General features: G+C 41.7%; 2 protein-coding genes across 7 annotated transcripts; both read left to right on the top strand.

Moving 5' to 3' along the window:
- Positions 1–14,934: 14,934 nt before the first annotated feature.
- On the top strand, positions 14,935–21,632 carry Phf24 (PHD finger protein 24). 4 transcript variants are annotated; one of them, XM_071600451.1, is made up of 8 exons: positions 14,935–14,982; positions 15,094–15,312; positions 15,888–16,073; positions 19,507–19,585; positions 20,100–20,305; positions 20,653–20,813; positions 21,109–21,204; positions 21,536–21,632. In XM_071600451.1, exons 1-8 carry the CDS (start codon positions 14,935–14,937, stop codon positions 21,630–21,632), a joined length of 1,092 nt encoding a protein of 363 aa, XP_071456552.1. The 4 variants fall into 4 exon arrangements, with proteins under 4 accessions (XP_071456552.1, XP_027786617.1, XP_027786616.1 ...); XM_027930816.1 differs by having other exon boundaries at positions 14,935–15,312; positions 21,106–21,204; XM_027930815.2 differs by having other exon boundaries at positions 14,935–15,312.
- Positions 21,633–33,353: 11,721 nt separating this feature from the next.
- On the top strand, positions 33,354–42,044 carry Dnajb5 (DnaJ heat shock protein family (Hsp40) member B5). Of its 3 annotated transcripts, XM_027931105.3 has the most exons (5): positions 33,354–33,481; positions 33,999–34,263; positions 36,794–37,038; positions 39,862–40,463; positions 40,647–42,044. In XM_027931105.3, exons 3-5 carry the CDS (start codon positions 36,828–36,830, stop codon positions 40,878–40,880), a joined length of 1,047 nt encoding a protein of 348 aa, XP_027786906.1. In that variant the 5' UTR covers positions 33,354–33,481; positions 33,999–34,263; positions 36,794–36,827; the 3' UTR covers positions 40,881–42,044. The 3 variants fall into 3 exon arrangements, with proteins under 3 accessions (XP_027786906.1, XP_027786904.1, XP_027786907.1); XM_027931103.3 differs by lacking the exon at positions 33,999–34,263; XM_027931106.2 differs by lacking the exons at positions 33,354–33,481; positions 33,999–34,263 and adding an exon at positions 34,275–34,464.
- Positions 42,045–71,918: the final 29,874 nt, after the last annotated feature.

Genomic DNA, 71,918 nt, shown 5'->3' on the forward strand with positions numbered 1-71,918 from the left:
TCCCTCAAAGAGATGATGTGAAAATCAGTGACAATATATTTAAGTGTTTAAAATAATACCTGGCACTTTGTGTTTTAAAGTAATAGCATAGCAATTTTAACAGTGTTATACTTACCTTAAACCCCTATTGATAAATCCCACATTCCAGACAAAATTAGCTTCTCTATGTATTTTCCACAGTACCTGGAACAAGGTGGGGAAAAATACTAGATGTTCAACAAATAATATAAATTTACATTTGAGCTATATAAATTGAATGCACAAGAAAATGAAGGCATGTCAAAAATGTAGATGCAATTAATTTAAATAAAAGTGTTCTGGGCATATGTGCATATCTTCAGTTATTTCCTTATAATTAATTGCTAGATGTTTTATGACTTGATCTTTCTGAAGGCCTTTTCAAAGCATAGGATTTGTTGTAATGCACACTATACTCCTCAGAACTGTTGGCCTCCTGACAAGCTGGCTGTTTGGTTAGTCTGAGTGATAAGGATGCTGCAGCAAAAAGTGGGTTACGTGACAGCACAGCTTTGCTGCTGAAGCTGGAAGACAATAATCTCAGCAAATAGAGCACAGGCTGGCTGGGCCAGCAAGGACTTTGTGAAGGCTCATTTAGACACTCGCAGGCCAATGGGTACCACGAAGTAAGTGCCCTAATGTCAGGGTTGTGATCCTAGAGAACCTGGGTGAGTGGCTTGTTGGTACAGCGAAATGATTCATTCTCCCCACCCCAGGCACGTGTTGGTGGCAACATCCACTCAGACCCCTTGGTGCGAGCTGGAGTGGTGAGCGGTCGCAGCCCCCCGCATTGCCCCTCCCAAGCCGCCTCCTGCGGGTTGGCGCTGACCTTGCGGCGGCGGGCGGCGGGCGGCGGGGCTGGCGCAGTCCGGGTGCCGCAGCGCCGGCCGCTCGAGGGGGCGCCGGCTGGCACCTGGGCCGACAGCTCTTCAGAGCCGCAGTCGCACTCCACCGCCGCCACCGCGTGGGATGAGCCGCGAGGCCGCGCTCAGGCGCAGGAGGGCGGGGCGGGGCGCGCGCCCACCGGCCGGCGAGGGCCTTGCACGGGCGCACGCGCCGCAGCCGCGCGGGGCCGGTGGGTGTGCTCAGGGCGCGCGCGTCGCCGCCTCAGCTTGCCGCGCCGCCCGCGCCGCCCGCTCCCGGCGCTTGGCCCAGCACTTCAGCGCCCGAACGGCCGTGGGCAGCCCGGGACCAGCGGTGTAGAGTCCGCCAGCCCCGGACCCGAGTACCGCACCCGGACGGTCCCGGTAAGCGGGGGCGGGGGTGGCGGGGGCCGGGCCGTCACTCGAAGGGGCGGGTCTGCGGGCCCGGACTGTCCCCTTGGACTCTCTCGAGGTGCCAGTGTGGGAGCGCCCCCAAGGGGGTCCCTCTGTAAAAGGATTAACCCCGAGTGACCGCTCCCGTGGGAGACTCCTTGCGTGGATGGAGACGCCCAGGGCACTGTGCACTTACTGCCGTGGGGTGCCCTAGTGTGGAGGCCACCAGCCCCAGTGCAGAGGGCACTGTCCCTAGGGAGACCTGAGAAATTTGGGGAGTGAGCACCAGGGTGGTCTCTGGAGTTAACTCCATGGAAGATCTTGTGGGAACATAAGGGAGCCCCCAGGAGCCTGTGCGGTCATGGTGGATCCCAGAGAGAAGCCTCTGAAGAAGGATCTTAGACTGTGCCCTAGAGCTGCCCAGAGAAGGAACCTCTGACTGAGGAGAGGGGGATCCTGCCATGGGATCTTTGAGTGACTTCCCATTACTCCAAGGACTTTGGCCTTGACCTCCTGTAGGGGGCTCCATCTCACTTATTCCCCCACCCCCAACATGGTTCAGAGGTGGGGACTCTGGGGCTGTTGGTGGTTGTTCATTTCCTGCTTCTACCTTCCTCTATTAGAATTTTTCGGTGATAAACCCAATTGGCTCCAAGCTGGACTTGGCTCCAAGCTGGACTTTAGTGGAGGCAGAAGCTACTATAAGAGCACAGGGGTCAAGGGAGAGGAGGACCAGCCAAGCCTCTGAAGCAAAGATAGATCTGAGCCTTTGGGCCCGATCATCCAGAAGCAATATAATTGGGTGAAATAACTGAGTTTGGCACATCCTAAAAGGAAAGTTCTTTGAAGGAAGAAATAAAGGATGCAAAGGATTTTTGAGTACCAGTGTGGCAGGCACCATGCTGGTATATTTAAACATCTCATATAATCCTTACAACAGCATCATGAAATTATCCCCTCTGAAACCTTAGATACTCAAGACTGATAGAGGTTTAGCAATTTGCCAAGATCACAAAGCTTGGAATCATGAGATCTGTTCTTCAAATTTTGTTTGAAAAAAAAAAAAACAGGGAAAAGCAGAAGAAAGAATGAATGTTTGTTAATAAGTTACATTAAGGTGCCAAGCATAGGTCTTTGCAATACTATATGCTCAATAAATATGATGATTAAACAAGTGTGAGGACAGTTTGACTGGAGATGAGACTGCCACAGGAGTGGAAACTGAATCCCCAGATTTCAGTGTGGGGCTTCCTTCATTGGCAGCCCCACTGTAATGATACTGGAGGTGGCTCTGGACATGGTTGGGTCTAGGAAAGGCCTCTGGTGTGATCTTTGACAGAACTTATTCAGGGAAACTAGAGAAACAATTCAGAGGATGGAGTGTCCTGAGGCCATCTTCTCTGCCAAAGAACTCTTCAGGAAGAGGAAGGAAAGACATGATTATGTTTAAGAAAGAGTGTTGCCCACTATTGTTTAGGCCTTCTCAGTCTGCATACCAGTGGACATTCATCCTTAAAGACCACTCAGGATACTTTTGTACAACTGTGCCTCTGCATGAGGAAGAGGAGGAGGGCAGGAAATTGAGAGCTAAGGAAGGCTTATTGGGAATCTGTTGTCTAGGGAGCAAAGTGTCTCTATCTGACATTGATACCCCCTTGTCTTGTTCCCCTCAACATTTTCCTTCCAGGTGAATTCCAAGGATTTAATTTTGGGCCCCAGGATAGACTCTGGGCCAAGCAATGAAATTGACCACAGAACCATTCTGGAAATTTTTTCCTGTTACCCTTCTTCTCTTACACGGATCCAAACCTAGAGACATCCTCCTTTAATAAAACTGGCTTCCTCAGTCTCTTGGGATTACATATTGAGATACCCAGTTAGTAAGAGACAGAACAACCTACTTCACCTAGTGAAAGTTGTTGTTTTTTTAATTTTATGGCTGCCTGAAGGATGGGTGTGGTACTTATTGCACAGCTCAATGGAGTAAACTCTGACAGAGGTTTATATTGGTTCCCATGTCCCCATTATAAAGTTGTTTATAATCCTCTCATTTCAAACCCCTCTCATCATCTTAACAGACCAAAATAAACAAAGGTATATACTATTTGTAAAGAAAATCAGAAGCATCAAGTCTGTAAACAATATCTTTGCTCTAATTCAGAGTTTTTTCCTTGCAGTGTTATTCCTAAATTGCTTTTTATTGAGGGCTCTTGGTATTGTACCCCTCATGACTCTGGAGAAAAATTGCTTGGTTGATCTAAGTGCTCCCCAAATCTTGGACCTTGAATACCATCTCCTGATGTCTAGCATTGGATAAACATTAAGATTTCAAAATGTCTAAGAATAGTTCCTAACTCCCCTTTAATCACAGTATGAGTCTGCAAATTAAATCATCTTAGAATGTATGTGAAGGAATTACCAGGTGGCCTTAATCTTCTCAAAAATGCTGTCTCCAAAGAAAAACACAGAGAGAATGGCTCACCCAGTTTCATTGGAGTATGTACAAAATGTGTCTGGATTTTACTGTCTGGATTTCTCAGTCTTTGGTCTTCCACATATTTTCTGATCACATTTTTATGGTTTTTCTTTTTCCAATAGTTGCCATATTTTTAACAGTGCTTCCTTTTCCTTGAACACGAATAGTAAAACCAAATAGTGAGGTCTATTTCCCTCGCTCTTTGCATTTTTTCCCCGTTCCTAAATGGATCATATTTATGCAAATAGTTTCCTATCTCTTTAGCTATAAAATCTATTATCTTTCAGTCTCACATGCTTCTCTCCAGCAATGTTGTTTGGTTTCTGCTATCTTCATTTTCCAAATTGATTTATGAATTTCTTTGGGGTTTTTTGGGGAAACGGGTATTTGTTGCAGTTTTGGAGATTGAATTTAGGGGCTGTCTATCACTGAGCTACATCTCCAGCCCTTTTTATTTTATTTTGTAACAGGGTCTTGCTAAGTTGCAGAGGCTGGGCCTGAATTTTCGACCCTCATGCCTCACCTTCCTGAGTTGCTGGAATTACAGACCTGCACTATCACACCTGGCTGACTTGTTCATTTCTGATGGGAATATATCATTGTCTACTCTGCCCTCAATCTTGGTTTTGGTTTTTTTTTTTTTAATATTTTTTAGTTGTAGATGGACACAATACCTTTATCTTATTTATTTTTATGTGGTGCTGAAGATCAAACCCAGTGCCTCACATGTACCAGGCAAACACTCTACCACTGAGCCCCACCCCAGGCCCCACCCCTCAATCTTAATGACCAAGTTCTGACAGGAATTGCTAATCAGCTTTGGACCAAGAAACCTAGATTATCAGTGTTCAGATGGAAACATGATTGCTATTTCCATTATAGTATCTCTCTCCATTCTCCTCCACTCCAGTTCCAACAATCCCCTCAGAGACCCACATACATACTAAGTGCTACTTACTTGCCAGCACTATACTGTATAAATATGAGAGTTCTTGCCCTTGAGAAGTTCCCACAGAATCAGTCTGCATTTCTCTAATCATTTACTATAAATAACAGGGACAGTAAGGGAGAAATACAGCTTTACAGAGTTTTTACTATAATGAATGTTGAGTATGCCTTTTCCCAGGCATCAACTCAACTGCTACTCTATGCCACCTTAAGCAACCACATTCTAGCCCCCTGCCAAAATTACTCTTGTCCATATACTTTGAGTGAACTGGTCATCCTCTTGCCTTATAGCAAATGTGGAAGATATGGAACAACTCTGTATTTCGATAGCATGCTATAATTTGTGAAGTATATATATATATATATATATATATATATATATATATATATATGAGTATATGTCATCTCTATTTGGCTTTAAGAAATGTTTCCTCTTTGGGGGTGGGGGTTCTCACTAAAACAGCATTAAGAGCATTAAGTAACTGGCTTTTTTTGCGGGGAGGGGTAGGTTGGTTGTTTTTGAAGTTTATGAATCTCCCATAGAGAAAACTCCAGTGATTCACTGCAGTTACCACCTACCAGCTTGTAGGTTCTGAAGAGTTTCCTGTTGGGTCCTAAGGCTAAGCAGTGTATTCATTGGTTAGCCCTGGGACTTTTCAGGGTGTACCTTTTCCTAGTCTTAGGAAATCCAATTCTCTGAATTTTTGTTTTTCTGCCTGAAATTCAAATGAATATTCCCTTCTAAACAAATATTTTAAGAATACTACCTCAATCCAGTCCTAAGCTGATGCTAACTCATATGGGAAAACAGGTTTCCTTGTCTATTTCTATCCAGCACTCAGGCTGGCTTCAGTATCATCTAAGTCATGATGGAGTCCCCATATAGCTCCATGCCTTGGCATATGTTTTTACCTCTTCCTGGAATGCTTTTTTTCCCCCCTTATCCACTAGGGTAACTCCCACTCACATTCAAAATTTAGCTCAAGCAACACCTTTTTTTTTTAATCCTATACTTATGCCCCCTACACATGCACATACTTACTTCATTCTCACAGACTGAGTGAGGTTCCATTTGTTCATTCTACCAACAGTTATTAGCACTTGATCTGTGCCTGACACATAGTAGGCTGCATTCAGCAAACATTTGTAGATTCAACAAACAAGTTAATGGTGATAATCAAAGTATAACAACTGCATTATATGGAACTGAATCTGTGCTTTGGGGACCTACAGCAGAAACAGGGAGTGCCTCTCCATCTTGCTGAAAAACTCTGCTTGCTCACACCAGCCAATCACTGATGGTGTGATGTTCCTTAACTGTTGCTTTGCTTCTGTGGGAAGTCAGCGCTGTAGCTTTTAATGAAGACTCAGCCCAGTCCCCCAGAGGCTGAAGATCATTCCATAATTTTGTTCTCGTGTATATTAGAGCTCTGTGAGCTTTCAGTAAATATTAAGTAGCAGCAGGACCTCCCTCATGCCTCATAGTCTTGAGCTGAGGCCAGGAAGACAGTTTTATGCAATCTGTAGCCCATCTGCTCCTTGGAAACCCCAGAAAAAACTGTGCAGTTTAGGGTGACTCTGTCTTCCTGCATAAGCAGAGGTAAATGGAAGGAAATGGGGAGATAATAGTTCAACCCCTTCAGGGTCTACAGATATGAAATCTAAAAATAGTGTATAGCCTACCACCAGATGCCAGAATGACTGAGTAGAACAGGCACCAAGAGCACTGTAGGAGGCACTGGATTCCTAAAGGAACAGCCAGTCAGTGGAGAACAACTGGACCATCTGGGGCTTGGATTTTCTCAAAAGATCAGCAAAGGGTAAGGGACTTTTTTTTTTTTTTTGATGGTTTTTGTTTAAAGTCTTGGGCTTGATGTGCACAGTAAACTCAGGTTCTATGCTAAGCATTCTGCATTTTTTATAAACCCTGGTTCTGCTGGTTTTCCATACCTTTGTGGCTATTCTATGTTAAGTACATGGTTTCCCCTAGGCTCTTAGTCCCTCAGACACTCGCATACTTCAAGGAGCCAGTTGTTGACCACTCTGAAGTTTTTCACCTGAACGTGCAGATACCACTCATGCTAAATTTCTCCTGCTCAAAATTGGGACAGGGGCTGGGGATGTGGCTCAAGCGGTAGTGCACTGGCCTGGCATGCACAGGGTGCTGGGTTCGATCCTCAGCACCACATAAAAATAAAATAAAGATGTTGTGTCCACCAAAAACTAAAAAATAAATATTAAAAAATTCTCTCTCTCAAAAATTGGGACAGAGGAGATGGATTTTCAAGCTTCCTGCTTGTGCCTTTAAGGCAGGTACTCTCCTGTGGGTCAGGTACTGTCCACAGGACACAGCATAAATTCATGGAACTGTTGACTTTGGTAATATGAGTCTTTCTTGTCTTATCCTGTGGTTGTGGAAATTGGCTAAATCCCAAAATTTCATAGCTCTCCTTTGTAGTAAAAGAAATCGCCTGTAGTTGCTGTATGGTACCTGTTCTCATCCCTTCAAGTCCTGACTCATCATTCAGGCTCCGCCTCTGGGAAAGCAGAGTGAATGTAAAGAGATGAACTGACTTCACAGTTTCTAGAATTGAGTTCCAGAGATTTGGTCTGACCAGTTATCTGGCCAACTTTGATAAAGAGAAAGGTACTGACACCATGATCTCAAATAAACTTCTTATGTTGCCCAGTCATCTCTGAAACATTCATTCAAAAATAGTTATAGAATAGATGCTCTATGGAAGGCAGAGGGAACCATTCAAACTTTTCTCCCTCTTGATTAATCATTCTCTTTGGCTGTTTCCACACCTCCCACCTCCCCAGAGATTCTTTGTCTTGTTCCTACCTAGAGAAGTCCTCATAAGCTCAAGAAATCCCTTTTAATTGCATTTGAGCTTTTTGAACAGTTGCCATTCCCATATCAAGAATCAGATTAAAACAAGTAAATATACTTTACATTTAGCATGCTGAATGAGGCAACTCTTGCCTATTAGGAGGGTTGCTCCTCAGATCTTCACAGCTAAGAAGCTTTATAGAGAGTTCCTGGGAAACGAGGTTCCCTAGCTGCCTTTGCCTTTCTGATTTCTCCACCAGCTCCTGCTGTGGAGCAATCCCTCCTCCTTACTCCCACAACTTTACCCTTATAAATAATACCATTGCATTATAAGTAGGTACTCTGCAGAAAATGGGTGTGTCTTGCACACACACACACATCCCAGGCTGCCCACATATGCCTTACTGCCTGACAAACACATCTAGACAGCCTTTTCTTACTGAAAGAAAGACTCTGGTGGTTGCTGTTTTCATTTATTCTAGTTCGTGTTGTCAGATGGCCCTGTTCTACCTTCTTGTCCCACTGTTATTTTCTAGCACCTGCTCCTATTCCTCAAGATTTTTCCCAAAAACATCCCTATACCATAAATTTTAGATAGTCACATCATTCTTAGGACAACATCTTTTTATCCTTGTTAAAGAAGCTGAAAATCTCAGTTCCATCCACCAGCCAAAAAAGTAGTCATTATGAACCATTTATAGGATCCTGGCAACTTGATTTCCTTTTCACTTGCTCTTCTTCCTAGGATTTCTTCAGCACAGGAGAGGCCAGGATTTTCTCACCAGGCATTTGTTTTTACTCATCACTAATCAGTACCACTTGTTTGTCTAGAAATTAGAGCTGATTGTGTTAATTTATCAAACACCCCAGGTGCACATTTTGGCGATTTCAGCACACTCACTTTTAATCAAGGGGTCTTTTATATATAGTTTCAATCCTTTCCATTAAAAAGTAAGGGATTTAGCTCACTCTAAAGTCTTAATTCTGTTGCATCCTCACGGTTTACCGTCAGTTCAAAATGATGAGAAAACAAAAAAAACTTACTTGGAGTCTTGTTTGGATTTTTATGATTTCCTTTTCATGGTTCTGCTCTACATGTTCTACCCCTACAGGCATAATGTAGTCTAGAAAAATGAGCCATTTCAAGTAAAAGAAATAGTAGTGATCAAAAAGTCTGCAGTCAAGCTAAAGAGTGGTTTGTTTTGTTTTGTTTTTTTATTTGTTTAGTTGTTTTGCTGGTAGATGTCAGGTTCAATCTTCATGGGAATTTTATTAAGTATAAACTCCCCAAACATTGCTCTAGCATTATTATCAATTAGGTTAGCTTGGTAGCAGTCTTGGTATCCTTAAAGACAATAATGGTATCCTTACAATGACAGTGGGTTAAAGCAGCACTGCAGTGTATTGGGAAGTATCTGTGGTTAGTTTGCTGATACACTATTAATGAGTCTGTTCACTTAGAAAGTAACCTCTTAATTGGCTGGCCTTTGTTTGATAACTCTCATTATATCATCTTAAAAAAACAATAAGAACCAAATGCATGCAATTGCTTTTCCTCTAATGAATTAGTCATGAAAAAGTTAATTTAGTCTATTTATTCCAGATCCCCAGATAAGTGTTTTCTAAACTTTTTTTCTCAACCCATGCCTTCTTTTTTTCTTTTCTTTTCTTTTTTGAGACAGGGTCTTGCTAAGTTGCTAGGCTGGCCTTGAATTTGCAATTCTTGTGCCTCAGCCTCCCGAGTCCAACTGTGCCTTTTTTCTGATAAATATAAGTTGTATTGCTATTCCCTAAAACTTATGATATAACTTCTGAGAGGAGGCTGCTCCCAATTATTTAAAGAGCTAGTACCTTCTGCATATCCCCAAAACTTAGAGGATGCTATGAAGTTCTGCTGTTCTGTAGTCTGTTACACAAAAAAGTGATGACTTTTAATATCTGTTTTGCAAATACAAATACATATTATAATTGATCTGCTGTTTCAACCCACCATATCCCTCCTGTGGTTTCTGATATAGATCCCTGCAACCTGCCCCAGAATGTAGACAATTCACCATTTTAGAATCATTGCTCTAGTCTTTGTATTTAAAAATTAAAATCAATTTTCACTTTTTTTATAGTTTGAATGTATCACAGTTTATTCAGTAATTTCCCTAGTGAGATTTTAAAATGCCCCAATAAATATTGTTTTACATAGGCCCACAGGTCAAAGGATCACCAACCTCTTGTATATAGTAGGTTTTTCTCTCCCTCCCTTTTCTTTCCCTCCTTTCTTTATTTCCTTCCTTTCTTTTAACACAAATTTGTTACCTTACAGTTCTGGGAGGTCAATAGTCCAGCACAGTCCCACTGGGATAAAATCAAGGTATCATCAAAGCTGCATTTCTTTCCAAAGGCTCTAGGGGTGAGTCTGTTTACTTGCCTTTTCCAGCTTCTAGAATCCATCTGCATTTCTTCTCTCATGGCCCCTTCCTCTTTCTTTGAAGCCAGCAATGGCCAATCAAGTCTTTCTCATGTCTTATCATAGGGAGCAAGTTTTCTTTAGTCAAAGCTATATTAGTAGCTATTCCTCTCCTCTAGACCCTCCAACCACAAAGACTCTTAAGACAAACTTGAGTAAACTGTTAATTTTGCATGAGTCATGTCCAGGGCAGAGCTTTCTTAATACTCTTGTCTTTATAGGTGGCCATTTTTAAATTTAAAAAAATATGTAATTCTTTAATAAAAATTTTTAAATGATCCTAAAGCTAGGTTTTTCAATTGGAAAATTCAAATCTATTAGTAGTACATGCAATCAGCCACCCAAACCCAACCCATTCCTTCTTTCTGATAAACATAGGTCTATGACTGTTCCCTAAAACTTCTGATATAACTTCTGAGAGGAGGCTGCCCCTGTCTATTGGAGAGCTAGTATATTCTGTACATGCCCCCCAAACCAAGAGGATACTGTCAAGCTCTGCTGTTTTGTAGTCTGTGTTACAAAAAGTCATTATCAGGAGAATAAATTAAATAGGACAGACAATATCAGGGAGCATCACATATAGTAAAAGTACGATTGTTCTACAAAACTTTGGGTTCAGTTTTAGTTCTATAAACACGTGCATATATAGATCACCACATAAAATATATTTCTTTCTCTGAGTCATGGTCAGAGATTTGAAAAACATACCACTTAAGGTTTCTGAAGAAAACCTAGTGGTTCTGGAAAATGTAATTGCTCATAATGAAAATATGAAATGAAAGGTTGAGTATCAGTTTTGCATTCTCCCCTTCAGATGCCTTCACTGCAAGTTGGGACTTGCCTTCCTGCCTAGCCATAGAGCACAACCATTGCCCATGAGGCAAGTGGGCAGTGTCTGAGGACTGTAGGCATAGCCTCTTCAAGAACCCCCAGTTCAAAGCCTCAGCAAAAACCTTAATATATACTCTCCTTTCCACTCCCACCGCCACCGGGCTGTATACCCTCATTAGGTCAGTTGGCCTTGTAAAAATGGAAAAAACATGAGCATTCTAAATGCTTAAGAATATATGCTTCAAACACTGTCTTTATCAGGCAGAGACCCAAAGCCCTAAGCAATAAAGCAACATGTTCTGGTTCACATTACAGCATATCCAAACAATTATAAGACTTATGCCAATCCTAGTATTTTATACATACATACACACACACACACACACACACATAAACATGTGTGTGTGTATATATGTCTGTGTGTGTATACACATATATGTGTGTATGTATATATGACTAATGTGCAATGTAGGAAAATTAGAAAATACAGAATAACAAAAAGATTAAAAATGTACATGGAGTCTTTAAAAACTTAGACCATAAGCTGGGTGTGGCGACGCATGCCTGTAATCCCAGTGGCTCAGGAGGCTGAGGCAGGAGGATCTTGAGTTCAAAGCCAGCCTCAGCAACTTAGCAAGACCCCGTCTCTAAACAAAATATAAAAAGAGCTGGGGATGTGGCTCCGTGGTTAAGCACCCTGGGTTCAATCCTCAGTATCAAAAAAAAAAAAAAGATAGATAGATCATAGCATTTTTATAACTTGCTTTATTCATTACGAATACATATTTTGAAAATCTTTCCACATCAATAATTATACTTCTACCTCTGTTTGTCATGTTGTTTAAGACTTCCCTTGTACCATAAATTAACCATTTCTTTAATGTCCAATGTTGTTTTCAATTGAAAGAAAAAGGATTTCTTCTTTTATTATTTTTTTATAGTTGTAGATGTACAGCATGCCTTTATTTGTTTAGTTTCTTTATGTGGATGCTAAGGAGCAAACCAGTACCTCACACATGCTAGGCAAGAGCTCTACCACTGAGCTATAGTCCCAGCCCCGAAAAAAAGGATTCTTAATCACAATTTATTAATTGTCCACTGAAGCATGATTTCCTAAATTTGCTCAATAAATCTTTACCACTACTCTGACTACTCTGTAAGAGAATTTCTTATTCAAAGTAAATATTCTTCAGCTATATTTTTCAATTTTACACATTTACAAACGGGGAAGATAGGTCTTTCCTTTTTTATCAGTCAGTTTATAAATTCATGGGTTTCCTTGGTAACATAGATGGCAGGGTAGAAATCTGCATCACTGTGATGCATATAAGCAGTGTTTCGGGGAAAAATATGTGGCTGTCATCAGATATAATATATATTAAGGTTTTATTTTTAAAATCAAGACTTCTCCACAATGAATTAATTAATTGGGAACTATTTTATCAAGCATCTATTCTGTTCAGACACCTTGCTAGGCAGTAGAGCTAGATACTCTGCAAGATAATGCAGTATAATAGAGGAAGCTGACATTGATCAGATAATCATCCTGTTAAATATGTAATGATGAAGTGCCCTACAGCCAAAGAGTATGGCACTGTGAGCACTGCTGGACTGGAGTCAGCAGTGACTTTCCCAGGGAAGTTATACTTGAGCTGAGCTGGACAGATAAATAGGTACTAATGGGACAGGGTATTCAAAGGTTCTCCAAAACAGAGGGAGCATGGCAAATAAAGGGTAGTATGATTGGAACATAGAGAAAAAAAGAAGGGAGGGGCTGGGGTTGTGACTCAGTGGTAGAGAGCTTACCTAGCATATGTGAGGCACTAGATTTTATCCTCAGCACCTCATAAAAATAAATAAATTAAATAAAGGCATTGTGTCCATCTACAGCTAAAAAATAAATTAAAATAAATTACAAAAAGAAGAGAGGTCAAACTGCACAGAGCCTCACGGGCCATGGTAAAGGGGTAGATTTAGGGGACCTTTCCTAAAAGCTGTAGAAAGCCACTGAAAAAATTTAATCAGGAATAAGATTATGTCCCAGGGATAGCCTTATTTCAACCTGCACAGAATCCAACTTACTATTTCCTACTTTCTGTAACTGATACTACCACTCTTCTCACTACTCAATTTAAGCTACATTCTCTTCCTTTATCCTTCATCTAATCAGTTATCTAATCAGTGATTTATCCCTAACTTTCCTTAATTCTGTTTCCATGGTAATAAATACACTTGGTATCCTACTGTCATAATTTCAGTTTAAGCCCTCTACCTCTTGTCTGGACAATAGCCTTCTAATTGCTTCCTCCTCTCCTACCTATTGTTATCTTTTTCCCCAAACAAGCAAGTGAACTTCTTACTCATCCCTTAAGGTCCACTGTGACCCCTAGTACTATGAGCTTACCCTCTTTTAGATATTCCCAGTGTTTTATTTGACTTCTTTGAATTTTGGTATTAAATAGATCAAGTGGTAAAATGCTGTTCTCCTTTTTCTGTTTCCTATGATGAGCAGTTCGTGCCTTGTCCTAATACTACTTAATAAGCCTCCATTATAATGGATTGAGGGCAAAGCTAAAATGGACTCTGCTCCACTTAGAACAAGTATTCTCCAGCTGAATTCCACTAAGGTTCCTTAGACTAGGAGGTGGCAGACCAGCTTTGCAATGTGCCATATCATGTCCTTACTTTCCAGTGCTATACGCCGTCCTGCAGAGAAGGTCAGAAATAACATTTCTTTTTTAAAGGATTTGGACCTTTCTTGCACAGTTCGGAAAAAAAGCTGGGCACAGTGGTGCACACCTGTAATCCCAGCAACTCAAGAAGCTGAGGCAGGAGGTTTGCAAGTTCAAAGCCAGCTCAACAATTTAGCGAGGCCCTAAGCAACTTAGTGAGACTGTCACTAAATAAAAAATTAAAAGGTCTAGGGATGTGGCTCAGGGGTTAAGCACCCCTGGGTTCAATTCCTGGTATGGAGAGAAAAAAAATCAGTTCAGAAAAAAAGCTGAAAATGTGGGAATGACATTAATGAAGTCTTAGAAGAGTGGAAAATATTGTAGAGCCTATAATAGACCAAATTATGAGATAAACAAAGAGATCCACAAAAAGACAGCTACAAATTAGAAGGGCAGAGGAGCATTTTTTATCTTTACCACATGCATAGGGATGGCAGAGTTTCCTGACTACCTGATTCAGGAGTCTTCTAACAATAGGAGTTCATTCACTGATTAATACATAGTGGGCATTTGATGAGGACTATCCCTGGATGGATTGTGTACCACACTTATTGGAGGCAGTTTTATTCAGTCTGAATGCCTGAAATATGTTATGCAAGTATGCTTTGAGCCTTGAGTCTTCTTGTGGAATAGGGGAGAAACCTGAGTTCTGAAGTCTCCAATCATGTCAAAGTATAGAGGACTGGGACTCCTGGACAAATTTGCTTTAGCATATGAAGGAAGATGGAGATATTATTTCATATATTAGAGTGCTTTCCACTTTACTAAGCACTGTTAACCCATTTTATTACATTATCCTTATGACAGCCACGAAAAAGGGCCAGTAAGAAGTAAAACATCCTCTGACTCCCTTTTTTTTAATCCTTTTTTTTCTTGGTACCAGGGATTGAACCCAGGGGTATTCAGTCACTGAGTCACATACCCAGCCCTTTTTTAAAAACTATTGTTTAGTTGTTGATAGACTTTATTTTATTCACTTATTTATATGTGGTGCCGAGAATTGAACCCAGTGCCTCATACGTGCTAGGCAAGCACTCTACCACTGAGCTGCAACTCCAGCCCCCAGCCCTTTTTATATTTTATTTGAGACAGGGTCTCTAAGTTGTTTAGGGCCTTCCTAATTTTTTGAGGCTAGCCTCGAACTTTCAATCCTCCTGTCTAAACCTCTTGAGTGGCTGAGATTCCAGGCATGTGCCACCATACCTGGCTCCTCTCTGACTCCTTAACACATACTCTCTCCATTCTTCAATGCTGCTGAGTCTATAAGAGGGGAACACCATTTAATAACAGTCAGTGCTTCAATAATAGTTGAAACAGATTGGCCTAACATGTTCAGCCATTGACTGAGTCTGTTCCCTCTGCTTTTTGTCCACAGAACCATGGGGGTGTTGATGTCCAAGCGACAGACAGTAGAACAGGTACAGAAAGTGAGCCTGGCTGTGTCTGCCTTCAAGGATGGGCTGCGGGACAGGCCTTCCCTCCGACGCACGGGTGAGCTACCAGGGTCTCGTCGTGGCACTGTAGAGGGCTCTGTACAGGAGGTGCTGGAAGATAAAGAAGCAGAGGCAGGCACCCCAGTGGTCCAGGAAGAGAGCAGTGTCAACCGTGCAGCCTGGGAACGGCTACGAGATGGACGTGGAGTGGAGCCTGAGGAGTTTGACAGGACCAGTCGATTCACACCCCCTGCCTTCATCCGCCCCACTCGGAAGCTGGATGATGACAAGCCTCCAGATATCTGCTTGGAGCCCAGAGAGCCTGTGAGTGTTTAGTTAGAGCAGGGTTATTCAGTCTTAGTCTTTCTGATGACCAAGGAGCAGGACAAAGAGATATGAGTTATGAGTGTGGTTGAGATAAGACTCAAAAACAGAAAGATGGAGCTGAGTTCAGAACAATCTTTTTAAATTTTTTCCATAAGAATAAAATTATTAGTTTAGTACTAATCCCTATAGGAAGCATTTAGAAATTTGGGAGGAGGGAGTTAGGGTATATCACAATGACTGTGAGTTCCTACTAGTGTTTGATGCCAAAATCAGGATACTAAATGTCCTGCAGTGCCTTGGACAATCACTCATAATGGATTGTTCTCTCCAAAGAGGCTAATAGCATTCCTGTTCGAAAACATAGTCACAAAGGTCTGAGCATCTAGAAGAGTCTCCTGGTTCTTGTCTATCAGGAAGACAGCTCTGTCACCTTACAGGGGCTTCAGTTGGAATTGATCCTCTAGGCTGCTTCAGAGACTCAGCCCCCATGCAGGTAGCTCTGTGCTTAATGGCCATAGGATCTTGCTGCCTGAACTTTCACATCCCTATTCATTCCTGCCATCTTTTCCCAGATTGTCAACGATGAGATGTGTGATATCTGTGAGGTCTGGACAGCTGAGAGCCTCTTCCCGTGCCGGGTCTGCACCAGGGTTTTCCATGATGGCTGCCTGCGCCGTATGGGCTACATCCAAGGAGACAGTGCAGCAGAAGTGACTGAGATGGCCCACACAGAAACAGGCTGGAGCTGCCACTACTGTGTGAGCCTGGACTGCAAGGACAGTGAGCTGTTGTATAGAAGAGGACTTGGCACTTTCTTTGAAAACCCAATCTTATAATGCGTGTTTCTAGGCAGTGACCTGAAGGGTTTTCTAATAGTACATACAAGCAGGAGTCCTAGAGCTAGGATGGGTTTTCAGTATTCAACATTTGAGGTTAGGGTGTTCTTTGTTGTGGGAGCTGGATGCACTATAGGATGTTTAACAGCATCTCTGGCTTCTATTTCACTAGATGCCAGTAGCACATGCCCCTCATTGTGACAACCAAAAATGTGTCCTGGAGGAAGCAAAATCACCCCTTTTTGAGAACCATGGAGCTGGGGGTGGACTGATAGAACGAGACTAATTACTCAAAAGTAATATTGCCTAAAGCAATGCTTCCTCTAATAGTTTGTAGTTGTCATTTATTGTACTCACCTGAACATCAACCTGAGATCCTAAGCAACTTGCTTCCAAAAGGAATAGATTCCATCACATCCTTAGTCCTATGATCCTTACTTGACCAACTACCTGGCTCTTAGAAGCATTTGTTCTTCATCTCTGAAGTGGTGGTTATGTGAATTAAATAACAAAGCTCTATTGATTCAGAACTTTGCAAATTATAACAAATGTCTTCCAACTTTCAATGGACAGAATCTGAGGTTTCCATTAAAAGCCATATTCATGTCCTTTTCTCACCACACCTGAATGGAGTTCAACTCTTATACGTTGCATTGCATATATCTTCATTATTCTCTTATTTCAGAGTAAGAAGCACTGGATGATTACCCTCTTCTTCCTGCTGCCTAGAAGAAAACAGAGATCTGCCACTCTCTCTTTCTCTATGGCTTGTCTATAAAATGGATTATAGAACAGTTATGTCCAGCTACTTAAACACCTTCCCCACTAGAGTATGCCACAGCAGACCCAGCTCTACGAATAACCTTCCCTAGTACCATTTTCCACCCCTTGAGATCCCATTCTTTTTGCCCAGAAACTCTGCTTTGCAGTGTGCTGCTGGCATGGGACTGAGTTGAAGGTGTCTCCTGCCTACTACCAGGAATGCCCTGCTCCCTTCCTAATTTTCTGTCACAGTCCTACCAACATTATCACCACTCTCCACCAGGCTTTCTACAAAGGCCTCTTCCAAGTTCATCCCTTCTTTGCTTATCTCTCAGCCAGGCTTCTTAAAAGAACTTCATCATCTCCTTGTGGCTCCTGAGTCACCCTCAATCTTGACTTCTTCATCCATCATCCTGCTGAATTGGCTCTTCCTAAGATTACCAGTGATCTCTTCATTGTCAAGTCTCATAACTTTTTCTCAGGCATCTCATTTGATCTTTTTGAAGTATTTAGTGCTTATTTCCCTCACTTTCTTAGGGTTTGAGTATGGTTTGTGGAAATTATTATTAGCTATGGAAACTAGAAAAGATAGAAACTCAATAAAATCCCCCCACAATTGTATTACCATTGTTAAGATGACCTCCTACATTGTATGGCTCTCTTTGCCTCGTTTCCAGTACCATCTTCTCTACTGATTCTCCTGCAGCCTTTTTCTCAGACAATTCTTTCTCAATATCTTTAGTTTTTTTGTCTCAGTCTTAAATGCTAGTGTGTCTCACAGTCCTATTGCTAACACTCTCCTTTTCTCACTATACTCTTTCTTTCTCTTTGGGTTACTTCATCCTATTGAAACACTAACAACTCCCATATCTGTGTGTCCAGACTTAAATTTCCTGTTGCTTGAACTTATCCATCTTGATGTCTCACAAGTACTTCATGCTCAACATGCCCTCAAATGAACTCATCTTTCTACCCAAACCTGCCCTTCCTCCATTCCTTATCTCATCCCCCAATTTAGTCCTCACTCATTTTTTCCATCATAGTTCATATCTAGTAAGTCACCAAGCTCTGTTGACTCTACCTCTAATATCTCTCACATGCCTCCCCCTTCTCTTTTCTCATGTATGAGTTTAACCACTCAATCATTTCTTACCTATATTATTGCAATAGCCACCTAACTGCTTTGCATGCCTCCAGACTTTGCCCATCTAATTCATTTTCCCACAGCAATCAGAGATTTGAACATGGCACTCTCCTTTGGTGCCTCCCCTCTTTCCTTTTCCTTTTAGAACAAAGACCTAACTTGAGAGGCTCAATCAAGGGAGTTTCAGATGCTTTATAGTCAAACTACTTCTTTTCCTTGCACCCCACCCCCTCACACATATACTCTCTGACTATCTCACAGTGTTGCATACATACTGTGGTGGTGCCTAGCATATATGAGGTGCTCAATAAGTGTTTATTGAAAAACTGGTTTCTTTATGAAATCCACAAATGAATATTAATGAAATAACTGCTTCTGTTCTTTGCTGGCATTTTAGGGGGGAATTGATCTTCTGTTAAAATCTTAGATAATTTTTAGGACTGGATAGTAATAATAACAAACAAGAGCTGGGCACAGTGGCACATGCCTGTAATTCCAGTGGCTAGAGAGGCTGAGACAGGAGGATCGTGAGTTCAGAGCCAGCCTTAGCAAAAGCGAAAATAGAGCTGGGGATATGGCTCAGTGGTCGAGTGCCCCTGAGTTCAATCCCCAGTATCCCCCCTCCAAAAAAAAAGAAAAAAAGTTAGGTACAGTGGTGCACACCTGTAATCCCAGAGGCTCAGGAGGTGGAGGCAGGAAGATCATGAGTTCAAAGCCAGCCTCAGCAAAAGCAAGGCACTAAGCAACTCAGTGAGACCCTGTCTCTGCATAAAATACAAAAAGAGCTGAGGATGTGGTTCAGTGGTTGAGTACCCCTGAGTTTAATCCCTGGTACCAAATAATAATAATAACAAACAAAATATCAATGCTTGTTTGGAATTAAAACTTATGTGTCACCACAAAAAAATTCATTTAGTTTTAGGAATCTTTTGTCATAATGGCATCTCTTTTAAAACCATTCCAGATTCATTTAAAGCAATATAATCCACTAGGATCAGAGCTAGAATTCATTTTTTTGCTAAAATATTCTTTGGGCACAACTTAACACAGAAGTTAGATAAATAAAATGTATAAAGTTGGAGCTGCTCTCTTTGAGGAGCACAAGGATTTATAACTGTGCCCACTCACTAGCCTCCTTATCCCCTGCAGCACCTTTCTAAGGTAGTTTCAAGCAACCCTGATGTTAGCTCAGTAAATAATTTGAAAGCTAATATTTAGGTAAAGGGGACATCCGGATTCTGAAGAAAATTCTGCCCCAGAGTTAGCCAACTCTGAGAAAGTTCTTTCCCCTTCCTGGGACCTCAATCTCTTTGATTTATAATGGGAAGCAGGAATTAGGTAATCTTGGATTGCCTTCCAGTTGAAATACTATTTCTGTTCCTCTTGATCCTTAGCATTTCTTTCTTACTGGCCTATATGGCCACTGACTCAGCTTTTCTTTTTTTTCAGGACAATCTCAACTTGCTGCTTACTGAGGAAGAAATGTATAGCCTAACAGAGACCTTTCAGCAGTGTAAAGTCATCCCTGGTAAGGCTGGCCAGTGCTACCAGGAGGAAGAAGGGCCAAATTTCTTCTTCATCCTTTCTAGGATGAGCCATGCATGAATAGAGTGTTCTGGGATTCAGGAGATAGGAGGTAAATGGGTTCTTGTTCCTCAGTTGTTGGCCAGCAGAGGCACCCACCCCAGCATAACCTGAACTAACCTGGCTATGAGAAGCAAAGACTTAACAAGACCTGTGGCTGGGAGGCACTAAGGACATCCTAGAAATAAGTGGAGATGCCCAAGGCTGAGTAAGGGTGGGTATGACCAGCAAGAGGTGCCTCCTATGGCCAGGCATGGTGGTACATACCTGTAATCCCAGCTCTTCAGGAAGCTGAAGAAAGTATTGCAGGTTTGAGGCTAGCCAGAACAACTTAGTGAGACCCTGTCTCAAAATTTTAAAAAAGCTGAGGATGTGGTAGAGCATTTGCCTAGTATGTGTGAGGCCCTGGATTCAATCCCAAATACAGAAAAAAAAAAAAAAAGAGCTGCCTCCCACAGATTGCTCCCTGACGCTGGAGGACTTTCTTCGCTACCGCCACCAAGCAGCGAAGCGGGGGGACAGTGACAGGGCACTGAGTGACGAGCAAGAGGAGCAGGCAGCCCGCCAGTTTGCAGCCATGGACCCTGAACATCGAGGCCACATAGAGTGGCCTGACTTCTTGTCCCATGAATCCCTACTACTCCTGCAGCAATTGCGTCCCCAGGTGAGGGGCAGCTGGGATGAATTTCCATGGGATATTGGGTGACAGAGGTCTGGAAAGCATTCTGGGCAGGTTGGGGGAATACTGGATACTGTCTGAGCAGGAACCAATATCAGGAATGTATTCAGGTTCCATCCAGTGACAGATGATAAGTGCCCAGGCTGGAGAAACTGCCCCAGAAAGATTGGTTTACACTGAGCTCCCCTAAAAATGTTTGTTCTACCAGAAAGGCTCTAGAAACTTCCAAGGGAGGTTGTAAAGGTTAGGTAATGGGAGTAGGATTCTCTGTGGCTTGACAGTTTATAAGATATTTTCATCTTCAAGATCTTAATGTGTCTCTTCTTCCCCAGAATTCACTGTTGAGGCTTCTGACAGTCAAGGAGCGGGAACGAGCCCGAGCCACCTTCCTGGCACGGGGCAGCGGGAACACCATCAGTGAGGCAGAGTGCCGCTGGGCCCAGCACTCTTGGTTCTGCAAACGCCTCATAGAGGCTCCTTCTTGTGGTGTGAGGTCTGCTCCTTTCCATCTCTGCCCCCATTTAGTCTTCCTTCTCTTTTTTCCCATGCCAGTGGCCCTTGGTGTGAAAGGTACCTTCCTGCTAGTCCTACCAAAAGCCGGGAAAGGATCCTCCTATGCATTAGGCAGAGGATTGTTATTCCTGTTGGCCAGTTCACAGGGTGAACTGTGTTGCCATATGTCAGAAAAGCATGATGAGGCATATCCAGAGCCATGGGTTCACCAGAGTTTGGGAGCAGTCAGGCCTTTCACTATTCTACTCCTAACCACATGTGCTTATGCCTAGCAGTATCAGCCACGTGGGTCCCCTAGCAGACAGCAGCCCCGCCAGCAGCAGTGGCAAAAGTCAGGATAAGCCCCTACTACCTGCAGAGCACGAGTCCAGGTGAGTAGAACCTCCTTACCTAGCTTTCTCTACCCTCCCCTCTCTAATACACATATATAAGTAAGAGAGAGCATCACCCACAGTTACTGAAGAATAGCAAATGCCTTCTCCACAGGCATCAGACCCCAGGAGTACACATTTGACCCCAGTTCTCTAGACCCAGCCAGCCCATCTGCTGATTTGGTAGAGCAGTCAGACATGAGAGGCATGAGACTTGGCTTTCCTGAATTTTGTCTAGCTTAAGCCATGCTCCCATTGGGATCAGGTCTTGTGAGCCTTTGGGTTCTGCATCAAGCCTCATGAGCCTATTCTTTATTTATGTCTACTGCAGATCTGTGGACTGGCCCACCTTCCTGCGAGAGAATGCTGTCTACATCTTGGCTGCTCGCCCTAATAGTGCAGCCATTCACCTGAAACCCCCAGGATAGCATGGCACAGAGAAGTTTCGGTTCAGGAGCACTGGCATCTTCTCCCTTCTTCCCTTTTCCTCTTCCTTCCACCAAATTCTGGCTCTGAGACTCATGGGGATTGGGCACTGCCAGCATCTTAATTTGTCATTAAGCTTTATGGCACTGAAATCACCATTCCCCTCACAACAGAGGCAGTTAGTACATTGCCACAGGGAAAATCCTTGAGAATTGTGGCAGCATCCACTCCTGGATCATCCCCTGTTCTCACATCATAGACTGGACTTGCCACCATATGCATACAAGTGTGCACATGCACATATAGTCACACACATGGATATCAGTCAAGCTGGTTCTTTTTATTTGAAAAAGGATCAGAGTCCTTTTGTGAAACCCCTGGTGTGGATGAAAGGTGTCTACTCATCTCTTCTATTGTCCAGTTCTGATTTCCAATAGGCAAAACTATGGCCAAGTTATTATTAACAAAGGAGCATATCAGATTCACATTCCCTCCTGAGGATACTGAGAGGCCCTCTCTGCCCACATTGAAAACCCCTTCTGTGGTGAGCCGATGTTACTAGTAGGTATCTGTTATGTCCCTGAGTATGGTGAAGATGGAAAAAATTGTTCAAAACTACCACTTCAGTTTAACCCATTATTTATTTAGATTCTAATTCTTTGAGACAGATAAGGTAACTGCTTGTGAGATCCTGGCTGTAAAAGAGGGAGACAGCCTCTCCTGGAGACCAGAATTCTAGGAATCTCACAGCCAGGTCATCCAAATCCAAAAAAAGTCTTTATCAGAATGGTAAAAACCCAATGTGAGCCTTCCTGGCCCCCATTTTTCAGATTGTTAGCACATGGCCTAAAACCCAAGGAACCTGAATGGAACAAATATGCTGGCAGGAATCACAACCCTCTGTGTTAAATGCCACACCCAAGTCAGCTACCACAGAGATCAATGAAGACAAGGTCTGCAGGGAAGAGGAAAGGAGAGGGCTCATTCTTTTCCATTGTTCCAGCTCAACCATAGCCCTAGAAAAGTGTGCCTTTGTGTGGAGAACAGAGCCAGCCTCTTTCCCAGCCGAAGAGAGAGCAATGCTACAGTAGTCCTGAGCAGGGTCTTCTTTCAGCCATCCTGACAATGACGTTAGGGGAAAACTAGGGCCTGTGAAGATTTGCGTCTCAGCTCTCTCGAGCAGAGGACGTCCCAGTAGAACTTCACAGAAGGAAGAAGTTTCTCCTTTTCCCCATCACTGAGATGTGGCTTCAGTTGCTGCTTCTGCCCACTGCTCTCTACAGTCATTCTCTCCATACTGGGGCCTGGGCATGGGAGGACTCTGAGAGATAAGCAGAACCTACCAAAAGGGCACCAAGTTTGGCCTGCAAGCCTCAGCCCTTCTTCCCAAGTTCTCAAGTCAGTGTGTGGTGTGGGTCAGCCTTGGCCTGGGGTCTAGGTTCTAGATTTCTGTTGTCAACTGAATTACTTAGCCAGATCTGACTACCAAGAGTTATTCTAGAGGGAATTGAGTTTAATCATGCAAAAGCTCCATGGCACTTGTACTAAATTGGGTGCTTACAGAAGAAGGAATACCACTTGGTGTGGAGATACTCAGAGGAAAGCAGGAAGCTGCCACCAGGGGCTTGGTAAGAGCCCTGTGTAGTTTCCTTCTGTAGGAATGGCTTGAGCTAGACGCAGGGTGAAAAACTGCTGGGGATGGATTCTTTAGGACTGAAATGAACAGGAGAATAATGTATATATATGGCCCTGAACATTTTGAAACTCACAGCCCTGTAAATACTCATCAACCATACTCCCTGGACTGATCCAGTCAGAGGGGCCATTATTCAGTCTTATTTTTTAAAAAGGAAAGCAAACACATGACTCCTGGACCCAAGAACTGTATCCAAAGCTGCCAGACTTGGTAATTTTCACTGAGAAGATTAAAGCACGTTAAACACAAGGGCTCTTACTTTCCTGGCAAGTCATCCTCTATACCAGTGGCCCTGGACTGCTGGGTCTCACAGACAAGACATTTTGAGTAGAGACAAGCTCTGGGCTTTGAGAGCTGGACATTTTTTTTTTCTCCTGACTCCTTATCTGATAGAGAGACTAAAAGTCCAACTTCTTGCTTCTTGATCCTTCAGAGATGAAGGTGATGCTCATTGCTCTGGAGCTGCTGCTTCTACCTCTCCATGAGTGAGTGGTGAGAGACTGTGGGCCGGACCAGGCTGCTCTGTCTCAGGGCCTGCATAGCATGCCCCAGAGTTCTTGTAAAATGGGAAAAAGCTGATTTAAAATCACCCCTCTCCCTGTCTGAAGTCAGGAAGCTTCTTGGTGAAGAGCCTGCTACAGAGGGCCTAGGGAACACTGCCCCCAGCAAAGAATAGAGTTTCAAATCCACAACAGTTCTGAGAAGCAGAAAAATCACACAAGGGAGGCTGGTCTCTTCTGTGTAAACATCTAGCTTTGTACCAGAGGAAGGGTCCATTGTTCTTCAGTCCAGAGTTGCAGAAACTCCATCCCAATCCCCCTGTCCAGAATTTCCCTTTGGAGTGTCCTAATCCCTAGAGACCCTCTGTAAGGCCCATTCCCTCTTCAAGATTTCCATCACTGTGATTGTCTGAAATTCTGCCAAGTATAAAAAATAGTGTCTGGCTCTAATAAGGGAATGAGAGAATGTTTCAGCCTTTTCTTCTTGGCTGCTGAAAATTGAGACCAGTACTTTCCCCAAGTACCACCCACCCAGACACCAGCCATGGGAGGCATGAGTTACACATATGCTCCCCTGAAGACCACTTAACCTAAGCCTGTTTTTCACACAGCTGTCCTCTACACTTTTATTCAAATAAAAGGGCATCTGGATGATACTGAGGGTCACTGAGGAAGTGACTGGCCAGGTCTGCTGTTTTGCCTTCCCCAGTGGAACATTTGAGCAGTGGCCCCTATGGTATCCCAGGGATGGAGCAGTTTCCTCACTCCTAGATATTGATCCAACTCTCAAGTGCTCTTTCTTTGAGGACAACTGCAGCAGAAGCCACGAATACATTGCCTGTTTCTACCCTCAGCCCAAGCAATGGGCTAGCAGGGCAGACACCCACCTTTCTGGCCCTGGTGCTCCCTATGGGATGTCACCCCAGGTTTGCTTAAATGGCTGAATCTTAGGGCTCCCCAATTCCTCTCATCAATATGGAAAGCACAGAATCAAACTTCCTGGGAAGAGGGTACCTCACTGGGAAGTAAGCTCCAGGGTTGTACCCAGGCCTCTTAGCCCAAAGCACAACTTCAACTATTGCAGGCATCACACCTTTGGAAAGAGTGGTGCCAGGAAGCCCTAACACCAAAAGAGAGGCTCAGAAGAATCTGTCTAGCAGGGCCCAGGTCAGGCCATGACCACCCCATAGCCAAGAGTAACCTCTAGGCAAGTCTGAAAACTGACAGCAGGCCATAATATTCCTGCAGGTATGTCTCCTTCAAAGCAGCAGAGTAAAGGCAGATGTACACAGTCATGTGTTACTTAACAGTGGGAATCCATTCTGAGAACTGTGCCATTAGGCCATCTGTTCACAATGCAAATATCATAGCATATATTTACACAAACCAAAATGTCTATGGCATTACTAGGCAATATAGTCTTACGGGACCATATGCAGTCCATTGTTGGTTGAAATGTCATTATGCATCACATGATTGTTCTTCTGAATTTGCCACTAAAAGGCAGGACAATCTCTGCCAGAATTTCAGGTCATCCTGGCAGTATTTGTAACCGAAGTCCCTTTGTATTCTCCTATTTACAGTGGAATAAAATTGCTACTTTCTCCTGCCAGTTAGCTTGAATTTGCCCAGGATATCTCTCTCAGCCCCAGGCTGCAGCCCAGACAATGGAGATTTCCTGAGTGGGCCCTATCAGTGCATTGTGTTCCCCAACAGTTCAACCCTAGGGTGGAGTGGAGCTGGGCATTTTCCCTGATGTTGTTTTCCTGCTGCCACTATTTTTGCCAATCTTGAAAAGAAAATAATCAGTTTATAGAATTTCCACTAGTCCCAATCAGCACTAAGGAAAAACTGTTACCCTCTGGGCTATACTCCCCAATGATCCACAGCATGGAGAGGGGGCCAGGTCTCATTTGGACCAATGATTAAGAAGCCCAACCACATTTCAGTTTGCATAGCACTTGGTGGGCCTTCCCATATCCATGGTGAACAAAGGCCTTCAAGCTTAGCTCCAACTGTTAGGGATGTCCTTGATCTGTCTCCCAAACATAGGCTGTGAGAGGGATCTCTGAGAGCCCCTGAGTAACAGTGAAGGATCCAGTGCCCTCTGGTCCCTCATGCCTTTCCCATTTACTTTTCTGCAGAAGGTAACTTGACAGTAAGCTAAGGGGGACCATCCCAAGCCCTGTCTTCCCATCTATAGCTGCATGTTCCTTCCATGGCTCAGCCTTCACAGCACTCCAAGAAGGAGCACCTAGAAGCTGGGCACAGTGGAAACTATAATAAAGAAAATGTGATGCTATTCCAGTTTCCTGATTCCTGTTGTTTGGGGAACCTCGAAATGGGCAGGCTATTTCTCTGTGGTTTCCCATCATTGACCAATTCCTGGGGATAAGATAACTGTGGCTCTCTTTCTAGAGATTTCCTGGCCCTGGCTTTCCCAAGAATCGAATAATGAGGGTGTGTGTAGGAGCACCACACATACAAACACAGAAGGGAAATGCAGCAGGAGTACTGAAGGGGAGAGCCTTAGTAAGAAGTAATAAAGGCTTCCAGCCTGTCGGCTATATATTGTCCCCCTCCTCACCAAAGGTTCATTTTAGACACTTCTTCCAGTTCCTGCTAAACTACAAAATATGGAAGCTAGTTGGCTGTTTTCTCCTGAATTTCTGGGACCTCCCTAGCCTGATAGATTCCTTCCCACTTTTACAAACTGTTTTAGTGTAATATGATAGAATTGGGAAAACTAAGGTTTATAGAGGCATTTGGAGGACTATGAAATCCCCATTCATCCCTTTACCTGGTTAGAAAAGCCAGTACCTCAGCTTCTCTACACTGTGGATAAGATGCTGACACTACCTCCAAAGCCACAGAAGTCCCAGGAACAAGTAATTGCTAACATTTTTAAATATGTATTATGCAGTGGGGAGTCCTAAGTGCTTCACATTCATCTTCAAAACTACCCTGTGTGGGGAGTAAGGTGGTACAATACTTTCCTAGCAAGCTCAAATCCCTGGGTTCCATCCCCAGAACCACAAAACAACAACAGACCCTGTGAGGTTTGTGTTACAGATGAGAAATATGAACAGTTTGCACTTCCCAAGTTTGCTTAATCACACAGTAGGAAGTGGAGGAACCAAGTAGTCAGTCCTCAGTGCCCACGTTCTTAGCCACTTTATTGTACTGCCTATCAAAGTACACCTAAAAGGAATGACTGTAGAAGGGGCTAGGACAGACCCCTTCTGTGTCTGGGAATAGACCTAAACAGGTAACCAGGCTGTAGTTACATTACAGATTTCTCTCCACCTGCACAACTCATCCCACTCACTCATTGGGCTCCCATATCTCTCTTCCTGCAGTTTTCCCATGGAGAAAATTGTCCATCAGACTCAAAGGTAAGTTAATACCATCACACAAACCTCTTCTTGTCTCCAGACTCAATGAAGCTGAATATCAGGACAGAAATGGAGGCATAAAGATTGAGTATCTGTGGGCCAGAAAAAGGTTTCTCCATCCTCAGTCCAGCAATCCTGGCTAGAGATTTAGACCCTCCAAGACTGTTCCTCCTATCAACTGCCACTTGCTCCACACAAACCTCTACCCACCTTGTCCTGCCACTTGCTCTGGCTCAGGTGCACTCTTCCATCCCTAAGTAAATTCATCCCCCAAAGGGAAACAGTGGCTGCTAAATTTAATAAACATGGAGTAACTAGTGTGCCCTCTACACCCCATCATGCTTTCCAAGGGTGCTTGGAGTTTGGCCTTGCTGTAAAAATCCAGAAAATAATCCCTGTCCTGTCTGCCTCCTAAATTGGTTGGTAGTTGAGTTGAGGACAGAGTGAAATTGGTAAAAGGAGAGAGCTTTAAACATTCTAAGGCATTGAGTGAGCAGCAATGATTTATGCTTCGTCTGAAACTAAGTATGTCATCTTCCACCCTCCCACAGTCCCAGGCATAGCTGGGGGGTACTGCCAGTGGCCTCTGTCCAAAGTGCTGAAGTCACAGCCAAGCCAGCTGAGGACCTTCAATCCTTCTTTGTCCCACCTTTAAGTAAACATCAAATGCAGAGACTTCAAAGCTCAAAGATTAGCCTAAAATACAAAATTTATTGTCAAATGTGTTATATTTATTTCAAGTATCTTTAGTTTTTCAAAATCAAAACAGGTACAAATGGGCAGGAAGTAATTTAGCAGCTCAGGGGAAAATAGAGCTTGTGGTCTTGATACGAGTGAACCAAATGAGGTGGCAACCATATGAGGTGGCTACCAAAAAATGAATCAATGTAATCTAAAGCTACATAGAAAGAAGTTCAGAGTCAGAGAAGGGAGGCAGGCTGCCTCATTTATACACTATATCAATACTCCGGAAAAAAGCTAATCAGAGGGGTTAGGGCTGTAGCTCCATGGCAGAACACTTGCCTAGCATATGTGAGGCACTGGGTTCAATCCTCAGCATCACATAAAAATAAACAAATAAAATAAAGGTATGCTGTCCATATACAACTACAAAAAAAATTTAAAAAGCTGATCAGAGCCAGGTACTACAAACTAAAATGTATGAAGAGGAACATGGACCTAGTGGTTAGAGCTGAACAAGGTAGAAGAGGAACCCATGAAGACACAAGCCCTGGAAAGGGGCAGACATGAGGCATGCAAATGTCTGACAGATAGATGTCTGGCAGATAGGCCAATAAAGTTGATGATATAGTCCCAAGAACTAAGACAAAAGGTGGACACTATGGAAAGGCAGATTCATCCTCAGTGGGACAAAAGATAATTGGATACCAGGAATGTTGCATTGACTCATTACCTTGGATGCAGACTGACTCCTTATAGTCAGACTCTTAGCACCTAAAGAGTCTGTGAAGAGGCAGTGAAGCTGTGTAATCACATGACAGAAGATGCTTACTTAGGAGGGAGATAGCTTACCAGGTATTAAGTCTTTCTGAGACCTGACATGCCCGTGAACCATTAAGATAACTTTTGGCACGTGCCCAGATTGAGCCAACTGAGATGGAAGAAGTATATCCATAACTTTAAGAACCCACATACATTGTCACATGACATCAAAAACTTGAAAACTTCTTTTTTAAAATTTTTATTTATTTTTGTTGTTCTTTAGTTCACAGGTGGAGTCTTGGAAGCTTGCCTCTAGAACCTGATGCTGCACGCCCTCTGCTGGTCATTCCTAGCACTGCCATCTCATCTCAAAGCCAAAAATAGCCCCTTTAAATGCTATGGTACTGATCAGTATAGTTTCAGAACCTGAAAGTACCAGGAAGTCAGATCCCTGGTCAGTGCTCAGACAGTGTGCAGGATCAGAATGACCCTAAGAATGAGTTCAAGTTACCTGGAATCAAAATTAGATTTCAGCATTCTACCATGCGGCCTGCGCAATGGTTTCATTAATGAGGTTCTTGGCATAAAGTTAGTTAGAAGAGATCGAAATAAAACACACAGACTCAGTTACCTTATTTCTATTGCCAGGTCAGAGACGGCTCCCCTCTCTGGCTCCAACCTCTAACCGCCCAGCAGGGCAGCAAGGATTACTCAGGGCTAGCAGGAGAGAGAGAGTGAACACGCCAGGGAGTAGCCTTTTATTGGGGAACAAGAAATTCAGGGGATAATTCCATCCAATGAAGGTTGAGGGGGGACTGCACTCCAAGGTCAGGGTCAGTGATTGGGCCCCCGGGGTCAGTGGTCAGTCACACCCCCACACGGATGGGTTCTCTCATCAGGAAAGGGCCGGGAAAATTCCGACACAGCCAGAAGCCTCAGACCCTTAACGGGAGTCGCCCAGTCACGTGTCAGGATGGCTTCCCACACAGCATGTCTAAGAAAAGGGTTTAGACTTACACTGGATTTGGGGTACTGTCTCATCCTGGACTATCATCAGAGTTAATGTCTCAGGCTGTAACCAGTATGGGACCAAAACTTTGGCTCAGGTGTCAATATGAAGTATGAATTGGGAGAGGTACTAAGAGTCTCACTACAAGGAGTCAGTCTGCATCCAAGGTAATGAGTCAGTGCAGCATTCTTATGCCCAGGAGGAAACATCAGATGATAAGCACCCAGTCAACAGAGAATTCAAGCAAGAACACTTTCCAGGGGAGAGGAATGAGGGACAGGGGGACAGAATGAGGCAGTCACTAATTTCTAAGGACTTGCTAATTTTAAAGATGGTAACAGGCCCTTTCTTTTCAAATAGTGGAATTCCAATTCCAGCTTCCTATAACCCACCCCCACTCCCCGCAGCCAGTTTACTATCACATAAAAATCATAGGTACAATTTGGGGAAAGAGCAGGACCAAAGGCCAGTCCTGTCACTGAACAGAGCTGGCAACTGTGGGGATAGTCTTCCTCCCCCCACCCCCCCAGGATTCTCTGTTTCTACTGGCAACAGTACTTGGCAGCCTCCCACATCCAGATCTTAGCAACCATGGCAGCCCCTGGCAACTGCTGCCATGGTGACAAGACAGGGAACTGAGAACAGACCAAAGGGAGGGAGCACTTCCTCTGGAGGCTTTGAAATGTATGCAAAATAGGGAGTTCCGCCTCCCATATACAGTCTGGGAGGGAACATAGGCTCCTCTCTAAACACCTCCTCACTGGCACCCACCCCCACCCCTGCCCACATGTTCCGGTTCCCTCAAGGTGAGGAAATGAGGGACACCTAGGATTATGACGTCTCTATAGGGAGGAAGAGTGAGCGGGGGTGTTTGGATCACAGATACATGCATATACTGGTAGACATGGTGTCAGCGTCTCGGTAACCACATGCTTCATCCACTCTTTGTCATAGAGACACATGCCTCCACAGCCACTTAATCACATATGTACCCTGACACAAAATCATATACCCATAGCAAAGAATATACTACCATACAAAAATAATCATACAGATATACTCTCACTCACAAATTGAATTACCAATACAATAGTATAAATAACTCCCAGATTCACACATTATAGATACACTCACACACTCAGATATCTGTGAACACAGAATAATAGTTGACTTGGTTAAGCACTAACTACATGTTAAGTTCAGAACCGAGTACATTACGTGTATTACCTTAATTAACCCTTACAACAACACTGTGAAGTACTGCTGTTGCCAGTCTCCATTTAGAAAGGACAAAGTGAGGCACAGATGTGGAAGTGGCCTCACACAGTCATTGTCTGACTCTAGGGCCCACATTCTTACAGACTATGCCACTATGCACCCTAATATACATCCCTGATGCCCAGTACAATGGGACAGAGGGCAGCAATAGCAATCCAGGCAGATAATAAAGTTCAAGCCATCAACACATAAGGGCACAACCCTGCAGCCCTTAAGGTCCAAGCCTACATTTTAACATTAGCTGGGGCCAGGTAAGAGCTGCTGACTAAACTCTGCCTCCGTGTTGGCATAGGCAAGGCTGGGGGAGGCAAAAGAGACAAAACTGGAATAGGAAGAAGCACAGCCACCCACAGCCTGGGCCCCCAGGAGTCAGGAGGAAGGGGAGTGAAAGCCCTCAGATCTGAAGAGCCAGCATCAGTCCTGGGTTCCCTCATGCCAACCTTCCCATACCCATGTCACACTTCCTTTCTCTTCACTGCCCACTGTCCTTCCCCTTCCTCATTCCATCTTACCCCATGTCCCTGTCCCATTATTATGTGGCTCATGACATCCCCTCCCTCTATCCCTTCCCCTCATCCTCCAACCCACCTCCCTCTCCATCCTCATTCCTTTCCCCTCCTAGCCTCCCACCATATCTCCCTTCCCCACCCCCATCCTCCTTACCTCAACAATGTCTCCCTCATCTCATACTGATCATCCCATCTCACCACCCCCTCCTCATCCCTTAACCCCACTTCCTCTCCATACTCTTCTCACCCTAATTTCCTTTCTTACTTTAAACTCACACCCTTTACACTGGGGAGCCCCATAAAAGAAGGCCCAGATGAAGAACACTAGAGACCTGACCCCAGGATCCCTAGACCCTTCTCATTCTCTATTCTGGGGCCTAGGTACTCCAAGCCTGCTTTTCCAGCTCTAACCAGTTTGCATGATTTCATGGGTATCTAAACTCTCTCTGGAAAACTCAGGAAAGTGGTAAGAGCTTCTTCCCAGGCCCTTCCTTGTCATTGACACCCCCAAAAGGATCCCCTCCCCCTCTTCACCCCCAGATTACCCCCTACCCACCCCCGCTCCCTCGAGCACAGATGGGCCTGGGAGACAGTAACGTGGGCGCCAGGCTCCGTGTCTGCTGGAGCGGCGGCTTCCGCTGGCGACCGCCTCCGCAGCCCCGCCTGCTCTGAGCATCGGGGACACTAGAGCTGAGATTTAATTATTTAAGGGGGGGGGGGTGAGATAGGAGAGTCTGAGGGTGTTAGGAAAGGGTATCATGGGGTACTGACATGAAAGGTTAAAGGGGAAGCTCTGATAAGGGAGACCAGAGATAAAGAGGTAGGATTAAGAATAGGACAAGAAAGAGAGGAGGGGGCGGGGGGAGAGAAAAAATAAGGAGAGAGAAAATAAAAGGGGGGGGGGAAGAGGCCAAGACAGAAAGGGTGGGGGGAGGACAGTCAGGAGATGATAAGGGATAAGGAAGGAGCAAGTAAAAAGGGTTAATATTTAGGAACTCTCAAAGAGGAAGTAAAAGGAAAGATTGATTATAAGTAGCCTGAAACGGAAGCTGTGGGGGTTGCTGAGAAGCAGCTACTCAGGAGGGAACTAGGGTGAAAGGATTATTGAGAGGATGGAAAGGCAGTTTGCTTGGGAAGAGAATCATGGAGGTGTCACTCCTGGTGCAAAAGGCCAGTTTACTGATAAAGGAGAGAGTGGAAGGGCACCTAAACTCTACAAACATGAGATTCAGTTAGGCCATGTCAGGTCAACCCCAGGTCCAAGTAAAGTAAACTTAAATAAGGTCAGGACGAGGTCAGTTCACAGTTCTAAGGAAGACAGGTAACTCGGGTGACTCTTTAGCCCTGGTCCAGGGACTACACCTCCCGGAGTGCTTTATTCTCTCTTTCTCTCTCTCCCTCCTACTCTCCTAAACGAAGAAAGGAAAGAATGCCTGGTGCCACGGCCAACTGGTGGGCGCAGTTTTCCTTTAAGGCTGCCTTTGACGTTGCACGAGTTCCAGAAGGTTCTCCCAGGATTCGAGCGATGGCCAGTACGTCCCACCTTCTCAAACTGGAGATTGGACTAATATAGTTGCCCCCTGGCAGGGGTCTGAGTCCTACGGAAGAACCAATAAAATCAAAGGGCGCGTGGAGTTGTCACCCTCTATCCTTTTCACCAATGACACGACGAGATGACGAAGAGGTGTGGTTGATTGATCCCAGAGGGCACCAATCAGACCCACACCAATCACTGCCCGGAATGTGTGCGCGTGTGGCCGGGTGACAGGGGCGGAGAAGGTGTGGCTAACACTGAGCCGCTCGTTGAAAGCTGCCCAATCACAGCAAAGGCTTAGCTGACTGACGGGCATACGGTGCAATGGATAGCACGGAGGCGGAGCCGTGGGGGCGGGCTCCCGGTCCCGCTGTCTGCGGCCGGCGGGCAGGCGACTCCTGTCCCTAGTGGAGGCGGCGGAACCGGAGCCGGGGGAGGGGGCAGCGGCTGTGTGACGGACCGCGGCGGCACCCGCAGCTCCCCACCGGTGAGGGCGCTGAGCCAGGACTCAGGGGTCCCGGGAGTGGGGTGTCACGGAATCGGGGGTCTTGGTATCGGGGGTTGGGACACCAAGGGCCCATCGGCTCTTCTGCTGTTGGGGTGCGGAGACTGGGAAATCGGGGGTCTGTAAGGTACTCAGCTTCCGCACCCCAGGCTTGGTTCTCCCGCCAGCCAGATTCTGAGCCGGGAGAGGGTCGGGTCGTATCGGGTCGGATTGGGTTCTCTCTGGCGGAGGCGTTTCTGAGCAGGCCAGCCAGCCAGCGCGGGTGACATCACCGACCCCCTCCTCCGCCCATCGGAACCCCCTCCCCTCCTCTCCCCGCAGCGCCTTTTGTCCTGGCCAGGCTCTGTTCTGCCCCGCCCCTCCCCGCCCATCTGCGGGGGAGGAGACTCCCCGTCAGTGACTTCATTGAGTAGGTTCTTGGGTATTGGGTTTGGGTCCTCCCCAGATAGGCGAGAGGAGCTCGCTGTCTCTCAGGCCCTCACTATCACACCTGTCACAGGTACATACACTGCCACTCACAAGCACACGCTGCCACTGCCAGCCTCACTGTCACACTGCCATACAGCCACTCACAATCAGCCAGACACTGCTGCACCTGACAGCAGGTGGCCACTGGACCCTCGGCCTTCACTCTCAGCACCTGGGGATCAGGTCCAGCTCCTGAAGCACCCGACAGGCCTTGCTGGGCAAGGGCCTCCACGAATCTGAGGAGGTGGCTTCCAGAGCTGCAGCATTCCAAGCAGGCTCCGGTGGAGCAATCAGAGGTGAGGGGCTTGGCTGGGCATGTTTAAGCGCACAGTGCTCTCCTGCCCACCCCCAGCAGCACCCCCACTACAGGCTCGAGGAGCTTTCCGGAGCTTCCCACACTTCTGGGGAGAAGACTTCTTAGCCAGCTTGATGTTTAAAATTCAGCTGGAGCCCTTAAAACTTCGAGCGTGGACGCTGAATGGGTTTGTAAAGTTTCGGTAAGTCCCTCCTGAGAAGGGCGCTCATACCCATGCCAAGTCAAATTCTCCACATCAGCCATTCCTGAGCATCACCTCTTTGCTTCCTCATCTCATTCTCAACTACATGATAGAACCCCCTTCTATCTCACCTGTCCATTTGAATGAATTGCACCCCCTCATTCATCTCATCTCTCAAATCCTTTTTTTTACAAACATCTCCTCCAACACTTCAACTTCCTACAGTTCTTGCTCTCCACCCATCAAAACCCATTTTCCATTTGTCCCCTATTATTTTCCCTCCATCAATACCTCATTTATATCAACAGTTTTCCTCCCTTATTACCTCAGTAGGCCCTCTTGCCATTTCTCCCCGTTTTTCATTCCTGCCTCTACATTAAATCCTCCTCATTCTTCTCCATCAAAGGCAGTGCCATACCATGGGGCTCCTTTGTCATTGTACCACGCGGCTTGTGGGTAGGGGGAGTGAGGGAGGGTAGAAAGGAGAAGAAGGAAAAAGAGGCAGGTTTTGAGTGAGTTTGCCCTGTGTCTGTGGAGACAAGAGAATTATGAGTCTAGAATAGCTAGCAGGTGGGTGCCAAAGAGGACACTGGCCGGGTGAAAAGGTAATGCAGGGACAGCAAAAGAAGAGTGGGTGGACTGGTAAGCTGTTCTGACTTGCCTTCTGCCTAGAAGCTGCTATAGTTTTCTGGGGCACCCTGTTGATGTTCTGGGGTTCCTTCCCAGTCCCAGGGGAAAGAAGGTATGGGCTGAGGCAGAGATGGCAGACCACCCCCCAGCTCCCTCTCAGATGGCTTTTACTGCTGCTTCTGAAAATGGCCACCCTCCCCCAGATGCTCTTTCTTCTCTGCCTCCCCCAATGCCAGTCTCCCCCACAGACGTGACATGCTGGTATGGGGAAATGGGGGAGTGTCTTTATGGTGCCTTCTCTTCATCAGAGTGAGGTGACTCCCAGCACCGTGAGTCAATCCAGCCACCTTCAGTGAGCCTTGTGGGGGCAAGAGCTAGGGCCATTGTCCCTGCCTATCTGGGGCCTTGGAGGCCTCCCCCTTACCAAGTCACAGTCCTCACTGCTGCCAGGACACCCTGTGTACCTCACTGCGTTGAAGCAGTCAGAGGCAGAGAAGCAGATCTCAGCTATGGCTGCCAGCCCAGGACATTGCTAGAAAGACTCTGGTTCTCCTAGCTTTGGCATGAGTTGGCCAAGTCTCAGAAGGGCAAGAGAATGGCTTCTGGTCCTTCCCCCAGATAGCTCTAGATATAGGAAAGCCCCTTCCCTTCATATCCTCCACAGATGCATGTATGGGGGAGGAGGGATTCAAGTAGAAGAATAAGAGCCCTATGTTTCTTCTTCATGTAACAGATGCCCCTGCACCCACATAAAAGGGGTTATCAGAGGAGTGTGGGTCCAATTCTGGGCCAGATTCTAAACTACAAGGCAAGTGGGAAGAAGAGTCTTGCAGGGAAGGTTAACTAAGGACTACTGGTTAGTGCCCAGCTGTCTCCTAGCAGTTAAGGTTTTAAAAGGCCCTATCCTCAGACAATTCTATTCACAAACACTGGTGTTCGGGCGCACAGACAAGTCTTTACACACAGCTTTGTGTGTAGACACTGGGAAATGAGTAAAGGCAACTGCTGCCCTCACTGGGGGAAGGACATTGCCACCCCCTGCTAATGAGGGTGTTGGAAACAGCAGTTTCCTAAGACTGTGAGTCACCCTGTGATCTGAGTCACACGTGAAGCTTAGCATAGTCTGGGGGACGGGTAGGGAGACCTGGGGTCTCCAATGGCAGAGAAGACTCTAGACACCCATACCCTGACTCAGCCTGGCTGTCCAGGACAGCTGGCCAAAGACCCAAGCCTGTGCCACTGCCCCAGCTGCCCTTAGCCTGGGCACTGTGCCTGAGGTGTGGCGTAGGAGACCACGATGCTCAGGTGACCTCACCCAGTGCACTGACCTTCGCCAGCTTCTGTGTGTGGTCTGTCAGTCCACGGTGCCTCCTCACTCAAAAGGACCTCAAGGGTCCTCAGTCTGGCCCAAGGGCCTGGGCCTCAGCCTAGCCCCAACAAGTGGGCCATAACCTTCAGCTTCCTGCTGGGAAAACCCAGAAGCTGAGGAAGGACTCACGAAATCTAGGATGTCAGAGCTGGAAGAGATCATCTAGTCTAAACCTTTCATTTTACAGATGGGGAGACCGAGGCCCAAAGAACAGGCATGACCTACTGAAGGTCAAACAGGAAGTCATTTAGGGATTGCAGGATCACTGGGAGCAGGGCTCTGAGCAGTAGAGAATAAGGGCACCAAGGATTGGCCCTGGGTTTCTTTCAGAAATAAGGAGACCAGTGCCGGTCCAGTGGCTGTAATGGGAAAAGATTATTACAAGATTCTTGGGATCTCATCTGGGGCCAACGAGGATGAGATCAAGAAAGCCTATAGGAAGATGGCCTTGAAGTACCACCCAGACAAGAACAAAGAACCCAATGCTGAGGAGAAGTTTAAGGAAATTGCAGAAGCCTATGATGTGCTGAGTGACCCTAAGAAACGGAGCCTGTATGACCAGTATGGGGAGGAAGGTAAGAGGGCTGCACTGCAGCCCAGTCCCGGACCCCTGTGTTTGTCTGGATGAAGTGAACAGTCCTGAGTGAACTGGCTCTCATAGTAGAGAACTGAGCAGGGGTGAGAGTGGCAAATGTTCCTAGCACTGACACCCCGAGGAGAGAGGAGACCACCTAACCTCAGCTTACTGTTGTTCTTCCTGCCTCTCTCCACCCTACTCTAGTTCGGGCCTTAGAGAGGTCTGAAGCAGGAGCCAGAGGCCTCCCTGCTCCCTCTTTCCTTCCCAGCCTTATTAGTCCTGCCTGAAGTCCCTGCTGCTTCATTGGCTGATGGGAATGGTGAGGGAAAGGGTGCCTGTGGCTCTCTGAGGACAGAGCATTTACATTCATCAGCATAAAAGTCTGCCCCTTAAACAGCCTGGGGATTAACCCTGAGAGCCCAGAGTAGAAATGGTTGTCCCCTTCCCTCCCCCCAACCCAGCCCACTTTAGGCCAGGAGAACAGAAATGGAGCTTTGCCTCCCAGAGGAAGTGGCAGGGATCCAAGGGTGGAAGGGGAACTGCTACTGGCATCTTACTCCCTCCCAGGGGCAGCTGGTGGCCAAACACAGGGCGGGTGGCAGGAAAGGCCCAAATAAAGGCTCTGAGAGGGTGGCCCCTCCCAGCACATCCCACGGGCATGATGTAGCTGCTAATTCTGGGCCTGCCCCTCAGGGCTGCCTGCCACCCGCCAGCCACAGGCACCTGTCAGGCTATATTAAGAGACATTGTCACAGCTGAGGACTCTCCTTCCTGGGAGGAACTATCCCTCTTCCCCACCTTTCTTTCACATTCTCCTCCTCTTCACCCTCCCCACCCTATCCTCAAAATGAAATGGGTTAATGGTATATACTGTACTGATACAAAGCGGGGACTCAAAGGAATGTTCTTTTTTTCTTTTTCCATCCTCCTTGCTTTGTGTTCCATTTCTCTCTACCCTTATCCTCTTGTGTGTCCCAGTCCTCCCACTCCTTCTTCTTCTCCAGGCTTCTAGTTCCCTTTCTCTCTTCTGATTGCTTCCTAGATTTACCAACTCCCAAATTTGCCAGCCACCTCCTGGAGTCCCTAGCATTCTCCCAACTAAGAAAAAAAAAATTGTTTTTTCTGGGGTAGAAGAATGGGAATGGTAGGGGTGGGAAAGAGGGAAGCTGTGCAGACACCATGCCACCATGTGACCTGTCTCGGAATTGCATGCATTCCTCCACTCAGCCTCACCTTTGTTTAGGAAGCAGGCTGGAGTGGGGACAGCTACCCTGAACTTCACCTTACCACCACTTGCATGCCCAAGCCTAAGTGTAGGGCAATGCTCAGAATCAGCCCAGACACCAGGTTCTGGTGCAGATTTTCATTCCAGGGGCCCCTAAGGCTGCACCCAGCTGGGGAGGGAGAGGCCACCTTGGAAATGTTGGTTATATTTCTGTCCACCCTGCCCCCTCCACAGTAACCAGCCAGAACAATTGTGCACATAGAGTCTGTGTGCAGCTCTGGGATGGGACAAGTTGTTCCTAGCTTGAAAAGGGAGTGGTGGTGGTCAAGGAGGAATCCCCACAGGGAGAATTACCCCCTTCTGTTATCATCAGTTCAACATCCCTCTCTCACTGAGCTCTGCCAAGCTTCTTGAACTTGCTTGATAATCACTTAATAGGAGGAAAGAACAGACCCTAAGTCTTGACAGAGAAATGAAGGAGTGGCTGCTACAAGTACCTGAACTGCCTGACACTTGGCCCCTCTAATGAAACCCAAATCTACCCTTGTGGTCCCAGGAAATGAGGCTAATTTAGGCTCAGGTTTATATGTCCAATTGAAATTCTAGATAAAAGACCTCAAAGAGAAGGAAACTTTCCTCTAGCCTGGGCCCCACCTCAGCATCTACCTATTCTGGATCAGCTCTCAATGTTAATCCCCTCCCCATAGCCCCCAGGACTTCCATAACCATCACCACCACACCCATGAAGGTGCCATCCAGGAATCTGAACCCTAAACAGGACCTGACTCCAGAGAGAGCACCTGGGGTCACAGCCTGCAAGGTGCCAGCCATTCATGCATGGTGGTTTGTCTACATTAGGTGTGGGTCCTAGGGCTTGATGTTGCATAACTTGAGGGAGCTCCATTCCCATTGTAGTCTATGTCTGAACAATGTATGAATGACACTCCCTGTAGCTATGCAACACTGTAAGCAGAGTATGAGAATGAAATATTTGAGAACTTCTAGAAAAATCATTCCTGGGTTTTTGAGCCTTTCTAATTTCCCATTTGGCATGAGTCAAGAAAAGAGGAAGCATTACTAGAAGCAGAGTAAAAGTGGGTTTCCTCCTAGATTGTGTCCCCATCTCATCTAGGGCAGATCACTTACTAACCCCTTGTGTGGTCAAATCCTGCCTGATTGCCTCTTGCCCTGTATGTCTTTGGAGATAAAAGCAGAGCTTTGGGAGTCAGGTATGACTTGTAATGTAACACCAGGCCAGCCACTCAAGGCTTTATGAGACATTTCTGGGCCATGAGTACATGGAAAAGATGACAGAACTGAAAGTCACATCCTCTAAGTCCCCTACTTCTGACTTTTTCATCTAATGGTAACCCAGCCTCCTCAAACTTCAAGATATACATTATTATTTAATATGTAATTAATTAAGAGTATTAATTAATCTTGCCAGAAGGTTTTATTACTGTTAGCCTGGCCCTCTCTGAAGTTAAAGGTTGCTTCTTTCCCTAGGCCCAGGAACTATGAGTTAGAGGGCAGAGGGAAGAGACTGGTATGGGGCCAGGATGGGCCAAAATGCCCCTAACTTCTCCTCCCCTCTAGGCCTGAAGACCGGCAGTGGTACGTCAGGTGGCTCCAGTGGCTCCTTTCACTACACCTTTCATGGGGACCCCCATGCCACCTTTGCCTCCTTCTTTGGTGGCTCCAACCCCTTCGATATCTTCTTTGCCAGCAGCCGCTCCACTCGGCCCTTTAGTGGCTTTGACCCAGATGACATGGATGTGGATGAAGATGAGGACCCATTTGGTGCCTTTGGCCGTTTTGGCTTCAATGGGCTTAGTAGGGGTCCAAGGCGAGCCCCAGAACCACTATACCCCCGACGCAAGGTTCAGGACCCACCTGTGGTGCATGAGCTGCGGGTGTCCCTGGAAGAGATCTACCACGGCTCCACCAAACGCATGAAGATCACTAGACGGCGCCTCAACCCTGATGGGCGAACTGTGCGCACTGAGGACAAAATCCTGCACATCGTCATCAAGCGTGGCTGGAAGGAAGGCACCAAAATCACCTTCCCCAAAGAGGGTGATGCCACACCTGACAACATCCCTGCTGACATTGTCTTCGTGCTCAAAGATAAGCCCCATGCACACTTCCGCCGAGATGGCACCAATGTGCTCTACAGTGCCCTGATAAGCCTTAAGGAGGTGAGGCCTGCTCAGATTGTGTGTGTGTGTGTGTGTGTGTGTGTGTGTGTGTGTGTTGTGTGGGTAACAGGAAACTCCCTACCTCCCTAGCATGTGGCACTTTCTTCCCCATTTCAGTCTTTCTCCTTTCTTCTCACTAACTTTTCCCCACCTTTTCCTCTTTCTCTGCTTTGTTTTGCCCAGGCACTGTGTGGCTGCACCGTGAACATTCCCACCATTGATGGCCGGGTGATCCCTTTACCCTGCAATGATGTCATCAAGCCAGGCACCGTGAAGAGACTCCGTGGGGAAGGCCTTCCCTTCCCCAAGGTGCCCACTCAGCGGGGAGACCTCATTGTGGAATTCAAAGTTCGCTTCCCAGACAGATTAACACCACAGACACGACAGATCCTGAAGCAGCACCTACCCTGTTCCTAGGCTCTGCCCAAGCTAGTGCAGAGTCTACCACAGCAATACCCCACACTCACCCCACCCGATGTGCACCCAGCTTGATGTCCACTGGACACTGGCGAGTTTTTCTAAAATGCAAAAAAAACACTGATTTTCAGGACAATGTTCCTATTCCTGACCCCTTTCAGAGCTGGGCTGCTTTGGGGGAGTGGGAGGGAGGTGGGGAGAGCTAGCCCAGGCCAGGGGTCAATTTTCATGTCACTAGCTTTGAATCCAGTTCCCACTTCAGTGGCTGGAGAGTGACTTGAGTGCTACTTGAAGATGTAGATTCCTTGTCCACGCCTGTAAATAGCATGTCCTTTTTCCCCTCTTGGCCTTGCTAATCCCTTTCCTCTCCCTTCCCTTTGGTTTCCTCCTGCTGGGGGAGGAAAAGGATAGAAAGGATATTGCTTTCATTCCCCCACTCCCAGGTCCATAGTGTCCAAGATTATCACACCCATATTCATGCACACAAAGCCCTGGAGCTGTCTGTGCCTCTCCAGGAGATAGAGAGGAGAAGAGATAGGAAGGAACAGTCTGCAATCCATGAACAGGGCCATTGAGCACAAGACACTTTTCATTTGGGATAGGGAGGTAAACCGGCCCTCAGCAGCCTCCTAACAGCCGCTCAGTCTACACAGTACAGAGCTGGAAGTTCTGTCCTCACTGCTGCTTTGAGAGTGTTCAAGGGCAGAGGGAAGGAAGAGGGGCCTAAGGTATGAAGCTAAGAGGTGGGGCAGGGTCCATCTCCCAGCCTTCATCAAGAAGGGTAAGGGCTTTGGGTGGCAGCTATTTCTCACCAGGAGATTCAGGGTCACAGGTTTCTCCCCACACCTCTGAACTCAGGGTCTAGCCACCCCAAACTTCCAAATCCCACTTTTATGATATGTGAAGCTACTTATTTCTTATCCTTCTTAGAGGCTGTGTGGGGAATTTCCAGCCCTTTTATGCCTATGTGACCCCACCCCACTCCCACCGTTGTATAAAAATCAAATAGTGAAGGAGCTGGGAGCAGACTGCTTTAGCCAGTCCTGGGGTGGGATATTTAGGTTTTCTCACTTTGACAAGCCCCTGAATGTTTTTATAGTAGTTTTTTTTGTATTTTTTTGTAATGACAGTATTATGGAAAAAATAAAGTATTTTAAAAATATGGCCTCTGAGCAGGAGCAACTAACCTGAGATGGGGACAGGTGTGTAGTGCCACTGTCAACTTCCCTCCAAGGCCCAGGCCACCTTTGAGAAGCCCAAGCAGGCCCTTGATATAAGTTGAGGATTACTCCTTCTTTTCTCTAAACTCAGACTCTGGATTTCTAAAACATGTACCCAAACACAAGAAAGATAGAAGATATCACTCAGATATTAGAAGAATCAGACCATTTGAGAAGAAAAAAAAAATCCCTGGTCATAAGAAACAGAGACCATCCTCTTTGGAAGATATATCAACATGACATGGAATAGATTTTCTCTTCTTGTCCAAAATTTCTGCGAATTAGAGAAATTTTCTTCCTAGAAGGGGATGGAGGAGGACTTTGCGGCTGACCAAAAGAGAGACATCCCCAGAGACCAAGGTCAGGCAACAGAAAGGGTAGCTAGAGATTCCTGGAATACTTGGCTGGAGCTGGCAGAGTCTGGGTTGGGGACATGGGCCTCATGGGAGGTACTGAACTTATTTGCCGATCCTTGCATCTCACAATTTTCTAGAGATATCTGTCCTGGTATCTGAACTGCTAGTCCCTGCTGAGACAACTCTGGCTCTCAAGGCCTGAGTGACCTTTATGATGGTGTCCCTGTCCTTTCCCTTGGGTCTGGGTGGGAAGGAGCCCTTGGGCTACAGGAGGCCCTTCCACAGGAGATGTCTGGGCCTGGACTTCCTCCTAGGATTATCCTTCCTCCAAGTGTGATGGCTTCGTCTCCAGAATCAGGCCCAGGACAGTTATGTGCTCCTGAGCTCAAGTGTTCTCAGTGCCATAAAGACAGTGCTGTCTCCAGCTGAGCCTGGCCCTGTACAGTAGTGGACACTGATTGGGCTTTACCATGACCTTGCTGCCTCACCTTTCATCCCAGGACGGAGTCATTGGAAAAGGATCCTCTTCCTATTACCCCAGTTATTTTTGCCAGGGGCTATTCCTTGTAAGGAACCTTGCTCACAAGAGTGTCTTCTAATCCCCTGGCCTGGGCAGGGAGACCCCAACCCTATATCCACTCCATGCCCTCCTGCTCTGGGGCTCCAGAGAAGACCTTCTCTTTACACAAGGCTAAATTCTGGTCCTGGCTGAATTTTGGGGATCTGGATCTGCTAAGCTAGACTTCTCCCTCTGGCCCTCATATAAAAACACAGGACCTGGGAAATTTTCATGTCTTCATGGAACACACACTGAGGATGGGATTAGAAGATCCTAGAAATCAGGTTATCTGAAGTAAGGGACACTTCATTGAAATGCCCTGAGGCCAGCTCTGTAGCTTCACCTGCAAATTGAACTTCACCTTTCTTAGAGGCTGTGTGGGATTTTCTGGTCCTTTAATATTTGTGCAACCCCACATACACACACATATACACACAGAGCTTTATAGAAGTCAAGACAATAAAGATGGGATGGGGGAATGTGTTTACTCTTTAAACCACTTTATTAAGTTTTCTCACTTTGACAAGCCCCTGAATATATTTTTGTGTAATTTTGTAATGAAAGAACTATAAAAATCATTTGCTCATTTTGGATGACAATAATATTCTCTTTAAGACTTGGCCATCCTGGATTTTAGACCACTGGCACTCTTAAGGAAGGGCATTTCTTGGTCGCTAGAGATTTTGACCTTTCAGTTTACTAGACAAATTCAGCTTACTGGCTCCCAGACATCTTCCAATCATGGATTAGGGATCTCCTTGGACTTCATTTCTCCCTTGCATCTTTGGCCCTTGAAGGAATTCATAAGTCTCTGTAACCTTCTCCTAAAGAGGAAACTGAAAAGATGTTCCTGTCTGTGGTGAGCCCCTTCAGATCCTCTCCTCTCTGACCTCCACCTCTGGGCACTGCTCCTCCATGGCTGCATTTTGATGGGATGCAACTCCACTCTCATCTCTTGGGTCCTTTCCTGCTATTTTTTGACTTGGAATGACTCTGGACTGACTGTCTCTCTTATCCCCAACAAAGTTTATCCATGATAACAGTGTCATGAACCGAAAAGTTTGTCTTCTCTCTTCCTTGGACTGAGAGTTCTCTGTGAACCCATGACCGTAAAGTACCTCAGAGCCCTCTAAAATTTTTGCTCATACCTGAGGGGACAGGGAAAGGACTATCCAGGGCATGGAATGAGTTTTTCTAAAAAATATTATTTTAGATGTTGATGAACCTTTATTTTATTAATTTATTTATATGTGGTGCCTCACACGGGCTAAGCAAGCACTCTACCACTGAGCCACAATCCCAGCCCAGGGACTGAGTTTTTTATGGTGTTAATCTCCCTGCCTAAGACTTTCTTTCAAGGAGCTAAACAACCTTGATTTATCTATGCTTAAAACATGGGGGGGGGGGGCTAAAAAGAAAGGTAGTCTGGGAAAGGGGTCATGAGTGGACTTATATCACTTTAACTGTTTTATGGATTCAGAGACCTTGAAAAGTAAGTTCTACCTCTTCCACACTAAAAACCATAACATCTGGGCTTTTAATATGTGTGTAATTCTTGAGTCAAGGAAGATAAACTTCCAATAGTTATGCAGGCAGTGTTCCTGATTCACTGAGGGTACTGAAAGTCTAGTTTCCAAGCAGTTATAGAACTTACCAGGAGAGGACAGTATATGGTTGTCAGTAAGCCATGAACATGAATACATCTCTATAAGGACCTACTCTGATAGATTTGTCCATCTTCTTGCTCAAGTAAAACTTCAGGATATTTTCCTGTTTCTTCTGGTCTAGTTCTCTCCTGAACACATTAATGTCATTTTCATGATCCATTACTTGAATGACATACAAGTTTTGTTTGTTTGGTTTTTTGTTTTTTCTCTCTTCTTAAATCAGTCCCTAAAACCTGGGTAACTTTGCACACTACCAACTCCTCCATGCCTTTGGGACCGTTTTTCAATCTATGCCTCAGACTCTTCCCTAGATCATTCCCTAACTGAAACTTTGTTAGGCCCTTCACATAGAAGCTTCTTGGGTGTCCAATCAAATCTTTCTTTGATCCTCACTGCTTTAACCTATAAATACCTAGAGTGTATTCATAGGATCTATGCTTTTTCCTTAGCTGAGCATTATCTATTAAGTGTCCTGAGACTGCATCAGTGCCAGAGACCCTTGGTCCTGCAGATCAAAAAGCACCAGTGTTATATAAGGCTCTTTCAAAGGTGAGACTCTGGTTGATTACAAATATTATTGCTTGTAGGAAATTATCTAGGAAGAATGGAAAATTGCACATGGATCTGTAAGGCCAGATTATACTTGTAAGTTGAGATCTGGGATCTAGCTCAGTAGCTAAGTGGTCGAGTGCTTGCCTAGCATGTATGAGACCAAGGATTTGATTCCCAACTCTACACCAAAAACCAAAAACTAAAACCAACCAATCAACCAAACAAACAAAAACACTTAGGAGCCAGAAGACTAAGATATTTAGATCAAAGAGAGCAAAACCCAGAAATTTTCATTCTACTTTTGCAGAAGCAGTTATTCAGTTTAAGCTGGGATGAGAGACTGTATCTCATCCTGGGTCTTAGGAAAAGATACTGCAGAAGCATTAACCTGGAGTGGATAAAATAAGAAGGTGAATGAAGATTGAAGGTGGACCTAAGTAGGGGCTGGGGAAGCAGTGGGGAAACATTAGCCTGTATTTAAACTGGAGAGGGGTGAGGATGGGCATTAAGAGATTATACTGAATTAAACAAATGGACACTCTAGTGTAGAACAGTAATCAGAAACCAGTACATAATCACCAAGTATTTACTATACATAAAGAGGAGACCCTACAATATATGGCTTTATTACTTCTATAATGCTTCCCCAGGTTTGGGACTTGGGAGTAGCTAAGGACTGTGTAGCTGCCCTGGTTTTTCTTCAATGCTCCACAGTGGCTGAGAGCCTGTGGTGTCCTGCATGTCAGCAAGTAACTCTAAAATAGTGCCAGAAGTGTGTTGTGAATTCACACTCCCTCAACAAGAACTGGGAGACACATCCACTCCAATTATTTAATGAAATCTCTCTGCAATCATTGGCTGGTCACTGGCCGCAGACAACAAACAATACAGAATTTATAGGATTAGTTCAGAAAATTATTATACAAACAAACAATAACAACAATAAACCCTGAAAAGAGGAGAGAATCTGGTTTCCATAGAAGTCACACTATACTATTTAGAAGGTCCAGTGTTCAACACAAAACTATGAGAAACAAACAAACAAAAATATGTCCTATGCATATACATAGGGTGGAGTGGGGAAATAATCAAGTGATTCTGAGGAAGCCCAGAAATTGGGCTTACTAGATAGATTATAAATCAGCTATTTAAAATCTATTCAAAGAACTGAAGAAAATCATGTCTAAAAAACTAGAGAAAAACGTGAAAATGATGTCTCACTAAATAGAGATTATCAATAAAGAGCAATCCACACTGCAAAAAAATTTTTTTAATCATCAAATAGAAACTCTGGGGTTGAAAAGTACAGTATCTGAAATGCAAAATTTGGCAGAAGCACAGGAATGAATTGGAAAAGCAGAACAAAAACCACTGAATGTGAAGATAGGTCAATTGAGATTATTCAATTTGAGGAACAGAAGGGAAAAAGAAAGAAGAAAAACAGTCTATAATACCTGTAGCACTATCAAGCATAATAATGTATAAATAATGAAAATTTCAGAAAGAGAGGAGAAAAAGAAAGGAGCAAAAATATTTGAAAAAATAACAACTGAAAACTTTCCAAGTTGGTGAAAAACTTTTATTAATTTATACACCCTAAAAGCTCAATGAACTCCAAGTGGGATAATAAAAAGATATCCACAGCTAGACATCATATCAAACTATCAAAAGACAAAGACAGGTTGGGCATAGTGAGGCATGCCTGTAATCCCAGTAACTCAGGAGGTTGAAGCAGGAGGTTTGCAAGTCAAAGGCAGCCTCAGCAATTTAGGAAGGCCCTAAGCAACTTAGTGAGACCCTGTCTCAAAACAAAAAATAAAAAGGACTGGGGATGTGGCAGTGATTAAGCACTCCTGGGTTCAATCCATGGTACCAAAAAAAAAGACAGAAAATCTTGAAAAAAAGCAAGAAAAAAAATGACTCATCACATACAAAGGATCTCCAATAAGATTAACAGCTTATTTGTCATCAGAGGCCATGAAGACCAGAAGGCATTGAATGACTTACTCAAAGAATTGCAGAAAAATTCTATATTCAACAAAACTACCTATCAAAACTGCAAAGGAAATCAAAACATTCCCAGATAAACAAAAGCTAAAAAAATCATTTGCTGGGGCTGGGGCTATAGCTCAGTGGTAGATTGCTTGTGAGGCCCTGGGTTCGATACTCAGCACCACGTATAAATAAATAAATAAATAGATAGATAGATAGATAGATAGATAAACATATTGTGCCCATCTACAACTAAACAAATTTTTAAATCATTAGCTAGCAAATCTACCCTATTAAAAAATATTTAAGGGAGTCCTTCATGTTGAAATAATGGAAACTAGACAGAAACTCAAATCTACATGAAGAAATGAAGAGCACTGGTAAATGTAACTATAGTAATAAAATAAAAATATAGCATAAATATATTTTTATTTGTAATTATTTCTTCTATATTATTTAAGACACCTGAATATGGCAATATTTACAAATATGTATTAATGGGAATGTATAAAGATATAATTTGTATGCCCAAAAGAGAACAAAGGATGATGAAGAAAATAGAGCTCTATAGGAGCAAAGTTTCTCTATACTATTGAAATGGAGTTAGTATTAGTTCAAACTAGCTTCTTAACTTATGTTTGTTAAGATAAAGATAAAACTTACTAGAACAAATTAAGAAAATTTTTACAAGTTAAGATTATTGTAATCCATAAAATACCAACTAAAAATTATTGTAAAAGAAATGACAAGGTAATTAAAATGACATACCAGAATATATTTATTAAACAAAAAAGAAGGCAGTAAGAGAGCGATTGAGAAAAATGAGACGTACGAAAAACTAAAAGCAAAATGGTTGACATAAATCTTACTGTGTCAGTAACTACATTAAATATGAATAAATTAAAAATAAATAATCCAACTACATGTTATTTACAAGAAAAACACTTTGGATTTAAAGACAAATGGATTAAAAGATAAATAATGGGAAAAGATAACCTATTTAAACAGTGAAAGAGAAGTCACAGAGTGGCTATACTAATATCAGAAAACAAAAATTGTTACAAGAAAAAAAAGGATATTTTATAATAAAGGAGTCAACTCATTGAGAAGATAGAAAATGTATAAACATATATTCATCTAACAACAGAACCCAAAAATATATGAAACAAAATCTGACAGAATTGAAGGGAGAAATAGACAACTCAACAATAATAGTTGGAGACTTCAATAAGTTGCTTTCAATAATGGAAAAACTAAGCAGAAGTTTAACAATCAAGTACAATACTTGACCAACACTTTCAATTAACTAGGTCTAATAGACACAAATACTACATTCCACTTTAAAGAATACACATTCTTTTCGAGTACACATGGAATATTCTCCAAACTAGACCAAACATTAAGTTAGAAAACAAGTATCAATAAAAGGATTGAAATCATACAAAACATGTTCTCTGACCCTAATGAAATGAAATTAGAAATCAAATGAGAAGGGAATTTGGAAAATTCTCCAAAATATTGAAATTAAAGAAAATACCATAAAATAATGAATGGATCAAATAAAAAATCATTAGAAAAAATATAAAATACTTAGATACAAATGAAAATGTAAATACAACACACCAAAATTTATTGGATGCAATGAAAGGAGTGCTTATAAGAAATTGTAATAGGGCTGGGGATGTGGCTCAAGCAGTAGCGCGCTCGCCTAGCATGCAAGCGGCGCTGGGTTTGAACCTCAGCATCACATACAAGTAAAGATGTTGTGTCCGCCGAAAAACTAAAGAACAAAATTTTTTTTTAAAGAGAGAGAGAGAGAAAGAGAATTTTTTAATATTTATTTATTTATTTATTTTTTTAGTTTTCGGCGGACACAACATCTTTGTTTGTATGTGGTGCTGAGGATCGAACCCGGGCCGCACGCATGCCAGGTGAGCGCGCTACCGCTTGAGCCACATCCTCAGCCCTAAAGAATAAATATTAAAAAATTCTCTCTCTCTCTCTCTAAAAAAGAAAAAAGAAAAGAAATTGTAATAACTGAAATTATCTACATTTTCCTAAAAGACAAGAAAAATCTTAAATCAGCATTTTAACTTTGCAATCTGAAAAACTGGAAGAAGAAGAGCAAAATTAAGTCCTGAGCAAGAAGAATGAAATGATAAAGCCTAGATAAGAAATAAATAAGATAGAAAATAAACAGTATAGAAAAATCAATAAAACCAAAATTTTGTTGCTTGAAAACTTGGAAAACATTGACAAACTTAGCTATATTAACTAAGAATAAAAGAAGACTTAAATTATTAAAATCAGAAATGAAAGTGGGGACAATACCACCAGCCTTACAGTGAAAGAAAGGATTATAAAAGAATACTACAAAGAATTGTATGTCAACAAATTATATAATCTAGAAGAGAAAGACAAATTCCTGAAAACACACTGTAATGGTGTTGACTGGACCAAAAGTCTCCCAGATATTTGGTGAAATATTATTCTGAGTGCTTTGGAATGATGTTAACATTTAAGTCTCTCTTTGTTCTCAGGCATTTTGACTCAGACTGGAACTAAACCATTGACTCTCCTGGGTCTCTAGGATCTCTAGTTTGCCAACTCAGGCTCCAGAATCAAGTGAGTCAGTTCTTTATAATAAATCACAGAGAGAGGTGGGGGAGGGGGAGGACGAAGGAAGGGAGAAGAAGAAAGAGAAGGAGAAGAAGAAGAGGAGGAAGAGGAGGAGAAGGGAAGGGAAGAAAAGAGAAGAGAGCGATGACCTAAAATGACTCAAAAATAAATAGAAAATCTCAACAGGTTTATAACTATAAAAGCCTTCTAACAAAGAAAAGTCCTGAGCTTGATGTCTTCACTAGTGAATTCTACCAAACATTTAAAGAAGTTTTAACACTAGTCTTTCTCAAACTCCTCCAAAAAAACCAAAGAAGAAGAAAACCTTCTAACTTAGTCAACGCAGTCAGCATTATCCTGTCACTAAAGACAAATAAAGTTTCATTAGAAAAGAAAATTACAAATCAATATCCCTTATGTTTTATATATGCAAAAATCCTCAACAAAATATTAGCAAGTTGAGCTCAGCAGCATATTAAAAATATTATTCACCGTAAGCAAATAGGATTTATTCCAGAAATGCAGGGGTAGTTCAACATAAGAAAATCCAAGGCTGGGGTCATAGTTCAGTGGTAGAGCACTTACCTAGCATGTGTGAGGTGCTGGGTTAGAGTCTCAGCACCACATATAAATAAGCAAAGTAAAGGTCCATTGAGAACTAAAAAATTATTTGAATAAGAGAAAATACAGTCACATATTGTATCATATAACAGAATGAAAGGGGGAAAAATACACGATAATTTTGCACAGAAATAGCATTTAACAAAATCCAACCCTTTTCTGATAAAAACTCAGAAAACATGGATTAGAAAGAACATGCCATAACTGATAACTGCTATTTATTTTCTAAAATGCATAGTTAGCAGTATACTCATAGACAAAAAACAAAGAAAGTTTCCCCCTAAGATCAGAAGCAAATAAAGGATGCCCACTTTCACCACTGCTATTCAACATTATAACAATGAATACCTTAACCAGAGCTATTAGACAAAAAGAAAAAGAAAGAGAAGGCATCCAAACTAGAAATGAAGAGGTCAAAGTATCTCTATTCACAGATGACATGATCCTATATACACAGAATCCTAAAAAAAATCCACAAGAAAGCCACTAGAGCAAATCAACAAACTGAACGAAATTTCAGGGTACAAGATCAGCACACAAAAATCAGTGTTTTTCTTTTTAGGTCCTCATTTTTGCATTATAGTAGTATTTGTACATATTGATAGGATTTGCTGTTACATATTTTGTACATGCAAAATATGTAACAATATATGTTTTTTTAATTTTTTATTAATAGTGGAATGGCATTTTGACATATTGTACACAAATGGAGAAACAATATAATTTGACCAATATTACTCCCCAGTATTTCCTCCTTTCTTCCCTGCCTCTCATCCCTTGAGCCCTTTTCTCTACTGATCTCCCTTTAATTTTTAGGAGATCCACCCCTTTGTGTTCCTTTTTCCTCTCCAGCTTCCACATATGAGAGAGAACATATGACCCTAAACCTTCTGAGTTTGACTTATTTCACTTATCATGATGGTCTCTAGTTTGATCCATTTTCCTGCAAATACCATAATTTCATTTTTTTAATGACTGAACAAAACTCCATTGTGTATATATATATATACCACATTTTCTTTATCCATTCATCCGATGATGGTCACCTAGGCTAGTTCCATAGTTTGGCTACTGTGAATTGTGCTGCTATAAACATGGGTATGCATGTATCACCATAATAAGATGCCTTTAATTCTTCAGCGTAAATACCAAGAAGTGTTATAGCTAGGACTTATGGTGATTCCATGCCTAGTCTTTTGAGGAGCCTCCACACTGACTTCTACAGTGGTTATACTAATTACAGTCCCACCAAAGTGTAGAAGTATTCCTTTTCCCCATATCCTCTCCAGCATTTATTATTATTTGTACTCTTTTTTAACTTTATTTTTTAAATTTTTATTAGTTCTAATTAGTTATACATGATAGAAGAATACATTTTGATTCATTGTACACAAATGGAGCACAACTTTTCATTTCTCTGGTTGTACATGATGTAGAGTTGCACCACACGTGAAGTCATACATGTATCTAGGGTAATGATGCTCATCCATTCCACCATCATTTCTGCCCCAATGTCCACTCCCCTTCGCATCCTCCCCTTTGCCAAATCAAAGTTCCTCCATTCTCCCCCACACCCCTCCCCCATTATGAATCAGCATCCATTTATCAAAGAAAACATTTAGCCTTTGGTTTTTGAGATTGGCTTACTTCTCTTAGCATGATATTCTCCAACTCCATCCATTTACCTGCAAATGCCATAATTTTATTCTCTTTTAATGCTGTACATTGTGTATATGTACCACAGTTTCTTTATCCATTCATCTGTTGAAGGGCATCTAGGTTGGTTCTACAGTTTAGCTATTGTGAATTGAGCTGCTAGGAACATTGATGTGGCTGTGTCATTGATGTGTATGATGATTTTAAGTTCTTTGTGTATAAACTAGCTAAGTGTTTTATCAACCTAATTTATCTTTTCAAAGAACCAACTCTTCATACCATCAATCCTTTGTATTTTCTTTATTCTCAAGTTCATTGATTTAGGCTCTAATCTAAATTATGTCCTTCTTTCTACTGGTTTTGGAATTGATTTTTTTTTTCAAGGGCCTTAAGATGCATCATTAGGTTTTTTACTTGGGATCTTTCTGATTTTATTATGTAAACACTCATAGCTATAAGCTTTCTTCTTAGAATTACCTTCATAGTGTCCCAGAGATTCTGGTAAGTTGAATCATTATTCACATTTGAGTCCTTCGATTTTTTCCTATCACCCATTGTTCTATCTCCATGTGTTTATATAATTTCTGTGGAGTTTTTTTGATGTTGATTTCTAATTTCATTCCATTATGATCAGATAAGATGAAAAGATTAAAAAATTATTTATTTATTTTTAGTTTTAGATGGACACAATACCTTCATTTTATTTATTTACCTTTATGTGGTATCCTGCCATTTTGATTTATTTATTGTGCTTAACCCAATACCTCATGCATGCTAGGTAGGCACTCTACCACTGACTACAACCCCAGCCCAATATTTTTATATTTGCTAAGAGTAGCTTTGTGGCTTAAAATATGCTCTATCTTGGATAAGGTTCCATGAGCCACTGAGAAGAAAGTGTATTTAGTTGCTGCTGGATGAAATATTCTATAGATGTTTGTTAGGCCATTTGATTTATAACATTTTTCAGATCCAAGAAGTCTTTACTGAGTTTATGTCTGGATGACCTTTCTAATGGTGAGAGAAGTGTGTTGAAATCACCCGTATTATTGTACTGGGGTCTTTCTGGGCCTTCAATTTGAATAGTATCACTTTTAAGTAATTAGTTTCACACACATTTGGGGCATACATATTTATTTTTGTTGTATCTTCTTGTTTGATTGTTCCCTTACCAATATGATGTGACCTTCTTTGTCTCTTGTGATTAATTTTGGGGTGAAATATTCTTTGTTAGATATAAGAATAAGTACTCCTGCTTGTTTTGGGGCTCCATTTGCATGGTATACCAATTTCTATCCTTTCACTTTCAGTCTGTGGCTGTCTTTGCTTTTAAGGTACATCTCTTGCAAACAACATATAGTTGGGTCTTGTTTTTTAATCCATTCTGTCAGCCTATGTCTTTTAATTGAAGAATTGAGACCATTTATATTTAATGTTATTTTAGAGCTGTTTATTAATTCCTGCCATTATGATTTATTTAATGTGTTTAATTCTGTCTTGTTTCTCATTTACTAAGCTACTCTTCGAATAAAATTTATTCTTTGGTGAGCTCTGGTATTTGTTTGTTTTGAGGGAGTACTGGGGATTGAACTCGGGAGCACTCCTCCACTAAGCTACATCCCCATCCCTATTTTGTAGTTTATTTAGAGACAGAGTCTCATTGAGTTGCTTAGTGCCTCGCTTTTGCTGAGGCTGGCATTGAACTCGCAATCCTTCTGCCTCAGCCTCCCAAGCTGCTGGGATTATAGGTGTGCATTACCACGCCCAGCTTGTTTTTTATTTCTTTGTTTTTTGGAGGGTGATACTGGGAATTGAACTTAGGGGCACTCAACAATTGAGCCACATCCCCAGCCCCTTTTTGTATTTTATTTAGAGAGGGTCTCACTGAGTTGCTTAGTGCCTTACTTTTGCTAAGACTGGCTTTGAGCTTGTGATCCTCCTGCCTCTGCCTCCTAAGCCTCTGGGATTATAGGAAAGCACCACTGCACCTGGCCCTAGTTTTTTATTTCTTCTCTGTGTGGTATTTCTTTAAGTTTTGTAAGGCTGGTTCAGAAGTCATGAATTCTTTTAGTTTCTGCTTATCTTGAAAGGTTTTTATTTCATCTTCAATTTTGAATGATAACATTGCTGGATATAGCAGTCTTGGTTGACAATTATTTTCTTTCAGTACTTGGAACACATCATTCCCAGTCCTCCTGGCTTGTAGAGTTTATGCTAAGAAATTAGAAGTGAATCTGATTTGTTTGCTTCTGAATGTGACTTGACATTTTTCTCTTGAGGATTTTAAAATTCTATCCTTGTCTTGCATGTTAGGCATTTTAATTATAAAGTGCTGTAGAGAGGTTCTTTTTTCATACTGTCTATTCTGTTGTGTTTTTTTATATACCACAAATGAGCAATACAAAAAAGGAAATTATAAAAGTAATTTCATTTGCAATCAAATATAAAGGTATTAAAAGAATACTTTTGCTGGGTGCTTTGGTGCACACCTGTAATCCCAGCAGCTCAGGAGGCTGAGTAAGGAGGATTGCAAGTTCAAAGTCATCCTCAGCAACTTAGCAAGGCCCTAAACAACTTAGTGTAATTTGGCTAAACAACAACAACAAAAAAAAAAAAAGGGCTGGAGATGTGGCTCAGTGGTTAAGTGTTCCTGGTACTAAAAAAGGGGGGAAACACTTTTTTTAAGGAAAAATTATAACCAAAAGGTGAAAGATGCTTCCTCTGAAAACTACAAAACAAAATGCTAAAGGAAATTAAAGAACACTAAGTAAATGGGAAAATATCCTGTATTCATGGATAGGAAGATTTAACATAATAATGATATCAATATTACCCAAATGGAACTACAAATTTAATGAAATACTTATATTTCTTAAGGTCCCAACATCCCTTTTCTTTTTTAGAATATTTTTTAGTTATACATGGACACAATATCTTTATTTTGTTTATTTATTTTTATGTGGTGCTGAGGATCGAACCCAGTGCCTCATATGTGTGAGGCAAGCACTCTCCCACTGAGCCACAACCCCAGCCCCCAACATCCTTTTTCACAGAAACATAAAAACCATCCTGATAATCACATATATAGAATTTCAAAAGGCCCTGAGTAGTCACAATAGCCTCAAAAAATGGTAAAGTTAGAGGACTCAAATTTCTGACTTTGAAACAGTACATACCTACAGCAATTAAAACAATATACAGGGCTGGGGATATACCTCAGTTGGTAGAGTGCTTAACTCATGTGCACAAGGTCCTGGGTTCAATCCCCAGCACCACACACACACAGAGTGTATGTATGTGTGTGTGTATGTGTGTGTGTATGTGTGTGTATATATATATATATATATATATATATTCTGACATAAGACAGACATATAGCCCAACTGAATACAAAAGCCTAGAAATAAAATCTAAAATATAAGGTCAATTGACTTTCAGAAAGATTCCAATATTATTCAGCGAGGAAAGGACAATCTGAAATAAGCCAGGCATAGTAAGATAGGTACTGCATGATCTCACTCAGGCAAAATATAAAAAAGTTATCTCACAGATGTTGAAAGCAGAATAGTGGTTATCAGAAGCTACAAAAAGTAGGGGAGAGAGAGGGATGGTGAAAAGTTAATCATTGAATACTAAAGTACAGTTAAATAGGAGTAAGAAGTTCTATTACTGTGCTATTGCACAGTAAGGTGACTATAGATAACAATTATGTACCGTATATCTCAAAAATCTAGAATTCTTTTCACCATAAAGAAATGAAAAATGTTTCAAGAGACATGTATGTTTAGCCTGATTTAAACATAACACAAAGTATACATGTATCAAAATACCATGGTACTTGTGTTTTTATGAATAGCTTTAAATAAATTTAAATTTTAAGATGTAATTATAAAAATTATTTTAAAATGTCTTTTTTAAATTCTAGCAATCCTTTTTTAAAAATAAGAATTTCTTATAATTGTAGAAAAATTGAAACCTTTATATATTTCTGGTTGGATATAAAATGATGCAGCCATGTTGAAAAGTTTAGTAATGGGTCTATATCCAGGAGAACGAAAAGCAGAGACTTGACTAGATATTTGTACACCAATATTTATAGTAGCATTATTCACCATAGCCAAAAAGTAAATAAAATAAACCAGACATATGCTAAATGCTGCATGATTCCACTTATATGAAGTACCTACAATAGGCAAATCCATAGAGATAAAAAGTAAAATAGAGGTTACCAGGGTCAGAGCGAAGGGGAAATTGAAAGTTTTATTTAATGGATAGTTTCTGTACAGGATAATGAAGATTTGGGGTATAGATGTAGTGGTTACTTCATCATTGTGAATGTATTTAATTCCAGTGGATTATAAAACCACAAATATTTAAAATGATAAATATTATGTATATATTATCATGATGAAAATAATTAACTCAAAATGGACCAAAAAAAACTAAAACCATAATACTTTTAGAAGAGGGATAAAGCTTCATGATTTTGGAATAGATTTTTATATATGATATCAAAAGAAGAATGACTAAAGGAAAAATAGACAAATTGGACTTCATCAAAATTTAAAACTTTTGTAGCCAGGTGTGGTAGCACACTCCTGTAATCCCAGAAACTAGGAAGTCTCAGGCAGGAAGATCATGAGCTAAGCCAGACTAAGCAACTTATCAAGACCCTAGCAATGTTGCAAGACCCTGTCTCAAAATAAAAAATAAAAGGGGCTAGGAGTGTGGCTCAATCGTTAAGCACTACTAGGTTCAATCTCAGTTATGCAAAAATTTTTAAAAATTTTTAAACTTTTGGGCTTCAAAGGACACTATCAAAAGAGGAAGAAGAAGGGCTGAGGATGTAGCTCAGTGAAAGTATGTTTATAAATCATACATCTGTAAGGACTAATATCCAGAACACATAGGAATTCTTACAACTCAACAACAAATAATTTTTTTAAAATTTATACATATATATATATGTGTGTGTGTGTGTGTGTGTGTGTGTGTGTGTGTGATCTTTATTTTATTCATTTATTTATATGCAATGCTGAGAATTGAACCCAGTGCCTCATACATGCCAGGCAAGTACTCTACCACTGAGCAATAACCCTAGCCCAACCCACCCATTTTTTTAAAAGAAATATTTTTTATTTGTTCTAATTAGTTATACACAATAGCAGAATGCATTTTGATTCATTGTACACAAATGTTTAGCACAACTTTTCATATGCAGTCATATATGTACCTAGGGTAATAATGTTCTCATTCCACCATCCCCTTCCCTCCCGCCCCTCCAACCAACCCTTTTTTAAAATCAGCAAAGGTTTTTTTAAAAATTTGTACTTTTTAGTTGTACATGACAGTAGAATGTATTTTGACATATCATGTACACATGGAGTATAACTTCCCATTTGGGGAGTTGTACATGATATGAAGTTACAGTGGTTGCATGTTCATATATGAACATAGGAAATTTATGTCCAATTTGTTCTACTGCCATACCCATTCCCATCCTCCCTCTCTTCCCCCTACTCTGCCCTGTCCAATCTGGTGAATCCCTCCCTCCCCACCCCCCCAACCCCCCCCCTACTGTGAGTCAGCATCTGCATATCAGGAGAGCATTCAACATTTGGGTTTTTGGAATTGGCTTATTTCATTTAGCATGATAGTCTCCAGTTCTTTTCATTTACTGGCAAATGCCATAAAATCATTCTTCCTTAAAGCTAGTAGTAGTATTCAATTGTGTATATATACACCATATTTTCTTTATGCATTCATCTGTTGAAGGGCACCTAGGTTGGTTCCTTAGTTTAGCTATTGTGAATTGAGATGCTATTAACATTGATGTGGTTGCATCACTATAGTATGCTTATTTTAAGTCTTTTGTGTATACGCCAAGGAGTGGGATGGGATACTGGGGTCAAATGGTGTTTCTATTCTAACTTTTCTGAAGAATCTTCATACTGCTTTCCAGAGTGGTTGTACCAATTTGCTTCAGCAATGTATTAGTGTACATTTTCCCCCACATTGTCACCAACATTTATTGTTACTTATATTATTGATAATTGCCATTCTGACTGCAGTGAGATGAAATCTCATTGTAGGTCTGTGTGTGTGTGTGTGTGTGTGTGTGTGTATGTTGCTGGGGATTGAACCCAGGACTTTATGCTAGTGAGGCAAGTACTCTGCCAACTGAGCTATATTCCCAGCCCCTCATTGTAGTTTTAATTTGCATTTCTCTAATTGCTAGAGATGTTGAATATTTTCATCATGTATTTATTGACTGATCGTATTTCTTCTTCTGTGAAGTGTCTGCTCAGTTCCTTTGCTCATTTGTTGTTTGAGTTGGGTTGGGTTTTTTGTTTTGTTTTGTTTGGGTTTGGTTTGGTTTTTGTTTTTTTACTTCTTTATATAATTTAGAGATAAATGCTCTCTCAGAGGTACAGGTGGCAAAGATTTTCTCCCATTCTGCAGACTCACTCTTCATGTTCTTGTTTCCTTTGCTGTGAAGAAGCTTTTTAGTTTGATACCATCCCATTTAATGATTCTTGATTTTACTTTTTTTTTTTAATTTCATTTTGTTTAGAGACAGTCTCACTGAGTTGCTTAGCACATTGCCATTGCTGAAGCTGGCTTTGAACTCACAATCCTGAGCCACTGGTATTACAGGCGTGCAATTTATTTATTTATTTGTTTGTTTTTAAGAGAGAAAGAAAGAATTTTTTTAATAGTTATTTTTAGTTTTCGGTGGACACAACATCTTTATTTTATTTTTATGTGGTGCTGAGGATCGAACCCAATGCCCCACGCATGCCAGGTGAGCGCGCTACCGCTTGAGCCACATCCCCAGCCCACAGGAGTGCAATTTTACCTCTTGCTCTTTAGGAGTCTTGTTGAGGAATTCATGATGGAGATTGGGTCTACTTTTCTTCTAGTAGGCTCAGCCATCTCTGGTCTAATGCCTAGGTCCTTGATCCACTTTGAATTTTGTGCAGGGTGAGAGATAGGGGTCTAATTTCATTTTGTTTCATGTGGAGTTTCAGTTTTCCAAGCAACATTTGTTGAAGAGGTTATCTTTTCTCCACTATATGTTTATGGTGCCTTGTCTAGTAAGAGAAAACTGTATTTATGTAGGTTTGTCTCTGTATCTTCTATTCTGTTCCACTGGTCTTCATGTCTGTTTTGGTGCCAATGCCATTTTTGTTACTATAGCTCTGTAGTATAACTTAAAGTCTAGTAAGTGATCTGCTTCACTTTTCTCATTGAGGATTGATTTGACTATTCTGGGCCTTTTATTTTCCAAATGAATTTCATGGCTGCTTTTATTTCTATGGAGAACATCAATGAAACCTTAATAGGAATTATATTAAATCTGTATAGTGCATTTGGTAGTATAGTCATTTTGACAATATTAATTCTGCCTATCCAAGAAAATGGGAGATATTTCCATCTTCTAAAGATCTTCAATTTCTTTCTTTAGAGTTCTGTAGTTTTCATTGTAGAGGTCTTTCAACACTCGTTAGATTGATTCCCAAGCATTTTATTCTTTTTGAGGCTATTATGAATGGGATAGTTTTCCTAATTTCTCTTTCAGTTGACTCATCACTGATGTAAAGGAACACAATTGATTTATGGGTGTTTATTTTAAATCCTTCTACTTTGCTTAATTCATTTATGAGTTCTAGAAGTTTCCTAGTGGAGTTTTTGGGTCTTCTAAATATAGAATAATGTTGTTAGCAAATGGGGATCATCAGAGTTCTTTTCCTACTAGTATCCCATTAATTTCTTTCTTCTAATTTTTCTGGCTATAATTTTCAGTACTATGTTGAATAGAAGTGGTGAAAGAGGGCATCCCTGTCTTGTTCCAGTTTTTAGAGGAAATGCTTTCAATTTTTCTCCATTTAGAATGATGTTGACCTTGGGTTTAAAATATATAGCTTTTATAATGTTGAGGTATATTCCTACAATCCCTAATTTTTCTAGTGTTTTGAACATGAATGAATGCTGTATTTTGTCAAATGCTTTTTCTGCATCTATTGAGATAATCATGTGATTCTTATCTTTAAGTCTATTGATATGATGAATTATGTTTATTGATTTCCATATGCTGAACCAACCTTGCATTTTTGGGATGAACCTTACTGGATCATTGTACATTATCTTTTAAATATGTTTTTGTATGTGATTTGCCAGTATCTTATTAAGAATTTTTGCATCAATATTCATCAGGGATATTGCTCCAAAATTTTCTTTCTTTGATGTGTCTTTGTCTGGTTTTAGAATCAGGGTTGATACTAGCTTCATAGAATGAGTTGGTAAGGGTTCCCTCCTTTTTTATTTCATGGAATAATTTGAGGATGATTGGTGTTAGTTCTTTTTTGAAGGCCTGGTAGAATTCAGCTGACAATCTACCTGGTCTTATACAATCAATCAACAAGTACATGAAAAAATGCTCACCATCTCTAGCAGTCAGAGAAATGCAAATCAAAACCACCCTAAGATACCATCTCACTCCAGTAAGATTGGCAGCCATTATGAAGTTAAACAACAACAAGTGCTGGAGAGGATGTGGGGAAAAGGGTACTCTTGTACATTGCTGGTGGGACTGCAAATTGGTGCAGCCAATTTGGAAAGCAGTATGGAGATTCCTGGGAAAGCTGGGAATGGAACCACCATTTGACCCAGTTATTGCCCTTCTCGGACTATTCCCTGAAGACCTTAAAAGAGCGTACTACAGGGATACTGCCACATCAATGTTCATAGCAGCACAATTCACAATAGCTAGACTGTGGAACCAACCCAGATGCCCTTCAATAGATGAATGAATTAAAAAAATGTGGCATTTATACACAATGGAGTATTACGAAGCACTAAAAAATGACAAAATCATGGAATTTGCAGGGAAATGGATGGCATTAGAGCAGATTATGCTAAGTGAAGCTAGCCAATCCCTAAAAAACAAATGCCAAATGTCTTCTTTGATATAATGAGAGCAACTAAGAACAGAGCAGGGAGGAAGAGCAGGAAAGATTAACATTAAACAGAGACATGAGGTGGGAGGGAAAGGGAGAGAAAAGGGAAATTGCATGGAAATGGAAGGAGACCCTCATTGTTATACAAAATTACATATAAGAGGTTGTGAGGGGAATGGGAAAAAAAAAACAAGGAGAGAAATGAATTACAGTAGATGGGGTAGAGAGAGAAGATGGGAGGGGAGGGGAGGGGGGATAGTAGAGGATAGGAAAGGTAGCAGAATACAACAGTCACTAATATGACATCATGTAAAAATGTGGATGTGTAACCGATGTGATTCTGCAATCTGTATTTGGGGTAAAAATGGGAGTTCATAACCCACTTGAATCTAATGTATGAAATATGATATGTCAAGAGCTTTGTAATGTTTTGAACAACCAATAAAAAAAGAAATTATAAAAAAAATGGTCACTAATTGTATATTGCTTATAAAGGGAAAATGTTTTATGAGTTCCTTGCAGATCTTGAGAGTATTCTATGGTGGGAGTTATACTAACAAAGCTAGAAATTCTAACTTCCTTGTCCTTTCACTCTAAACTAGACCACAAGGATAGCAGATTAGATGATTTTTCTATCAGCAGACCAAGTGCTGTTTTAATTCTTTTTGCCATTTATAATCTAGGCTTTACAAATGAAGTAAAAGGAATACAGCCAGATTGCTGTTCATATGGACTATTCAGAAGCCTGAATATATTAAAATTGATGTATTGTGTTAAGTAGACATGGTATTTAATAAATTTCTGAGTCAAGTTTTACTTATTATGTTTCCCTATAATTTGAGAAACTTACAGGGGTTTGGAAAAGAGAAAGGAAAATGCAACATAATGAAGCCAAAATTGATCATTGGGGCTATTTTTGCAGATCTACAATGGAGAAATAATAATTCTGTGGATGATGATTATAATACTGGTGATAATTGCAAAGCTTTTTGGATGATTAGCTAGAAGATACTAATGATTTCTAAAGGAAATATTTCGAAATAAAATTTCATTTTTTGAGACCAAAAAAAAAAAAAAATCTACCTGGTCCTGGGCTTTTCTTTCTCTGCAGGCTTTGGAAGGTGTCTTCAATTTCATTGCTTGAAATTTATATGTTTAAATTTTCTATGTCCTCCTGATGCAATTTGGAGAGGTGATATGTCTCTAGAAATTTGTTGATTGCCGCAGTCCGGCTGCAGCAAACTAACCGGGGAGTGACGAACAACTTGTGTACATTGATACAGCAGGAGTGGGAGCCGTTTATTGTAGGACAGGAGGGGTATATATACATTACACACAGCTTATCTTAATTAACATAAACTAGATACAGCAGTCAACCAATAAGGAATCTCCACACTTAATGGCTCGCTGGCGTTACTTCACAAACCACTCCCCCTGGCAAAATGCCAGGCACCATCTTGACTTGTTTACAGACCCTAACAGTTGATGTCTTCAAGATTGTTATTATTTCCTTTTTCATCATGAATTTTAGTAATTTGAAATTTCGTTTTGTTAGCTTAGCTAAGGGTTTATTAATTTTTTAAAATATTTATTTTTTTTAGTTATAGTTGGACACAATATCTTTATTTATTTATTTTTTTATATGGTGTTGGAGATTGAACCCAGGGCCTCACCTGTGCTAGGCAAGCTTTCTACCACTGAGCCACAATTCCAGCCAAGGGTTTATTATTTTTATTTTTTCAAAGAACCAACTTTTTGTCTTGTCAATTTTTTTTCATTGTTACATTCAATTTCCTTGATTTCAGTTCTGATTTTAATTCTTTCCTGTCTTCTGCTTTTGGTGTTTGTTGATTGGTTTTCTCTTTCTAGGGCTTTGACATGTAACGCTATTTATTTTTTGACTTTGTATTATTTTAATGAATGAGCTCAATGCAATGAACTTTCCTCTTAGTACTGCCTTCATAATGTTCCAGAGATTTTGATGTTGTATCACTATTCTCATTTATAAAAAAAATACCTCTAAGTATTTTTTAAAAATCAACCCTGATTTCTTCTGCTATTCATTGCTCACTCAGTAGCATATTATTTAGTCTCCAGGTTTTAGAATAGCTTCTACTTTTTATTTTATCTTTGATTTCTAATTTCATTCCATCATGATCTGACAGAATGAAAGGTATTATCTCTATGTTTTTGTATTTGCTAATAGTTGCTTTGTGGCCTAACTTTGTGGCCTAGTTGCTTTTTGGTAATGATTGCTACAACAGTAAAATATACTAAAAACTACTATGTAAAGGGCTGAATTCTATGGTATGAGAATTTTATCTTGATTCTTTAAATAAATATTTTAAAAATAATAAAAAGGTAAGAGGTTGATATCCTGAGAGACAGTGGGGCCAGATAAATGCTTCATTCAGACACAAAGTGAGGTTTTTCTAAAGAACAAGATCCGAGAGTGTTCTGAAGGAAGAAGGAAAAAGGAAAGTGTTAGGAATGAAAAACAGTTGAATAAAAAACTAGGATTCAGTACTAAACAAACTAAACAGACACTTCTCAAAAGAAGAAATACAAATGGCCAACAAATAAGTGAAAAAATGTTTAACATTGTTAGCAATTAGGGAAATGCAAATTAAAACTACATGGAGATTTTATCTAACTCCAGTCTGAATGGATGCCATCAAGAATATAAATAATCTAAGTTCAATCCCTGGTACCCACCCCACCCTCCTCGCAAAAAGAACACAAATAATAGTAAATATCGGAGAGGATGTGGAGAAAAAGAACACTTTTACACTATTGGTGGGATTGTAAATTAGTACGAACATTATGGAAGTCAGTATGAGGGTTTCTCAAAAGACTAGGACCGAAACTACCCAGATATACCACTCCTCAGTATTTATCCTAAAGAATTAAAGTCATTATACTACATAATACATGCATACCCATGTTTATAGCATCACAATACACAATAGATGAAATATGGAACCAGCCTATGTGTCTATCAACAGATGAATGAATAAAGAAAATGTGGCATCTTTACCAATAGTTTTATTCAGCTGTAAAAAAAAAATGAAATTATGTCATTTAGAGAAAAATAAAAGGAATTTGAGACCATTATGTTAAGCGAAATAAGCCATACTCAGAAGGCCAAAGATTATATGTTTTCTTTCATATGTGGAAACAAGAAAGGAAAAAGAAAAGAAAGTAGGGTAAGGGTGGGGTGGAGCGATGGGTGGGGGGGAACAGAATATTTCACGAAAATTAAAGGGAGATCAGTAGAATAAAGGAAAGAGACCAGAGGAAGGAAAAGGGAAAATACATGGAAATGATGATATTGGCCAAATTATATTGTTAATATTGTATGTAGGTACTAATATATAACAACAAAACCCACCAATATGGATGGAATCAAACTAAAAAGCTTTTTCACAGTAAAGGAAACAATCAAGAACATGCAGAGAGAGCCTACAGAATAGGAAAAAAATCTTTGCCACCTGCACCTCTGATACAGCATTAATCTCCAGGTTATATAAAGAACTCAAAAAAACTTAACACCAAAAAAACAAATAACCTAATCAATAAATAGGCAAAGAAACTGAACAGATACTTCACAGAAGAAATACAATTGATGAACAAATACAAAATGTTCAACATCTCTAGCAATTAGAGAAATGCAAATTAAAACTACACTAAGATTCCATCTCACTTCAGCCAGAATGGCAATTAATAATAATATGAGCTACAACAAATGTTGGCAAGGATGTGGGGAAAAAGGAAACTCATACATTTCTGGTGCAAATTGGTGTAACCACTCTGGAAAGCAATATGGAGATTCCTCAGACATCTTAGAATGGAACCACCATTTGACCCAATCATTCCATTCCCACTACATAATGTTTATAGAAGCTTAATTCAATAGCTAAACTATGGAACCAGCCTAGATGCCCTTCAACAGATGAATGGATAAAGAAACTATGGTATATATACACAATGGAATATTACGCAGCCTTAAAGAAGAATGAAATTATGTCATTGCCAGTAAATGGATGGAACTGGAGACTATTGTGCTAAGCAAAATGAGCCAACCCTGAAGAACCAAATGCCAAATGTTTTCTCTGATATGTGGGTGCTAATTCACAATAAGAGGAGAGGGGAAGAATAGACATATTTTGGACTAGACAGAAAGGAGTAAAGGGAGGGGAGGGTGTAAGAGGGTAGGAATAATAGTAGAATGAATCTGACATTATTACCCTATGTGCATATATGATTACATGAACCGTGTAACTCTACATCATATAGAACCAGATGAATGAGAAGTTATACTCCATTTATGTACAATGTGTCAAAATACATTCAACTTTCATGTATAAATAATTAGAACAAATTAAAATAATTTAAAAACCCATCATTATGTACAACTATAATTCACCAATAAAGAAAACATTAAAAAGAGAGAGAGCTTTCTCTTTTTTAAAAAATATTTTATTCTTTTTTAGTTGTAGATGGATACAATATCTTTATTTTATTTTTATGTGGTGCTAAGGATAGAACCCAGAGCCATCTTCCGCTGAACCACAACCCCAGCCTGAGAGACCTTTCTTAAACCAAGCCAGTGGTATATGCCTGTAATCTCATTTACTTAGGATACTAAAATGGCAGAATTACAAGTTCAAGGCTAGCTTGGGTAATATAGCAAGATTCCACCCCCCACCACCAACAACAATGTTTTCTTATTTGTTATTCCATATGATTCTCATAACCATGTTGCAAGGATGCAGGCCAAGAGTGTCTCAAGGAGGAATCCAACCAAGTCTCAGGGAATTGTTAAAAGAAACCTGCTTCCAGATAGTCATTCCACCCCCGTCTCACACCACCACCTAGCGGCAAGACCCTCTAGTCAGCTCCATCTTTTTTTTTTTTTTTTTAATATTTTATTTTATTTTTTTTTTAGTTTTCAGCTGACACAATTTCTTTGTTTGTATGTGGTGCTGAGGATCAACCAGGGCCGCATACATGCCAGATGAGCGCACTACTGCTTAAGCCACATCCCCAGCCCAGCTCCATCATTTTTTGATTCCCAGGGATAGACAGAGCAAGGAATCTGAGATTCCTTTCTTTGAGTTCCCCAGAAGAGAGCTTTGTTTGCTTAGAGGGATGGGCTCTAACAGCTGAGAGACTGTGAAACTGGTCTCTCATGGAAAGAAGAAATTAAGATTAACTCTTGAAGCCGGATGAAAGTGGTTCACACATATAATCCCAACCATTCAGCAGACTGAGGCAGGAGGATTGCCAAATTTGAGGCCAGCCTCAGCAACTCAGTAATAACCTGTCTCAAAATAAAAATAGATCTGGGAATGTAGCTCAGTTGTAGAATACCTCTAGGTTCAATTCCAGTAATACCCCCCCAAAAAAAGAGATTAACATTTGAAAGCTCCAAGATGAATAGGCAGACCCTTACCTAAAATACTTTCTCTTTGTTCCTCTTCCCTCTGCACTAATGCTAAAAAACAAGAAGTGAATAAGAGTCCAGGACCCAGTTCTGATTCTCCTCTCTTTAAGCAAGTTGTATAAATTACATGGTTTTATACATTGAATTAAAGAATTTCTGTGTTCTTTCCCCCTGGCCAATCCTGGAGTTCAGCCAACTTTCCTGACCAACTCCAACGGGACAAGGGATCCTAAGAACATCTTTTCCTATCCCAAGAACTTCCCTTCCTGCTGTAAGCCCCATAAAAGTCCAGCCCGGTCAAGCTTCCACACGGTTTCTCCTCAGACCCTTCTCCTGTCTATTCTGTGGGTCTGATCAAGTTCCGCCTGGGAGTGATATCTCAATAAAGCATCATTGGGCGGGCCTTTTAAATTTGGTCGCTGACCACCTCGCCTGATCTGACAGTTTGGAGCTGAGAATCAAACCTAGTGTTTATAGCATGTGCTAAATTCACATTATATCACTAAGTTACATTCCCAGTTTCAGAACCCAGTTTTTTTAAATGAAGTCCAAGGTGGGCTAGGACTACAACTCAGGGGTAGAGTACTTGCTTAACATGCACAAGAAAGATCCTGGGATAATCCCTAACAATACATATACACACACTCAAAATCTATAAAATCTGTTTCTAGAAATTTAAGTAGGCTAGATATTCTGAAATACTTTTCCACTGTTGTCTCGAGCCATCCATAGGCTATCACAGCCTAAATCATGCATCACAGCCCAATTGAATAGGGAAATTGGGTATCTAGGAACTTCCAGCGGACATTTCCTCTGGTTGACTGCCCACAGACCTTGTGGGCCCTATTCAAGCTCTGCCCCAGGTCCCACACAGCACCGGAGATGGGGTGACCTGCTGTAGCCACACAGCCCCTCTGAGATGGATGTGACCTGCCAAGATACCAATCAATCTGTTGACTGCAAGACATCATGAAGCAAGACTCTGCCCTTGAAGTTTTATCCCTGCCTTTGATGTACACCCTTAAATAAACCATGGGAACTAATTTTTAATTGTCTAGCTCCAGCTCCTGTGTGGACTGGAACTATCAGGAGCACCATCTTTAAAACTATCCTTTCTGACTTTGTCTTTTGGTCCTTAGTAATTATTCTAGACTTTAATTTCTCAGGAGGCTTATCCCTCTGAGCAGGCAAGAATTCCCTGGCAAGGTGCTGGCCACCCAGCGATACACTGTGAAACACCCAGTTTCAGGATAAGTAAAAACAAATACACCAAAATGCATTACTGTGCTCAGAAGTAATGAAAGCACTCAATAACGAAAAAAGAGGCAGAGAATAAGGAAGGCAGGGAAGAGGGAAATGAGTGAAGGAGGAAGAAAACCTAAAGCTAAAATTATATGGACACAAACACCAAGATTGCCCTAACAATGTGCCCAACCCAGAAACCAAAACTTTGCTGCTTATCCATACTCCTGAGGAATAGTATTAAACTAGACAAAGTAAAGCAGCTTTATCTAAGAATTACAAATAAGGGCTGGGATTGCGGCTCAGTAGTAGAGCACTTGCCTAGCATGTGTGAGGCACTAGGGTCAATTCTCAGCACCACATATAAATAAATAAAATAAGGATACATCAACAACTTTTAAAAAGAAGAATTATAAATAAAACCAGGTACCCAAAAGGGCTATAGTATATTTTCTATTAAGCTATAGTATATTTTCTATTAAGGAGGTAAATAGAAAAATCTGAATACTGACAATATGAACTAATAATAAAACCGAAGTGCTTCTGGTGTCAGTAAGAATAGGAAGGAGAAACAATTTTTGAAAAGTAGAAAAAATTGGCAAAACTGGGTAGAAAAGACTAATGTACTAATACCAATAATATTCCCAAATAATTTATGATAGCCCCAAGTCTTATGGAGTCCTCACATTTGAATTTATAGTACACTTACAGTATGAGAACTCCTAATCTAAGAAATAAATAACAGTTCCAGTTTGGTAGTATCCCCTAGCACACCAAGACAAATCATCTCAATCCAGGCTTTTCCAGATTCCCAAAATTAAAGTTTAACCAAAGATGAGCTCTTAAGAGCTCATAATATATTCCTAAGAAAATATATATGAAGGAAACTGACCTCCTACATCTATAGCTGGGCGTAGTGGGGCACACACATAATCCCAGAGGCTCAGGAGGCTGAGGCAAGAGGATCAGGAGTTCAAAGCCAGCATCAGCAAAAAGTGAGGCACTAGGGAATTCAATGAGACCCTCTCTATAAATAAAATACAAAATAGGGATGGGGATATGGCTCAGTGGTTAAGTGCCCCTGAGTTCAATACCTGGTACCCCCCAAAAAAGAGGGACTACAAACTGAAAAAGAAGGCATACATAGACTGCAGATACTAAAATGATAAAAAATAGTATATAAAGTAACTATGTTTAACGGTTTCACCTGAAGAGTTAAGCACTATGTAGTGCAAAAAGAAAGAACATTTGGACCAAGTTGGACCTTCAGGGTAAGTACCCTAAGGAAATAATGCCTGAATTGGGATAAGAATTATCTGGGTAGAAAAAAAGGATGAGGGCATTCCAAACTGAGAAATCAAAATCATGATGGGCAATGATATGGAAGCATTGAACAGTATGAGGCAATCAAGGAAAACTACAAGAATTTCTATTATTAGAACAATAAATGCATGGAAGGGTAAAAGAAGCTGAAGAAGTACAGGGAAATCAGCAGGTGGAGGGCTCTGTAGACTATGTAGGAAATATGACCTCACTGAAGGATTTTAAGGAGGGAATATCACAGTCAGTTTTGTTTTTAATAGTAGCAAGGGGAAAGAATTTAAGATGGGCAAAGCTAGAGGAGTGAAGATTATCTAGGAGGCTAGTATATGGTAGAAATAATAAAGATCTGAATTACCAAAGTGACAGTAAATCTGAAGAGTAAAGAGATTTGAGAAACAATAGACAAAATTGGCAAAAGCTGGCGAGTATTAGAAGGGCTCCAATGTTTCTTGCTTACAACTAAATGATACTAACTGATCTGGGGAATACAACAGGAAGAGTAGAATGGGATAGAATAAAATAATGCACTAAATTATGAAGATGTTAGGCCTGAGGTCCTTGTGGAAAATCAAGCTTGCAGATGTTTAACAAGCAATTGGATTTGTTAGATTTAAACTCAAAGGATAAGTTATTGCTAAAATAACCCATACGTTAGCTAACTCACCCAAGGAGAGAGAAGCACAGTGACCCAAGTGTGGAACTCAGAGTTAGGAAATCATATGAAATTTTTTATAAGTTTTATGGCTTCTTAAAAGACAGTTTATAGGCAAATACAACTATAAATCCATATTAAACATATACATAGTTTCATAAAATTGAAAACCATCTAAAAGAATAATAGAATGGTTAAATTAATGTAGTATATCTACTTCAGAGAAGATCATAGTCATTAAAAATTATACTTAGGGTGGGTTGGGGCTATGGCTCAGCAGTAATGCACTTGCCTAGCATGTATGAGGCACTGGGTTTGATTCTCAGTATCTCATATAAATAAATAAAATAAAGGTCTATCAACAGCTAAATAATTATTTTAAAAAATTATACTTAGGAAGAAGGTACAGTGCATAGAAAAGATTTATGATAAATTATTAATTACTTTCTTACCTTTTAAAAAATCTACACATTATTTAGACAATATAAAGATATGAATGGTAAAATCTGGAAATAAATACAAATAAATACAAATTGCTATATAAATTATTTTGAAATTAGAAGTTGGTGGGAATTCGCCCTTCTACCTTTGCATATCTTCCCAAGTCAATGTATAATACTATTAAAATTGGAAAAACTTTAAAAGAAACAACAGGATTTCCAATCACCAAGAGCCCCTCAAAAAACAAAGTAATGCACTAATATGTGAGATTTCAGGACAGTTGCCTCAGATGTTCTTCCCTTCTAGAAGTCTACAGCCTATCATGTCTGCTAAATAGGCCTCCAGAGATGACATCGTGGGTCTTCAGGGCAGACACATGGCTCTGCCTCTGTACCTCAAGACTCAGTGTCATCCATCACTACATCTCTTTTCTGAAATTCTTGGGTCCACCACTATACTTGACCAACTCCTCTTCTTTCAACCCAGTACCTCTTCCATCTTCTCCTTAAAAATACCCAGGTAGCTAGGTGCAGTGGCACATGCCTATAATCCCAGAGGCTCGAGAAGCTGAGGAGGAGGATCACGAGTTCAAAGCCAGCATCAGCAAAAGTGAGGTGCTAAGCAACTCAATGAGACTGTCTCTAAATACAAAAAAGAACTGGGGATGCGGTTCCGTGGTTGAGTGCCCCTGAGTTCAAACACCAGTACTCCCCCGACCCGTAAAAAAAAAAAAAATTACCCAACTAAATTAAATTCCCCTCCCAAACAAGAGCCTGGGTAATGTTGTAGAACAGGTGTTTTCCAAGTCCTGTTTATGACCAGAAACACAAACATAAACAATTCCATGGAACAAGAAATATAGAATTCCTGGAAGGAGAGCATAGTTACCTTTTTATTCTACTGGCAAGGAGTAGAAGACAGAAATTAATAACTTGGTAAATTATTTTGGCAAAAATATAAATTAACAAGCACAGAATAAGTATCTAATATTGTCTTTTGTATTTTCTCTCAGGACTCAACTTACCTTCTTCACCCAGTGGTTACAAACTCAAACATCAGGCATGTAATGCAAATGAGTAAAAATGGACAAGTTGTAAGAAAACAAAATAAAGGCCTCAACTTCCTTAATAAAACTCCTATAGCACAAGAATTAAAACCAAGAATCAATAAGTGGGATGGACTCAAACTAAAAAGTTTCTTCTCAGCAAAAGAAACAATCTGTGAGGTGAACAGAGAGCCTACATCTTGGGAGCAAATTTTTACCTCTCACACATCAGATAGAGCACTAATCTCTAGGGTATATAAAGAATTCAAAAAGCTAAACACTAAAAAAACCCAAATAACCCATTCAACAAATGGGCCAAGGACATAAACAGACACTTCCCAGAAGAGGATATTTAATCAATTAACAAAATCATAAAAAATGTTCTTCATCTCTAGCAATTAGAGAAATGAAAATCAAAACTATTCTAAGATACCATCTCACTCTAGATAGAATGGCAGCTATTATGAAGACAAACAATCATAAATATTGGCGAGGATGTGGGGAAAAAGGCACACTCATACATTGCTAGGGGGACTGCAAATTGGTGCAGCCAATATGGAAAGCTGTATGGAGATTCCTCGGAAAATCTGGAATGGAACCACCATTTGACCCAGCTATCCCACTCCTCAGTCTATACCCTAAGGACTTAAAAACAGCATACTACAGGGACACAGTCACATCAATGTT

The sequence above is a fragment of the Marmota flaviventris genome, chromosome 13 (genome assembly GCF_047511675.1).
Source record: "Marmota flaviventris isolate mMarFla1 chromosome 13, mMarFla1.hap1, whole genome shotgun sequence".
In the NCBI taxonomy this organism is placed as follows: Eukaryota; Metazoa; Chordata; class Mammalia; order Rodentia; family Sciuridae; genus Marmota; species Marmota flaviventris.

What these genes read in the sequence shown, in the direction of transcription:
- Phf24 (XM_027930816.1), top strand. Translation starts at nt 14,935, where the DNA reads ATGGGGGTGTTGATGTCCAAGCGACAGACAGTAGAACAGGTACAGAAA. An exon ending in GCAGTGTAAAGTCATCCCTG is followed by an intron (nt 19,586 to 20,099) that starts GTAAGGCTGGCC and finishes TGCCTCCCACAG; the next exon opens with ATTGCTCCCTGACGCTGGAG. An exon ending in CCTGCAGAGCACGAGTCCAG is followed by an intron (nt 21,205 to 21,535) that starts GTGAGTAGAACC and finishes TGTCTACTGCAG; the next exon opens with ATCTGTGGACTGGCCCACCT.
- Dnajb5 (XM_027931106.2), top strand. Translation starts at nt 34,283, where the DNA reads ATGTTTAAGCGCACAGTGCTCTCCTGCCCACCCCCAGCAGCACCCCCA. An exon ending in AATGGGTTTGTAAAGTTTCG is followed by an intron (nt 34,465 to 36,793) that starts GTAAGTCCCTCC and finishes GGTTTCTTTCAG; the next exon opens with AAATAAGGAGACCAGTGCCG. An exon ending in CCCTGATAAGCCTTAAGGAG is followed by an intron (nt 40,464 to 40,646) that starts GTGAGGCCTGCT and finishes TGTTTTGCCCAG; the next exon opens with GCACTGTGTGGCTGCACCGT.